At 45.9% G+C, this 68,118-nt stretch overlaps 6 protein-coding genes across 6 annotated transcripts; 2 read left to right on the plus strand and 4 right to left on the minus strand.

Moving 5' to 3' along the window:
- Positions 1 to 21,226: 21,226 nt before the first annotated feature.
- LOC112887967 (nitrate regulatory gene2 protein) lies at positions 21,227 to 28,360 on the minus strand. The gene is made up of 4 exons (XM_025954270.1): positions 27,085 to 28,360; positions 24,219 to 24,394; positions 22,618 to 22,841; positions 21,227 to 22,231 (listed from the first exon to the last, which is right to left on the minus strand). The coding sequence occupies exons 1-4, from the start codon at positions 28,223 to 28,225 to the stop codon at positions 21,439 to 21,441; spliced, it is 2,334 nt and encodes a 777-aa protein (XP_025810055.1). The 5' UTR covers positions 28,226 to 28,360; the 3' UTR covers positions 21,227 to 21,438.
- Positions 28,361 to 31,156: 2,796 nt separating this feature from the next.
- Positions 31,157 to 32,887, plus strand: LOC112885322 (putative pentatricopeptide repeat-containing protein At1g74580). The gene is made up of 2 exons (XM_025950965.1): positions 31,157 to 32,633; positions 32,883 to 32,887. Exons 1-2 carry the CDS (start codon positions 31,157 to 31,159, stop codon positions 32,885 to 32,887), a joined length of 1,482 nt encoding a protein of 493 aa, XP_025806750.1.
- Positions 32,888 to 33,203: 316 nt separating this feature from the next.
- On the minus strand, positions 33,204 to 40,132 carry LOC112886304 (CSC1-like protein At4g02900). Its single transcript, XM_025952169.1, has 12 exons — positions 39,793 to 40,132; positions 38,813 to 39,192; positions 38,460 to 38,609; positions 37,345 to 37,480; positions 37,084 to 37,185; positions 36,691 to 36,810; positions 36,490 to 36,570; positions 36,005 to 36,345; positions 34,636 to 34,881; positions 34,192 to 34,516; positions 33,776 to 34,009; positions 33,204 to 33,637 (listed from the first exon to the last, which is right to left on the minus strand). The coding sequence occupies exons 2-12, from the start codon at positions 39,124 to 39,126 to the stop codon at positions 33,383 to 33,385; spliced, it is 2,304 nt and encodes a 767-aa protein (XP_025807954.1). The 5' UTR covers positions 39,127 to 39,192; positions 39,793 to 40,132; the 3' UTR covers positions 33,204 to 33,382.
- Positions 40,133 to 41,538: 1,406 nt separating this feature from the next.
- LOC112887276 (isoamylase 2, chloroplastic) lies at positions 41,539 to 44,310 on the plus strand. The gene has a single exon (XM_025953413.1). It carries the CDS (start codon positions 41,674 to 41,676, stop codon positions 44,086 to 44,088), a length of 2,415 nt encoding a protein of 804 aa, XP_025809198.1. The 5' UTR covers positions 41,539 to 41,673; the 3' UTR covers positions 44,089 to 44,310.
- A 7,738-nt stretch (positions 44,311 to 52,048) lies between these two features.
- On the minus strand, positions 52,049 to 56,105 carry LOC112887226 (protein PALE CRESS, chloroplastic). Its single transcript, XM_025953353.1, has 7 exons — positions 55,807 to 56,105; positions 55,645 to 55,721; positions 54,605 to 54,799; positions 53,861 to 53,947; positions 53,445 to 53,495; positions 53,131 to 53,310; positions 52,049 to 52,562 (listed from the first exon to the last, which is right to left on the minus strand). The coding sequence occupies exons 1-7, from the start codon at positions 55,967 to 55,969 to the stop codon at positions 52,329 to 52,331; spliced, it is 987 nt and encodes a 328-aa protein (XP_025809138.1). The 5' UTR covers positions 55,970 to 56,105; the 3' UTR covers positions 52,049 to 52,328.
- A 557-nt stretch (positions 56,106 to 56,662) lies between these two features.
- Positions 56,663 to 61,034, minus strand: LOC112887768 (uncharacterized protein At5g19025-like). The gene is made up of 2 exons (XM_025954031.1): positions 60,167 to 61,034; positions 56,663 to 57,100 (listed from the first exon to the last, which is right to left on the minus strand). The coding sequence occupies exons 1-2, from the start codon at positions 60,895 to 60,897 to the stop codon at positions 57,061 to 57,063; spliced, it is 771 nt and encodes a 256-aa protein (XP_025809816.1). The 5' UTR covers positions 60,898 to 61,034; the 3' UTR covers positions 56,663 to 57,060.
- Between the last annotated feature and the right edge of the window lie 7,084 nt (positions 61,035 to 68,118).

Raw genomic sequence — 68,118 nt, forward strand, 5'->3', positions numbered from 1 at the left:
CTCAGAATTATCTAAATATCTCTGATATCTCATGAAATGTAAGACATCTGAGAAAATAAGACAAGTAGTCAAGCAAGGTTCTACAATATGAGAAGTACTATTCTCATAAATTGGCATATATAGAGAAAATAGTTGATAATTAGAAATTGTCCAAATGACTACAAACAAATAGATGGTAAAAGGAACTGTCGCTGTATGGCAAAATGGATGATTCACCAAAATTATTTCACTGATCTGCATCTATATGACAATGGCAAAAGGTACTGACAAAATGGAAATGTACCGTAATGTCATATATACTCTAAAGGTGCTTTAGTTGTGCAAGTACACAATATTTGCCAAGTATGCATTTTTTTGGTCAATATGCATGTGTTCAGTATCTGCAAGCTATTAAATAATGAATAAATTGATTAGAACTGGGGAAAACATAAAGTTGTACAAAGGCTATTTACACTTTCATTGCTTTCGTCATTGTGCTATATATAATTAGATTCTTGCACTCCCAAAAGGATGGTAGCTACAAATTTGTTAAAAGTGCAATGTCTGTTCGAAAAAAAAGTGCAATGTCTGTGGTAAGTTCAAAACATATAGAACAGTATTTTGGAGGGGCCAAGTGCAAGCAGCATAAGAAAACATATTTGTATAGTTTCAAAACCGTATAGAAATGGATTTTGGAGGGCCCAGGTCACCTACACAAAGTGCAGGCAGCGTACCAAAACATATGTGTATACCACCAAAGTATATTGTATATACTACATTCTTGAAGTTCTGCATTAGTGCAAGCAGCATATCAAATTTGTATACATCACTACCGGAAACGCGGTCTTTGCCGAGTGTTCGAGGTTTTGCCGAGTGCTAAATATCGGGCACTCGGCAAAGAAAAGCACACGATGAATGCATCCATTGCCGAGCGCCAGGCACTCGGCAAAGAAAAACACTCGGCAAAGAATACTTTGCCGAGTGTCGGGCACTCGGCAAAGGAGAACACTCGGCAAACGAGCGCCACGCAATTAACGGCGTCATTCTTTGCCGAGTGCCTGGTCGAAGACACTCGGCAAAGAGACGTTTTGCCGAGTGCCTGGCAAAGACACTCGGCAAAATGTACATATTTTTTTCTCTATTCTGTCCAAATTTTTTTCTATTGTCATCCTACATTCTTCTCAACAACATATGTAATTTAGTTTCATTTCTCAAAGTGTCTGCTATATTTCGTGAATTTATTTTATTTTATTGAATTTATTGAATAATTCAAATTTGAACTGCGTGGTCATTCGAATAGTGGAAAAAATGAATGAAAAATTGTTATTTGTGTTAATGAGCATGCTTTGATGCCTTATCGAAAAAAGGACTAGAAATTTTTAAACTACTATTCACGAAATATGGCGACTAAATTGTGTTCGAGTCGTATTTAAATTGTATAAAAGGCAAATTTGGTCGGAAAATTATGAAACTTTTTGAGATGTCATGTTATTATGTGAGGATATTGTGATAAAATTTTCATAAGATTTCATGAAAGTTTGCAATCTACAATGCTTAACACCTAATCGGTCTATATATAAAATCATACACCTCTTTGGAAAACTTTTAATTTGTAAGCATCGTATGTTGTAACTTTAACGAAACCTCGTCAGATTTTTATCATAGCTTCCCCATGTGATATCATTACATCTCGAGAAGTTTCATAATTTTCGGACCATATTTGCATTTTATACATTTTAAAAACAACTGAACAGTAAGTTCGTCGTCATGTTTTGTGGACAACAAATTTAAAATTTCTGGTTTTTTTCTCGATAATGTCTCAACGCATGCTTCAGTAACGTGAATATCATTTTTTGATTCATTATTTTCCATTATTCGTGTGACTTGTAGTTCAAATTTTAATAATTACAAGAAATTCAATAAAATGAAATAAATTGACGAAATATAGCAAACACTTCGATTAATGGGCACAAATTGCACATACTGTTGCATATAATATAAGTATGACAGCAAAAAAGTTTGGTGCCAAATAGGTGTAAAAAATTAAAATTATTTGCCGAGTGCCTGTTCGGGGCGCTCGGCAAAGCCGCCTCTTTGTCGAGTGCCTGTTCGGGGCGCTCGGCAAAGCCGCCACTTTGTCGAGTGCCTGTTCTGGGCGCTCGGCAAAGCCGCCTCTTTGCCGAGTGCCTCCGATCTGGGACACTCGGCAAAGAGGGAATTTATACCAGCGCGCGCACCGCGCCCCCGCCCGTTACCCACACGCGCTCTTCAATTCAGACGCGCCCGCGCCCCCGCCCCCGGCCCCGCCGCGCCGCCGCTCCCCCGGCCTGCGCCGCCGCCGTGCCCCCGGCCGGGCCCCCCGCCGCGCCCCGGCCTCCGCCGCGCCGGCCGCTGCAGGTATATACTATATACTTGTGCGTGTAACCGTCTGTGCGTGTTGCCGGGGAGACAGGTGATTTAGTAAGCAAGGGCTTCCATTAATCGATTGATGAACTGAACATACACATAATTAAGCATGCAGGAAGGGTTGATGTGTGCAAGCTGGTTAAGATGGACTATATATATAAAATTAAGGTTCTAATCCTCAGCTGGGGGTAGCCCGTGGCCTAGCTAGCTTCATTGTATGTGTAGACTCGATCATCCATCTCTGGTATATGGTGATGAACACGGTGAAATATACAGGTTGTCAATGTTAATAACTTGAGGTAACAATCCTGCATCATATCCATGCATATGCATGCAAGTGCTGATGAAGATATAGAGCTGTGAATAATAGAGATCTATATACATACTCTTTGTTTTGGGGGGTTTTGAGATTTTTCCCAGACCCTTGCATATTTGTATGGACACATGCTATATATACACACGACAAGTGTATCTTGAAAAGAATTGAGAAGGTGTTCCTTACATTCAGTTTGCTTCTTGTGCAAAGCTAATTCCATTTTCAAATAGACTACGAATCCATGTTATGAAACCAGTGTTGTTTGGTGAAATTCTGAATTTGAAATTGAGGCTTTCATTGCAGGTACTGCCCCCGGCCCGCGCCCTCGGCTGTACCCCCGCCGCACCCCGGCCGCCGCAGGTACTGCATCCGTTCATGTTCCACCAGCTGATGCACGTTTCTTCAAAAAAAATACACCATGTATCTTTAGGAGTTGTTATAGATCATTCTGCTGCGTTGATATAACATGCCATATTCCTCGCTCCCGTGCATATACGTAGGGCAATTGATATTACTCTATCTCCGATGTATATGTTAGAGGATGGAAGACCGTGCGTGGATGTACACTGGCCGCCCAAGTCAGGTTGGGATGACTAGTGAGTGGATCAGGAAGACCGATGCTTTCTTGGAAATGGCGTTTGGCGAAGCTGCTAAAGGAGCGAATATGATTCTCTGCCCATGCAGCAAGTGTGCAAACAGGAAAAGACAAAATAAGAAGAATATGGGGGAACATCTTTGCAAGAATGGATTTACGGCAGACTATACCCGGTGGATCTACCACGGTGAAGCCAATCGTATGAGAGAGGATGTGGTGAGACCACGTGTCGAGGATTATGATGCTAATGCCGGTGTAGCGGACATGTTGGATGACTATGGGGAGGCACGGTTCACCGAGGGACAAACGGAGGAGGAGCTAGAGTCGAACGCAAAGGCGTTCTACGACATGCTTGCTACGTCACATAAACCCCTTCATGGACATACGACGGTTTCTCAGCTTGATGCCATTGGACGCATAATGGCGTTAAAGTCGCAGTACAGTCTGAGTCGAGGCGCCTTTGATGCTTTATTGACAGTTTTTGGCAGCCTGCTTCCGAAGGGTCACATTCTGCCAAAGAGCATGTATGAGGCACGAAAACTGCTTCGTGCACTTAAGATGCCATATGAGCAGATACATGCTTGTAGGAATGGGTGCGTCCTATTTAGGAAAGAATACACGGAAGCAAAGTACTGTCCAAAGTGTAAATTCTCAAGGTTCATGGAGGTAGACTGTGATGGTGATGGTCCAAAGAGGCAGCTCTTAACATTCCCGTGACAGTCCTACGATACCTTCCGTTCATACTGAGGATCCAGAGGCTATACATGACTGAGGACTACGCGAAACAAATGACTTGGCACAAAAATAGCAAATGATACAATCCTGACAAGATGGTACATGCATCCGATGGTGAAGCATGGAAACACTTTGATAGCATTCATCATGAGAAAGCCAGAGATGCTCGCAATGTACGTGTTGCGCTGGCAACAGATGGGTTCAATCCTTATGGAATGTCGGCTGCCACATACACATGCTGGCCTGTATTCGTTATCCCCCTCAATCTTCCCCCGGGCGTATGCTTTCAACGGCAGAACATAATCTTGTCGTTGATTATTCCTGGACACCCGGGGAATAATATGGGTGTGTTCATGGAGCCTCTCATTGATGATTTGATCCATGCTTGGGAGGACGGGGTATGGACATACGATCGGGCTACAAAGCAAAACTTCATAATGCATGTTTGGTACCAATACTCCATGCATGACTTGCTGGCATATGGGGTATTATGCGCATGGTGTGTTCACGGGAAGTTCCCATGTCCTGTATGCAAGGAAGGTCTTAGGTTCATTTGGTTGCAGAAGGGTGGCAAGTATGTTGCTTTCGACAAACATCAGCAATTCCTCCCTCTTGACCATCCATTCAGACGAGACATCAAGAACTTTACGAAAGGTGTCGTAGTGACAAGCCTTGCACCTCCAATGAAGACTAGTGCCGCAATTCGTCAGGAAATAGATGGTCTCGTGGTCAATCCAGCAGGTGGCTTTGTGGGATATAGCGAACAACATATGTGGACTCATAAGTCAGGCTTGACTCGGCTCCCCTACTATGATGACCTGATCCTTCCACACAACATTGATGTCATGCACACCGAAAAGAATATCGCTGAGGCACTTTGGTCAACAATCATGGATATTCCCGGCAAGACAAAGGACAATGTTAAGGCTAGAGTTGATCTGGCAATATTATGTGATAGACCGAACCTAGAGATGAAGCCTCCTTGTCGCGGAAAGACATGGAGAAGGCCTAAGGCCGATTTCGTCTTGACCAAGCCCCAGAGGAGGGAAGTACTAGAGTGGATTAAGAAGTTGATGTTCCCTGATGGGCATGCAGCTAATCTGAGTAGGGGGGGTCAACTTTTCATCTATGCGAGTCTTAGGGATGAAGAGTCATGACTACCACATATGGATTGAGCGGCTTCTTCCGGCGATGGTTCGAGGCTATTTCCCTGAGCATGTCTGGCTAGTATTTGCAGAGTTGAGCTATTTCTTCCGCCAGCTTTGTGCCAAGGAGTTATCTCGGACCGTGGTTGCAGACTTAGAAAGAATGGCACCGGTGTTGCTTTGTAAGTTGGAGAAGATCCTTCCCCCCGGCTTTTTCAATCCGATGGAGCATATGATTTTGCACCTCCCGTATGAGGCACAAATGGAGGGGCCCGTGCAGGGTCGTTGGTGCTATCCAATCGAGAGATGTCTAAAGGTGCTTCGAAAGAAATGTGGAAATAAAAGCAAAATTGAGGCTTCCATTGCAGAGGCATACATTCATGAAGAGGTGTCCAACTTCACAACAACATACTATGGTAAGAACAGAACATCGTGGCTTTAGTCGTTTTGTACATTAGGATGGCTTAATTACATCTTTTAATATGTCATGCATGTACTTGTTGTCATGTAGGTGACAACCTCCCTAGCGTGCATAATCCTCCCTCTCGTTACAATGCTAGCGAAAATGAATCGAACCTCAGCCTGTTGCAAGGGCAACTCGGAAGTGCAAGTGGTTCGAGCAATAAGACATTGAGCCCTCAAGAATGGCGTCAGATCATGCTATATGTGTTGACCAACCTTGAAGAGGTGGTGCCGTACATGAAGCGATTTCTTCGTGAGTTCTGGCGTCAATCAAGGGATCCTACCGAGCAGGAATGTGACACCCTTCTTAGACAGGGCGCGGGGAATGGATCGCCCACTTTCATTGCTTGGTTCAAACAGCAGGTACCATCCAATGTAGCTCGTACTTAATTTGTCAATCGTAGTTGTTACGTGCAAATAAAATAACGATCTATCGTGCTTGAACTTGCAGGGTCATAGGATGAGTGCTGAGTTGAGACAGGTTGCAGATGGCTTTGACTATAGGGTCAGATCATATTCTGGTTATGAAGTTAATGGATATCGTTTTTGGACGAGAAGCCATGAGGCAAGTCGACCCAATCGAAAGACCACAAATTCTGGAGTTTTTACTCTCGGCCTTGATAATGTCGAGTATTATGGAAGAATTGAAGAAATATACGAACTCAGTTTTCATGGTTCCAAACCTCTCAATCCCGTCATATTCAAATGCCATTGGTTTGATCCAGAGGTAACGAGACGGACATATTCTAATCTTGGGCTAGTGGAGGTCCGACAGGATTCCATCTTACCAGGAGACGATGTCTATATTGTGGCCCAACAAGCCATACAAGTTTATTATCTCCCATATGCGTGCCAAACCAAGGAGCATCTTAAAGGTTGGTATGTTGTGCACAAGGTATCACCGCATGGCAAAGTACATGTCCCAATCGATGAGGATTACAACTTAGACCCAAACACATATGACGGAGAGTTCTTTCAAGAAGAGGGGCTAGAAGGGCAATTTGAGATAGACTTAACCGAAGTGATCGGAACGGAAGTTGAAATGGTTATTGATGAGGAGGAGGAGGAGGATGAGGTGCAAAATGCAAAATACTTACAAATGCTAGAAGCATTACATTTAGGCAATGTCAATGACGATAGTTATGCTTCGGATAATGCGGACTATGACATGGTTGATAGTGATGATGAGACGTATGATCCAGCTAATCCTGATGATGAAGATTACTTTTAATCAATGTAATACTATATTATTACATAATTATATTTTATTTATTTTGCATCTCTTTCTAAGTATGGCATGTTTATCTGTACTTATTGATTTACTCTTCTTAATTTCAGGTGATTGAACAAAGATGGTGGGCGGTGGTTACTTGAGGAACGTACGGTCCCTTTACTCTAGGGCGAGGAGTGCCCCTGCACCGTCCGATGTAGCAGAGGGGTCGTCACGGAGGGGGAGGGGGAGGAGGGGGAGGGGGAGCTCACAGGGGCCCTCGCAGGACGACACGGAGGAGGAGGCACAGTTGCCTACGCAGGATGAGGTGCAGGAGAGGGATGAGGAGGTGCAGGAGAGGGACGAGGAGTCGCAGGAGGAGGAGGAGGATTTGCAGCACACCGCCTCTGGTTCCACGTGTCAGACCCGGGGCTACCGGGCTGGGCATGTAGCGTAGTCTACGGAGGTTTAAGAGATTAAGTTCGTCTTATCTCTTATTCATTTTGTTTATCTTTTATTTATCCCGTTTAAATAGGAGATAGAGCTAACCAACGCGGAGAGGATCTATCCGAGACATGTTCTGGTTGGATCCCTCGGCAAAGGTCGGTTAGCATCTTTGTAACCCTGGCCTCTCGGATATATAAGGGAGGTCAGGAACCCCCTCGAAACAGAAGATCATTAGGTCATTCTATACAGAAGGCGATACAAGCCATACAGGACGTAGGGTGTTACGCTTCGTGCGGCCTGAACCTGTCTAAATCTTGTGTTCCTTGCACCTTCGAGTTCCTGATCTCGGCGTCCCCTCACCCAAAACTTACCACCTTAGGTATATCCCACGGTGGGCAGCCGGTTAAACACCGACAGCTGGCGCGCCAGGTAGGGGGGCGCGTCGAAGATCCACCGGCGAGCTCGATGGCTTCGTTCAGATTCGTCAGGTCGGTTCCCTCTCAGGGCACGACGTTTGTTTTTGGTTCATGGGTCTGCATCGCAGATGGTGCGGGCAGTTTCTGGCGATTCCTCGTCGACATGAAGCCAAAGACCTCCGCTACGGATTTCCGCAGCGACCTCGACAAGTTTGTCGACGACCTCGACAACTTGCCGCTCCACGCTCCCGCAGCACAGGTCAAGGTGGAGTCCGCTTCAGCCTCGATTTCTTCTGGTGTTGCGGCAACTCTCCCTGGTTTGGACTTGTTCCAACCTAGGGATTTGCTTAGCCGATCTCAGCTCGGTTTGTGCGAATCGGCCACTGGTCTTCAGGAGGCCGACGCCTTTGGGTCCCTCTCCATGTTTGAGAAGGACCTGGACTTGTTACTCCAGATCGGAAAACTTGAAGCCACCGCGTGTCGGGGGGCTTCGGGTTGTTCCGGTACCGGTGATCTGGTGGTCACCTCCTTGCCGGGGGGGGCACGTGGTGCACTGGAGGGGCGTAACGCTCCCCAAACCACTCGAGGCAGAGGGTCGACTCGTGGCTCACCTCGAGCCCTTGCCTTTTCAGGAAGGCAGGCCGTTGGCCACCGCGGCGGAGGGGACGACTGAACTAGTCGACGAAGGTTCTCATGAGCTTTCCTCCCGCCAGGTGCTGATGGCCGAAGAAGGCGAGGACGGTGGGGATTTTCTCATCGACAATTTTGAAGCGATCTCCGAGGATGAGATCACGGCCAATGTTGGTGACGAGAACGACGTCGATCGTGAAGCGCGGAGGGCCAGAAACAGGGCCCGCACAATCCGGCGGAGGAGGGCCAACGAGCGTAGGCGATCTATGCATCACGAGCTTGATCCTGAGTTCGCCGCCGTCAGCGAACGGGGGTTTCGGACTCCGGTGGCCAACATCGCTAGGGTTACGGCCATCCTCGAGCGCAGCCATGACCCGGAGGTACGTCAAGCACTCTTGTACGCGCAGAGGGCTTGGATCCAGTTGGATCAACACAACCCAGCGCCTACCATCAGGGAGGAGCGCGTGGGCGAGAGTCGAAGTCAGACCCACAGCCGAACGGCTGGCGGCCGTCCTCGACGTCAACCCAGCAACGACAACGCTTGCGGGAGCCAGACCCCTGGCGGGAGGCAGCAGCCACCGCAAGGGGGTCAGCCACGACAAGCCCATCATCGACTCCCTCCGGAGGATCTGCGCCAACACATCAATGAAGGCCGCGATGCGCGCACCGTGATTTCTTCCAGGCGCAAGACCCGTGAAGAAGTCGAGAATGAAGGTACTGACTGTAGCGATCGATTTCCTGCTTTTTCTGCTCGTTTCAGCAGCTACAAGTACCCGGAGGGCTTCAAGCCGATCGGCATCACCAAGTACGACGGCAAGCAGGCTCCCCAGCAGTGGCTTCGTTGCTACTCCACGGCCATTGACGTCGCGGGGGGCTCAAATATCACCAAAGTCGTCTACTTCCCGATGGCTTTGGACTCTGCGCCGCTCACTTGGCTGGAGAGCCTCGGCAGCAACACAATCGACTCCTGGGAACGACTTAAGAAGGTCTTCATCGATAATTTCCAGGGAGCAATTACCCGTGCAGGTACTCGACACGATCTTGCCCAGTGCAAGCAGGAACGTAACGAGCTTCTACGGTCCTACACGCGTCGCTTCTTCGACGTCCGCGCCGCCATCGCGAACATCTCGGAGGAGGACATCATCGACTGCTTTTACAATGGCATCACCGACCCGAGCATATACAGAGATTTCGGGCGGAACAGGCCAAAGACCGTTGCGGGCCTTCGTGATATGATGCACGATTGGTCCGAGCAGGAGGAGAAGATGCGGGAGCGGTTCCCGCGGCGCCATGATAGCAATCTGCGGCGCCCAAACGACAACCGCAGCGACAAAGGCCAGCGGGACTTTTCCGGGCCACCCCGGAAACGAAAGCCAGATGATGTCATCGCGGCTATCGATCGTCCTTCGCGGGGCAAGAAGTCGACGACGCAGGAGGAATTCGAGAAACTCCTGCAGAAGAAGTGCCCATGGCATCCGGGCGCCAGCCATGCCGCCATTGACTGCTACCACCTTCGGAGGACGTTCAGCAACACCGGTGGTGGAAAGAAGAATAAGAAGCCTGCTGACAAAGAACCCGAGGATGACGATCACGATGACCAGGGGCGTAATCCGAAGTTTCAGGATGCCTCGAAGGTCGTCAACGTTATCTTCGGCGATGATGAGGATTTCGGTTCCAGGAGGGACCAGAAGCTGCTTCTTCGGGAGATCTTGTCCGTCGAGCCGGCGGTACCACGGCCGCTCCATTGGTCGGAGGTCCCCATCTCGTTCTCTCGCGACGATCAGTGGACGAGCTTCTCGGAGCCCGGTAAGTTCCCATTGGTCCTGGATCCTGTGGTGGCAGAGGTCAAGCTTACCAAGGTCCTCATCGATGGCGGAAGCGGGCTCAATCTCATCTTCGTCAGTACTCTGAAGAAGATGGGCCTGGATTTCAAGGATATGCTGGTGCCCAGCAAGTCTCCCTTTTACGGGATCGTCCCAGGTAATGCGGCACATCCGCTTGGCACGGTGGTCCTCCCAGTCACCTTTGGCACGCGGGAGAACTATCGTACCGAGTTCATCAAGTTTGAGGTGGCTACTTTTGATTCCTCTTACCATGCAATATTGGGTCGTCCGGCACTAGCTAAGTTCATGGCAGTGCCGCACTATGTTTATCTGCTTCTTAAGATGCCAGGGCTCGGTGGAGTGCTCACCCTCCGTGGCGACTTGAAGAAGTCATACGACTGCAACCAGGAGGCGATCCAATATGCTTCGACTACTCGTGTGCCAGATGCTTCGGGAGAAGTACTCGCGGCCGCGCAGCAGCTTTCCCAGTCTGGGCTGGAAATTCCCTCCAAGAAGGCCAGCAAGTCGAGCATCCAGTCGACTGATGGCGTGGCCCTCAAGTCGATCCAGCTCCAGGAGGGAGATTCATCTAAGACCGCCGTCATTGGCGCGGGCTTAGGCGACAAATAGGAACTCGCGCTCGTCAGCTTTCTTCGGGCTAACCGAGACATATTCGCATGGAAACCTGCGGACATGCCAGGGGTGCCCAGGGAGTTGATCGAGCATGCTTTGAATGTAGACCCGAAGGCCATGCCCAAAAAGCAACGCCTCCGGAGGTTTGCTCACGACAAGCGTGAGGCCATTAAACGAGAGATCGCTAAACTCCTCGCGGCTGGATTCATTAAAGAAGTAATTCATCCAGAGTGGGTAGCGAATCCCGTGCTTGTAAAGAAAAAGAACAATGAATGGAGAATGTGTGTCGACTACACCGATCTCAACAAGCATTGCCCAAAAGATCATTTTGGGCTGCCGCGCATTGACCAAGTCGTCGATTCGACGGCTGGGTGTGTCCTTCTTTGTTTTCTTGATTGCTACTCAGGGTATCATCAGACTGCGCCAAAGGAGGAGAATGAGTACTAAACAACTCACCAATGCACACACCTGGAACTTTACGCGAGTACTACCATGGAGAAGTCGTATAACTCCTTGAAGGTGCTCTTGAAGGTCTTCAGGTTCTCGGCCGTTAGTAGAAGATCATCCACCAGGTCGGTGGTGATGATGTTCTGGTACCCTGGCCCGGTCCTCAGCACCTCACGGGGACTCTCCGAGGGCCCGGCGGCATCCCCGGACGGCGGCGGCTGGACACCTGCAAGCATACGAAGTAGTCACCACATTGTCCCCGGACCCTGGCATCAAGCCGCGGGCGGGTAAGCGCGTACTTGTACCACTGGTAGGAGCGGCACCAGGGGCCACGACCTGTTCCTCGCCACTGGGCCCGGCTCCCTCTTGCCAGGACCCAGGAGGCGGCAAGTTGGGGAGCCCCGCATCCGCTTCCGGGGCCACGACTTGTTCATCGCCACCGGGTCCGGCTCCTTCTTGTCGGGACTCGGGAGGCGGCAAGTCGGGGAGCCCCGCATCTGCTTTGGGGGCCACCTCTGCGGGTACAGGCCCCCCAGGCGCCGAGGGCTCGGGGGCTGCTGCAGCTGAGGCAGGCGCCGCAGCCCTGCCCGGTTCCAGCTGGAGTTGCACTGCACTTGCAGCCCTGGCGACATCGACAACATGGTTATCCACGCAGGCGCGGTCAAGCTTTTCAAGCGATTGAAGCAAAACTTACAGTGTCGACTTCTTCTTGGCAGCCTTCTTCACCCGCCAGGCCCGCCGAGGAACGCTCGTCGCTGATGGCGAGGCTTGGCCGGCCGATGGAGGGGTTTCCGCCACGGCAATTGTCACCGCCGCGACGTCGGAGGGGCCTGTCCCCACCCTTTCGGGTTCAGATCCGGGTGGTGGAGCAGGAAGACTGCAAGGGGGTGCTTTTAGTGTTCGGCATCATTAGAACTTGGTAACTGGCCAAAACAGCAACTCCGTACCTGGAGGACTCGACTTCTTCGGCCTTGCGTTTGCGCATCTGCCGCTGGCCCTTCGGCACCGGTGGCAAAGCGCCGGCCAACTCCAAGCTCTGGTCGGACGAGCTCTCCCGGCGCGCTCCCCCCTCGGTTCCTTCACTCGCCGGCGAGTCCACGCACTCGGAGGACTCGCCGCTGCCTCGAACCGTAGCAGGGCGAGTTGTCTCGGTGGCAACGGCGGCGGCCGGGCGCGGTCCTTCTCCGGCTTCTTCCCCCGCCCGCGGGCTCGCGCATTCGGCAGACTCGTTGCGGCTTTGAGCCGCAGCAAGGCGAGCCTTCTTGGCGACTGCGGCCGCCGAGGGGAGGAGGTGATACGCTCGGGGGAGGTCCGGCTGCGGCGGGTAGCTGCAGTACAACTCCGAGTGCCCCTGCAGAAAAGTTTTTCAGTACACCATCGGCGTAGTAACAGATTTCTTCAGTAAAAGAAGTCGAACACTCACCGGCGGGGGCGGATTTTGCGCGGAGAACAGAGTGGGCACGTATGGCTAGGCGCTCACGTCCAGCAGCACCCGCTGAACTCGCTGGAGCGCGACTTCGTCAGGTACCTCTTCTATGCACACACGAGAAGGGTCAGCGGGGCCGGTGTACTCGAAGCCCAGATTACAGCGCTGCTGGATGGGTTGGACGCGGCGCTTGTAAAAGGAGAACATGACGGAGGCGCCGGTCACCCCCTCCTTCTTCAGTGCATCGATGGCCTCCAGCAGCTCCTTGACTTGAATCATTTCCATGCCGGAGGGTTCAAGGTTCCACTCCCCCCTCACCACGGGCGGTTTGCTCGACTTCGTCGGCAGGGGGGAGCATGGTTCTCGATGTAAAACCAGAGGTTTTTCCACTCAGGAAGGTTGGAGGGGAATCTATATGCAAGGTATTTCTCGCCGGCCTGCTGTCGCAGTTGGATGCCGGCGCCCCCTACCACGGCGAGTTTTTTCGTGGTTGGCTGGGGTTTCACGCGGAAGAGGAAGCGGAATAGATCCCAGTGGGGTTCAATTCCGAGAAATGCTTCACAAAAGTGGATGAAAATGGAGATGTGGCAGATGGAATTCGGGTTGAGGTGATGGAGCTCAAGCCCGTAGTAGTAAAGAAGGCCGCGGAAGAAAGAACAAGTGGGGAGGGCCAATCCCCGTTCGGCAAAATGGAAGAATGTGACGATTTCGTCGACATTCTCCATGGGGAAAGGTTCACGGAAAGAGGGGCGCCAGTTAACAAGGTTTTTCTCTTGGAGCAACCCTTCGGAAACCAGTTTGTTCAGATTGTTAAGGGAGCACTTACTGTGTGACCATTCCTCGGTTGATGGTTCTGCCGCTTTCTTCTTCCCCTCGATCTCCGACTTCTTAGGCGCCATCTCCAATGCGCTACGCCACGAGATGCTCGGGGGCTGCAGGGAGAGGGGCGGGGAAGTTGGAGTAGGAGGATCTCCTTGGGCAGTGGCGGCGGCGTTCGGCTCAGATTGGGGTTTTGGTGATTTTTGGCGGAATGCGGACTGAAAGCACAATTTTCCCTCCTATGGCCGCGGGGTTAAGTAACCTGCGGGATGGGGAAAAGTTACTGTTCAGAAGACTAAGAGTCGTTTTGTGGAATATTCCGAAGGTGAGAGGTCACTTGGTGGTCTGATTAGATTGAATATTTGATTAATCATTTTTTCAGGGCCAATTAGCCCGAAAGAAGGAGGTTTTTGAATCTTTGGTCTAATTGCATCATTTGTACCATCACTTTGGTCTCCCCTTACAGTGTCATTGTTTAGCCTGTATGCCACGATTTTTTGGACCCTTATCTCCAATTTCGTGGGATTTGGATTCAAGGCTCGGGGGCTGCGGGGTACGTGGCATCGACTACTTATTTTTCAAGTTTCTTTGAAGGATAAGGAGGATTACAAATTAATGGGACCCTCAGCCTGGTTCTCCGATTCAACCTGAGGCTCGGGGGCTACTCCATATGGAGTGCGATTTTTCAATCGCACACCATAACAGAACTAAAATTCGGGGCATGAGCACCTCATAGCTTCGATGCGGCCAAGGAAGTACTCGAAGCAGGGTTTCAAGATGAAGCTTCAGAAGAAGTCGAAGACTGCTTTGAAAGTACTCGATAAGCCTGCAGTACTCAGCTACGAAGAGCTCGGGGGCTTGTCAGACCCGGGGCTACCGGGCTGGGCATGTAGCGTAGTCTACGGAGGTTTAAGAGATTAAGTTCGTCTTATCTCTTATTCATTTTGTTTATCTTTTATTTATCCCGTTTAAATAGGAGATAGAGCTAACCAACGCGGAGAGGATCTATCCGAGACATGTTCTGGTTGGATCCCTCGGCAAAGGTCGGTTAGCATCTTTGTAACCCTGGCCTCTCGGATATATAAGGGAGGTCAGGGACCCCCTCGAAACAGAAGATCATTAGGTCATTCTATACAGAAGGCGATACAAGGCATACAGGACGTAGGGTGTTACGCTCCGTGCGGCCCGAACCTGTCTAAGTCTTGTGTTCCTTGCACCTTCGAGTTCCTGATCTCGGCGTCCCCTCACCCAAAACTTACCACCTTGGGTATATCCCACGGTGGGCAGCCGGTTAAACACCGACACCACGGGCTCTGGTTTCGCAGCCTCTGGTGCGTCGAGAGTCTACTTGCGAGGTCCCTCGAGTCTCCCTCACCGACCGATACCTCGTGACAGGCGCCCGCTGATTACTCCCGATAAGAACAGGTAACTTTAAATATTTTCACCGCTTCTACATGTTATATGTTCAAATCTGGAATAGAAAGTAATGATTTTTCTTAATCACTTGTGCAGGGGTTGGAAGATTGTGCAGCCTGGAGCTTCTTTGTCCGTCGTTCGTTGATTATTACATACGTTTTGTTTGCATTATTGTAACATTGGGGTGAAAACTGTGCAGGGCCGGCTGGAAGAAGAGACGAGGAACCGACAGGAGTTGGAGCAAATGATGAGTGATGTACTTACTTACATGCAGAGTCTTAGCGCTGCAACGGGTGTACCTCCGCCAGCTTCTCTGTTCGCGCAACCTCCACCGCCTGATCCGTACTCTACTCCTATAAGTGTAGCATCTTTCCCGCTTCATTCAGAACATTGGGAGAATCTATGAATTCTAGAGTTTTCCTTGGATTTATGACCACCTGTATTGGCAGTGGCAGACCTCTTAGCTCTCCTAGTATTGTTGGAACCTGCAACTAGAGACCTTTGTTTTGGGCAATTGCCTTGTTGAATTATTGTTTCATGTTTCATTTAGAATGCTTAAGTAGCAGTGCATCAGTATCTCAGTGTATGTCATGTGAAGTATTTACTGGTACAACATCAAATGCATGGTTTTAGTTCAGAACTACTATTTGAGATACTACTCCAGTGATGTTTGTTTTATTTTATTCTCACTATGTGTGTGCCTGTAGTGTTCTCACGCATGTATGTTTCTATAAGTGTGTCCATGTATATGTGTGCTTATCTGCTGTTATTTGCATTTCAGTTTTATTAGTTAAAAGTAATCCATCTTCTTTGTCAGCTTTATTGGTTAGGTTTCTAATAGTCTGGCTATATTTATGTATGATCGTCATTTATCTTGTCTCACATGCAATCTCTTCTTCTCTGTGTAGAGACAATCGGCGGCGTCAAATAATCCGCATGCTATGCCATCTCCAAATCAGGCAACTCCAAATCAGCCATCTCGAAGTCTTCATATGTGACATTGGAGCTTGTGTGGTGAACATGTGTGGTGAACTTCAAATGAACCTTTATCGTTGTTAACACTTATATGGTGAACTTGTGTATGTGATTTTACTTGTGTGATGACGAGACTTTGTTAAATTTGGTTGTGACGATAAGACTTGCGTGAATTTGGATTTGTATGTAAAATTTCAAATAATATGCCTGTGTGAATATATAATATGCATGTGTGAATATGTGCCTGTGTAAAATGGTGGGGAAAAAACAAATTAAAATCCTTAAAAAAAACTCTTTGCCGAGTGTATAAAGAAAGCACTCGGCAAAGTGACCAGAACTTTGCCGAGTGCCACGTCACGGGCACTCGGCAAAGTGACCTGAACTTTGCCGAGTGCCACGTCAAAGGCACTCGGCAAAGAGCCCGTCTTTGCCGAGTGCCTTCCAGAGGGCGCTCGGCAAAGAGCCGTCACGGTCCCAAACGCCGTCATGGCTACTTTTCTTTGCCGAGTGCCTTCCCTGACACTCGGCAAAGCCTTTGCCGAGTGCCCGACAAAAGGCACTCGGCAAAGACGTCTTTGCCGGAATAATCGCTACCGAGTGCCCTTTGCCGGGTGTTACACTCGGCAAATCTTTTGCCGAGTGTTTTCAGGTATTTGCCGAGTGTCATAGACACTCGGCTCCTGAATCCGGTAGTGCATAGTCAATCTTTACTGCAGGATACATCACACCCCCTAACCTTGGACACTGCAGTTAGTAAAGCAGAGATAATTGAATAGATAAAATACAATAGAGGTATGTGGCGGTTAACTGAGAATTGGCATACAGTAGTACACTATCTAGAGGGAGGCCAGGTGGCCGATACATAGTGCAGTAGGGTGTGCAATTTGAAATACAAAGGAGGACCTCACCAATTGACATTTCATTTATCTGCTAATCACAACAGTCTAATGTTTTAGCATATGGGTATGCTCCAACTGATGGCAGGAAGAGGACATAAGTAAATGAGGGAAAAAACACTTGTTCAATCACATATTCGCATTACAACTATCTAGCCTATTCTCTCCTCATTTACCTATGGGCCCTGCTGTCAAAATGAATAAACAGTACAATCAAATATGATGCCGTGCATTATGATTTCATATGCATAGATAGGTAAAACATGGAGACAAAACAAGCTAGCTGCAACATAGGACATGAACAGAAGAAAAAAAAGATTGGAAAGAGATGCACACGTTGTCAATATATTGATCATCACATAAAAAACTATTGCAACCGATGCATATACTATCAGTAGACATTCTGCGAAAGCACATATAAAAATCAAATGAGGTACCGAACAATAATGACAGAAGGTGACATTACTCATGCAACTCAGATCTGGCGGCGCTGAGCCACCGGAGACAGGGAAGAAGGATGGGGGCGGGGTGAGTACGGGGAGGGAGGAGAGGATAGCGCCGGCGAGCAGAGAGTTGGCGGCGGCGGTGGCGAGGAGGAGAGGAGTGCCAGCGAGCCGAGGGTGGCGACGGTGATGGCTCTGACAGAGGAGAGAGAATGGAGGGAAGGAGAGAATGGAGGAGAGAGATGGTTCGTGGTTGTATTGAATCATGTATACATACGGTATATGTATAAGTATTCACATGTTAAAGAAACAATACTGCAAAGGCAGCTGATGTGACAGGCACCAGATGAACGGTCTGGATAGTAAACGCTCAGCGTTCCTTTGCCAAAAAACCGCGTTGAAAGAAACAAAAACTCCGGTCATGTACACAACCTCGAGCTAGTGCTAGACTGCTGGTCCTTGCCTCTGATATTGCATCAACAACATCAACCTTAGATGTGTTTATTTTCAGGGGTCTAAAGTTTAGAGAGGTCACATAAAAAAGAATCTTATTATTTAGAAGTATTAAATAAAGTCTAATTACAAAACTAATTGCAGAACCCCAGAGCTAATTCGCGAGACGAATCTAATGAGGTATATTATTCCATGATTAGCGGATGATTACTGTAGCATCACTGTGGCAAATTATGAATTAATTAGGCTCATTAAATTTGTCTCGCGAATTAGCACCCATCTGTGTAAAAAGTTTTGTAATTAGACTTTATTTAATACTTCTAAATGCGCCTCCGACAGCATCGTCGGCTTATCTGAACGCGAGAAACAATAAAATAGAAAAAGCTATCGCATGAGCTTCTCGATCTTTGCGCTTTCTCTCTTGGCTCTTCGGCAATTGTGACGCTAGCTAGCGATGAAATGCAGCGTAAGAATTTTTACGCTTTCTCTCTACCGTGGACCAGCGACGTCGTCGGCCGTTGGAAGCAGCTTTAGCATGGAGTACACTTGGAAGGTGTCCATCAAAAGCGAGCCTCTAGGTACTTGAGAGCTCTTACATCAATCCCAAATCCCAATGTAAAGTTATGGTATGATTTCCAAAAGTGCCATGTTATTTTTAGATGTTTGAATTGATGAATGAAACTAGATATCCCAACAAAAAGTTTAGTCTCACGATTTTATAGGCTACTATATTATTTAAATATTGTATCTAAATGATCCGTGAGAGTTCATGAAACATGTAAAGATGAAACGCAAAATTTCTCAACTCAACGTGTTGGAACTTCTATCTCTAGCCTCATAAATTCTATGTCAAATCACTATATGAGCTGATATGGCATATTAATTGAAATGAAACTTCCACGCCGAATAATCTTAGTACTCATTTTTTTTAACCACCTGGAGATGTAATGGCCAACGAATTCTACTCATCGTTTAGGGTGTCCTTCCTCCTCTTTGGCTCTTTGGCTCTTTACCTAGTGGAGATTAGGGTGGACGTGATATACATCACAATCAAATCTTGTTGCCGTACTCAACTTCATTTAAAAATACAAAATGATCTGCACTAACTATATCGCAAACTATTTTCCCAAAACCATATGTAATGACTAGAAACATCTTGAACATTTTTAAGTAAAAATTATTTGTGATGTATAACAAATAATTTTTCAAAACACCATATATAATATTATATTATTACTAATGTATTTTACACATGAGTTTATTTTATATAGTTGGCTTTAAAAATCATCTGGAATATGTATATACTAGATGAATTATGAGAATTGTTTGTAATATCGCGTTGGTACTAACCTTTTTAGTGGTAATAGTAGGTGAAGGTTTGCAATCTAGGTGATAAGAAATAATTTAGTCCATAGAAATAAATTGTTTAATACAACACATGTCAATTAGGCTAAGAAATAACTAAACAAGATAAACCAATTTTATCCTACAGTGTTAATGATTTGCTGGTTACCTCTAATCCATATTGAGGTAGATTCAATATTCCATCCGCCCCTCTATCACGGGACCACTTGATTTTTGAGCCAATTTTGATCGAAGTACTGCTCAACACCTTGATTCCACTGAGGTGGTTGTTCTTTCATAAGACAATGACATCTATTCACATCCTTTATATCATCTCCATATAACCTAAATCCTACATAGAAATGCCTAAGGCACCATATAAGACAACCACTATAAATGCCATGATAAGAGCATCTACAGCATATTGCCAAAAAATCCATCCAAGACGAGTTTTTCTCTCTCTCCCCCCAACAACAGTGTTTGCCTTCGTGTGATCACTGATGCAACAGACTAGAAAAACTAATCTCGAATACCTCTTCTGACAGGTGACACAATAATCTCGAATACCTCTTCTGACAGGTGACACAATAGGTCAGTGCCTAATTAAGTCTTTCTTTATCCCTTTTCCTCTCGCCCCCTCCCGACATCATTTCTTTCTCCACTCACTCTCTCCTCTCTCGAGCAATTGGGCGACATCTCACCCTCATCTTCTCTAGGTCTCCCCCTCCTCTCTGCGCTCCTATGCATCCCCATCTACCATCTACACCTCCGACGCGGTAGGATGTGGGCCTATGCAAGCAGATCCATGACTAACGCAGCGGATCTGTGGCGCGACAGCGCACCCACGCGAGCGGGGGCGACCCGGTGGAACTATACCATTGGATGAGCCGAGAGGTGCGCAGATCTGTGCACCCGGCAGTAGGGCGGAGCAGGTGGCGTGGTACAGTAGCCGAGCTCCACCTCCACCTCATCTTCACCAATCGGCGATCAAGTTCCATGGCGCGGCAGAAAAGGTGGGCACCATGGCTCAACTTCCATGGAGCGGTGGCGGTGAAGGTAGGTGAACCACCTCTTCCTCCCCTCCTCTTTCTTGTAGGCAAGATACCCGTGGATAATAGAGATATAATTGACAGTATCCTAAGCATCTCTGAGATGCCAAGTTTTTGGTATTAAGGATGGAATGTGCAATCTTCTAGAAACCCTACAAGTCCTTATAACCAAACAAAATAATGAGCCACAAGCACATGACCATCAAAGATAAAAAATTATTTTTTGGCCAATAAAAAATTGCATTGTAAACATAATTATAAGGGGGAATTCAATCCTTAGTTGCCAAAAATATGATAAGATCTCTGTTAACGACTTCTCATAGTTATCATTAGTTGCTCGTGTTCTCCCTCTGATGATGTCTTCCTGCGCAGCCTCACACCCTCATCATAGGGACCCTAGGTTTAGATGGAGGCCAGGAACAGAAGGATCGACGATGAAAGGAGTAGAGTGGAGTATCAAGGGGGCAGCGGCTTCACTAGAGCTGCTGGCTGCTGGTAAGTAAGCTGGTGGTAGGTGACATTGGCAGTTGGGCGCAAAAGATTCATGCGCCGTGGGAAAAGCCATTGGAGACTATGGAGCGGAGGCGGCAAAGGTGCCGCACAGTGGGAGGAGACAAAGATTCAATTCTGAAGAGAGCAGAGAAGACATGACTCTGTTCATTTGAAGTTGGATTCACATCCAGTGACCAGTAGCCAGAAGCCTAGAATTGGTTCGGCCGAAAATTGTCCAAATTTTAGTCGCCTCGTCAAAATGCAGCTACAAGTTGCCTCTACTCTCCTAATCTGTTGGTTGCCGATGACCATATGACAATTGTCACATGGTCATGCTTGGACGTTTCACAACATGACATCGTGGTGCAAAATGCGGTGCTTTGACGCTTCGTGCACCAACTACACTGAATCCCGGGATGAAGTACATGCAGTTAGATCAGCTTAAGGACTGACTTGTCAAAATTTGATTAAAAAAATACTTGTCAAAAGAAAGCATGTGAAGAATCCTAGCTCCTTGGGCGAAAAAAAAATGCTGCCAACATGCAGTTTTACCTCGATGCGTATTCCTACAGGTAGAAGAGACGAATGAAGAAACTGCAGACATGGACGCGGACAAAACATAAGCCATGGCCGGGCTTTCATCAGCCATCACCACAGGCAATACCTAAATTCAGGCCAGCGATCCAAGAAGCTCATGCTCAAATAGCTGAATAATTCAATAAATTAAATAAAGAAAAAAACCAGCCATCATCCCTAACTGTCCTCGTCTAAAGAGCTAGATATACCGCAAAAAGGGTGGGTAGGTGAACAACACAAGCAGTACAACATTTGGAGGGAGAGGGATATTACTAGCAATCCTAACTCCTGTACATATCCTTCAGCTAGTTGTTGCCCTGATCCTGCATCAAGGACATAAGCCTCAGCTTCGAGTACATATCAAAAGAGGCATTGGAGAAGTCAGCCAGCGCACGGAATAGCTCTGGCAGGTGCGCCTTCAGGATTGACAGGGACTTCTCCCTGACCTGCTTGGATAGCTTATTGTGGGATTCAATCTCATCGTCAAGCTTGCTCTTCAAGCTCTCCACCAAGAATTTCTTCTCTGTGACAGCATCCTTGTGCCCTGTTCCCTCACCGGTTTCTGGATCGACATCAGATGCTCGGCGCTGCGAGTGCTTGTGGTACCAGTCCTCAAAAGCCCGAGCCTTCCGCATGTATTCCCGGCGAGTCTGCTCGCAGATCTCCTTCTGCTTCAATTCCTCATCTTGAACTCCTAATATAGTCTCCAAGACTGCTCGAAAGCTGACAATGGCTGTCTTGGCAAGATCATCAGGCAGCTTGGTCAGGTGCTCATTCCAGGCCTGAAGAAAGGCTTTGATAGGAGGTTGCTGCATCCTGGGTGGTGATGCTACTTTCTCCTTCAAGCTGCTCTCTATGGGTATAAGGTTAAGCTTCAACCAGCTATAGAGAGCATTTATGTATTCCTTTTGATAACTCATGAGGTCAGTAAAATTTGTGATCCACTTATCTACAATATCACGCAGCTGACGCGTGTGGCTGTGGTGATAATCACTTGTTTCAATACTGGAATCAGAAATGTCAACTGACTTCAAATGTAGCACCGTTTTCAGCTGGTTCGCGTGATGCATGTGCATGTCCTCCCACATTTTTGCCATCCTGAAATGATAGCAGAAAATAAATATTATAAACTGATGCAGCTAAAGATCATTTCATTTAACAGAAAGTAATAAACAAACAAAGCCAGAAAGAGTATAAAATGCCGCTAATATCATAATCCCTATCCATGCATAGGAAGTCAGGTTAGGCAATAAAACTGTCGATGCTGCAGAGCAAGCCCAACAACCAGCATTGACTGGTTACTAAATCGGAAAAGGATACAGAAGAGTGCTGCATTCAGGTGTTCTATCAACAATGCACACAACCAAATCACAGAATAGGAATATTGGTGTTCTAAAAAGTAAGAATACATCTGAAAAGTTATTTGTCACAATAATCAGCAATCTCATCATGCATGATAGGAAAAAACAATGGAGATAAATTACCTGTCTGCAAGATCCAATAGTCTTGGGTAAAGTTGATTATCACGGAGATGCTGAATTTCTGACACAGTTGAATCCATTGATTGCATATCAACTATGTATCTTGTATGCAAGTGAGTTACAGCAGCTTTCGTTTTCTCCAGAACCTCAATGGCAGCATTGTGTTTCTTTTGTCTATTTAACAAAGCAACCTTCCGCTGATACTCAAGCTTCATAATCTCACCAGCCTGTACAAATGGGGGCAACTTTTAATGACAATCAAGTGGAATCCATACAGTTTCAATGCTTCAGTTGAAACAAGCATCAATGTCAAAGCTATGACTATATCAGAATTGCCTGATCCTTGTGTGATCAAGCATAAATGCTTCAGAAAACTTATGCGATTGGTACTACATTTCATTTTAGATATTAGAAAAAACGTAAAATGGCCATATTAAAGCAACTATGAACTTGATTGACCATATGTTCCATTCACATATTGAGACAAGTTATATTACTTTTGATTTCCTGCCATAAAGTGTGTTGATCATTCAGTAGGAAAAAAGTGCACTACTAATTTCTTACTCCTGTACATTTATATTTGTACTCCATAATTCAACATGAAAGAATTTCTCAATGGGTCTTCCAGAGTGCACCCAAAAGCATAGCGTACTTCAGGCACGAAATCCTAAAATCACCTTAAGCACGAGGTGTATGCACACTTGATACACAGCAGGCAGCAGCCGTAAATGTGGTCAGAGAGGTTAGACTGGCCCAAAGCAGCCCTCATCCCAGTCCAATAAAAAATTCACACCTTGGGCACTACCAGTCCAGGATTCTTCCCATCCGGTCGAAAGAAGCCACAATGACAGGGTGCTTCATCCTCATCATTCACAACCATCTTCATGAATTACCAGTCCAGGACTCAAACATAGCAGCACTGCTGCTGCTGCCTCATCCTCTACTGTCCCCCAAGGCTCCAACTCTCTCATGCACCTTCCTCCTCTGCCTGCCCTGAATGATAGGCATCTATGCCATCATCATGGCAGCAGCAAGGGGTTGAGGATTAGCACAGATCTGGCAGTCCACTCACAGGAAGTCCAATTTTAGCTATTGGAAGCTCGATCCGGTGGATTCCAGCAAGAATGTGGGGTTTCTAGAGTGGGCAATAGCTAGGGCAAGCGTTTCTGCGCCATGGCGTCTTCCAGATCTCCACGCCTTGACGATGGCACTGCGCCTGGTTACAACTTGAGGCGCTACTGCTGTGCTGCGCCCGTCTTTAAGACAGGGCACATGTCTTTTGCGCATTTAACTAGAGTAAAGCACCAAGAAGGGCAAACATTTGAAAACCACTACATACTGGCAGCAGAAAATGGAAAAAGAAAAACTGCAGGAGTACCAGACCAATTTGGATACTAATAAGTAGTAACTGTACTTTGAAGTAAATGGGAAATTTTCTGAACATCCAACTTTTCATCTCTTTCGAATAAGTAGCTAAAGCATAATCTCGACAGCTGTAGAATTTAAATTTCAATGGAATCATAATTATGAACTTCCATAGAACCAATCCAAAATGTAAAAGTTCATAGGTCAGCTATTAAAAAAAAACAAGGAATGAGATGCACCTTCACTTCATCATAGAGCTTTTTCTCCCATGCTAAGATTTTATCTACTACAGTTGCCAAGGTCTCCCATTCATCATTTTCGAAGTCATCCTTCGCATCATCACCATTTTGCATGCCTTTGAAGGATCTATTCCATGTAATTATTTTCATGACTCTTGCAGAATGATCAATATGCCCTGTAAAAATTATTGTGAACATGGTTAGAAGAGGGAATATAAGTAGGCAGCTATATTACACTTGTATTTATATATAAGTACAACTGAGGTATGGAAGAAAGTATTTTTATCATTTGAGTGACTCCTAAGTAACTTTAAAGCATACAGTGTAAATATGAATCAGCCGGCAAGTCTTTTTTATAGATAATTAGCAGTATAGGTTAAGTAATCTTATGAACTGCATCAGGATGCAAATTAATCAAAAGCTATGTCATCTTTTCTGGCAGTGGTGACATATTTTAGTACATTGGACCAACATATGAGAATACACAATAACATAAAAAAGACCTTTCTTACCTATGTAACTAGAGTCCCGTTCCTATAAAAGAATAAGCTAAACTTGTCTCTCTTTTAAATTCTGTATGATAATAGATTAATTTGTATTGTGCTAGGCGGCCAGTGGGGTGGCACGCGCCTAGTGCCTAACCAACTAGGAAAGCTAGGCAGAAATAAGTTGCCATGCAGGAAAGTGGGACCTGGTGCCTAGGCAGCTAGAGGCTAGGCAGCCAATGTTTTAAACAGTTGAAACAAAGAAAGCGCATACAGTGATCAAGATAGCATCCATCATCATGTGCCAAATACACAATTTAAGATAAAAAATTGTCACAACATTGCCTGGATTTTGTGTGCAAAGCATAGGCAGGTGACCTGATGTTAAGCCAAAATGCGACAGAAGACAAACATTGTGTCCAGCATATGACCTGACAAACGACAAAAATGGAGGTGCCTTTTGCACATGGGAACCTCAAAATGATGCGATGTCACACTGTGCAGACAAACAAGGAAACACCACGTAATTAAATGATTTAGACACGTTTTTTGAATGCCAAGAAAGATAGTTCTTAAAAGTTCCCTGCTTGTATGCTAAAAGAAATGCACAATGGTTTTCTGTCCTTTGTGGCTTTGTCACAGTTAATAGTATAAACCAAACGGGTAACACAATTACTACCTACTACTATGATTCCTGTCGACAATTCTACAAAAAATTTAAAGCACTAGCAGTTTTCATCAGCTATTAAAATTGGAGACATATTTCATTCTTATCAACACAATGCTTTCAGTCATGATTCAGTTTTTTGTTTAAGAATTTGATCTCTTCATAGAGGACATCCTTGCTTCGTTCTCTTCTTTGTTGTCAATTTTAGTAGCCCTTCACTTCACATCTAATCTGGTATTTCCATTATGTGCCCTTTGCCATATCATTAAAAAAAAAAGACAAACAAAGTCAAGATTGCAATGCTTACACACAGGACAAACTGTATTAAAAGAAAGGAGAAAGTCCAAATTACTCCCTCCAACTATGACCCAAGTCCATATAACCCCCTAAACTACAAAACCGTTTACTTTGCCCCCTGAGTTTTCAAAACCAGCTCATTTTTCACCTTTGGTCTCTATCTGAAACCGGTTTTGGCTATGTGAACATTAGATTTGCTTATTTGGTAAGCGAGATGCCCACATCATCAAACGCCATCCACATCTGCAGCCGACGTCTTCCTCTTACTGCTGCGGCTACGATCTCTCCCTCTTCCCCTCTTGCTGAAGCAGTACCTCTCCTTTCACTCCTTGCTTGTCCACCAGGCAAACCAGAAGTTGCAACTGCATCTCCACACCCTCCAACTCCAAGCGGCAAGCAAGCAACCAGAGCCACCACCGTCACTCACTCTACCTTCCAATTTCCTCTTCTGCTCCCTTCCTGCTCCAGCAGAATAGTGGCATCACAACCACGAAATCCTTCTCTGTTCCTTTCCTCCATCTCCACATCTCAAATCAGCAAGCACCAGAGCCTCCTCCGTATAGGCAAGCACCACCTGAGCTCCGCCCAGGCCCAGCCGCATCGCCAGGCACCTCCGAACGACCTTGGCCTAGAGCTGCGCAGCAAGGTGAGCAGCAGGTTGCGTTGGTGGCATGAGGACGAGGATGGCAGTAGCAAGAGGTAGACGCCCGGAGGTGGCAGCACACGTGGACAATGATTAACGATGTGGTCATCCTGGTTGTCAAAACAATCAAATCCACCATTCACGTAGCCAAAACCAGTTTTTGTGGGTACCAAAGGTGAACAATGAGCTGGTTTCAGAAACCCCGGGGGTTAGGTAAAAGGTTTTACTCTTTAGGGACTTCAGCAACAGTTGGAGGGAGTAATTTGGACTTTTTTCCTTAAAAAACTTAAACTGTAGACTGAACAGGCTATAGATCACAATGAAACCTGCATTCCAAGTCCAGCTCGCAGTTAGAATACACCATCAAATTGGTTCCTTGCACCCACATAATCATAATTGATCAAGATACACACTAACACTTGTAATGCAGAACAATAATGATGCAATAACACGCCAATGATTGTGCCAAAAACCTCTTTAACCAGTAGCTGCAAAATCCTCTTGGGCACCTGCATGTTACCGGTTGGGGAAAATGGGATAGTGGAGTGTGGGAGCTCACTTGACTTTTGTAGCAACCCCACCATCACCACCAACCTCTGAGACACTAGTTCTTGACCTCTATCTACCAAAGAATCCATCACATCACTATCGCCATCAGCAAAAAAGATCAAATTTTTATGACAAATCCACAGCAAAAAAAAACACAAAAGGCCACCACCTGGGAGCCTAAAACATCCAAAATTGCAAGTATCAGGGCACAATCAAGTCGCTGACCTCGGTTGTCGGCGAAATTGGAGTGGTAATGCATCCTATTGGCCTCCAGCACCTTGGATACCTCACCAGCGCTCTCCGACGCCTTCAAGAACCTCTCGTCGATTTCCGCGAGCACCCGGAGCAGGTCCACACGCGGCATCTCGGCGGGGACTACCTTCCCTGCCTTACCACCGCCAACCAGCGTGACCGGCGGCGCCGACTCTGTGTGCTGGTGGTGCGCCGCCTTCTTCCCCTTCCCCTTCTTCTTCTTGGACGAATTCTTCGGGGGCTTCGGTGGCAGCGACGGAGGCGGCGTGACCATCTCCGGCGTCCGCGGCTCCTCCTCGAACTCTTCCGACAGTGGCACCGCAGCCGGCGGAGGAGGGGAAGGAGGCGGGCGCGGTGGCGATGCCGGGACGTACTTCTCCTCTTCCGGCTCAGCCATAATCTCGTCGTCATCGGGCGCGATGGAGGCCATCCCCTCGTCCATGGAGAAGAAATAGTCCCAAGTGTCAACCCCGGACTTCAGCTCCGACGAGGGCGGGGGAGGAGGCTGAGGAGTCACCGGCGTCTCCGGCGGCGGCGGCGACACGGGCTGCGGCACCGGCGAGCGGTGACGCAACCGCTGCCGCCGGTTGTCGAGGTGGCCGTCGTCGTCCTCTTCCTCCTCCCTCTCCACCGCCTCCTCGTCTTCCTCCCTAATGGAGTCGGCGTGGAGCATGGCGGGATTCTTGTTGCCGGTGGAAGGCGGCAGGGGCATGCTGATGGAGCGGTGGATCTTCGCCGGCGACGGCGAGAAATCCGGCAGCGGCGGCGGGGGCGGCGGCAGCGAGTCGAGCGGCGGCGGAGGCGGCATTATCTCGTCGGCCCCCGACGCATCGGAGGGGCCCGCCGCGGCCGCGCCGATCCCGCCCTGCTTGGCGCCGGGCGCTGCCGCCGCCGCCGCCTCGGCCGCCTCCCCCGGCGGCGGCGGCGGGGGCACGCCCTCCCCGTGCGCGAACTCGGAGAGCGCGGCGCCCGTGTCCCTGAGCGAGCAGGCGTAGGCCGAGTGCGCGGCGGCGAAGGCGTTCCGCGCCGCGACGGCCGCCTTCATCAGCTGGCGCCGCTCCTTGCAGCGCGCCACCGCCTCCTCGTTCTCGATCCGCGACTGCGCGCACCCCATCTCGCGTCTCCTCTCGCCCTATCCCCCACTCAACCTCAACTCTCCTCCCCCTTCCCCCACCTCCACCTCACCGCATTGCGCCCCACAAACCCCCGAAGCCGAGCAGAGCGAAGCAAAGCGGAGCAAGGCAGGCGGAGTGGGCGAGCGGCCGCCCGGTCGGGTGGATCTAACGATAGCTGCTGCGCGGCCCTCCCTGGCCCCTGCCCTGCTGGTGCTCAGCCCGAGGCGCGGTGGCAGCGAGCGCTCGGTCGGCGTGGGCGTGGCGAGGGGCTCGGCGGGGTCCCACTCGCGCGGAATCCCGGCGCCTCCCCCCTCCCTCCCTGACAAGCGAGCCCAGACTCCCGCGGGTCCGGCGCGTCAGGGACCCCGGCGGGTCGCATCGTGCGGCGCGGGCGTGCGCGGTGGACCGCGGTCCGTGGTGGGCAGTGCACCCGCGCGTGCCGCGCCTGTGCTGTGCTGTGTTTGTCTCCGTCTGCTCTCGCGTTGGCAGCGGGGAGCGTGGCGCGGCCGGGCTCCCGCTGCCTAGCCATACGCGGTAAATACCGGGGTTTTCCAGGGGCTTTTCACGGTTTCACGCCCCGGCTCCTGGTCTTTGTAAGACTATCTCTATATCCTTGCTTGTATCCGTTATTTACATACTTTTCTATACTCCTCTATATCCAACAATATTTTCTAAATCTCGTTTTCTATACATTAAACCCTATATTAAAAATATATTTTGTTTCAAATTTTTATACGTACATATTTATCATACCTCAAATGCTATAGAGGAAACCTGTAGCGTTCTCTATTTTAGAGAACCATTTAAAGAACGCTGCAGGAGTATATAGAGAACGGAATCTTCTCGGTAGAAACGGTTTAGAGTCTCCCGTTGGAGACAGCCTGAGGGCCCGGGCCACGCCAGCAGGTGGGGCCCGCGTGTCACTGCGGCCGGGCAGGGCGAGACGTTGGGGCGGGCTCGCTTCCGTTCTGTTCTGGTGCGCGACAGCGTTCCGTCAGGTTGGCGGTCCCAGCACCTTTTCACCATCTTCCATCGCTACGCTCCGTGTGCGGCCGCCTGGCCCCACGTGACAGCCGCGGTGGGGGGCGGGTGCGTCTGGTAAACGTGTGCTTCGTTTTCGGGGCGATTAGTTGGGTGGCTGTGCGGCTTTGGAGCGGCGGCGGGCGGAGGGTCCGTCCAACAACCCCCCAACGGCTCGCCGGAGTCGATGGCGCGGCGCGACCGCAGCCGTCAGCCGGTGGGAGACGGCGGCGACCCGCGGTGCGGCGCTGGGTTGGCGACCGAACGGTCATACTCTACTCCCTTCTTTTTTAAGCGTGGTGTACTTCGATCGAGTTTAGATACTGCTTGTGTTCGGACTTCGCAGGGACAGGTTGAATTTTTAGCTCAACAGGACATTTCGCGTTGCTCGTCTTAAATATTGCTGGGTATACTTAATTCCTACTAATGTAGGGCATGGCATCTTGCATTGGTCTTTGTAAAGCGGTTTTGCTCTGTATTCTGCCATGTCGCCCACCTATTGTATTCCTCTATCTTCATCTAATTTGTCTTTAGTTTGGAGGTTGATGCATGATCACCTAGCCTCCAACTAAGGGTGTGTTCGGATCCGGGGGTCTAAAGTTTAGAGGGGTCACATCAAAGAGAATCTTATCATTTATAAGTATTAAATAAAGTCTAATTATAAAACTAATTGCAGAACCCCAGTGCTAATTCGCGAGACGAATCTAATGAGGTATATTAGTCCATGATTAGCGGATGATTACTGTAGCATCACTGTTGCAAATTACGGATTAATTAGGCTCATTAAATTTATCTCGCGAATTAGCACCCAGCTGTGTAAAAAGTTTTATAAACAGATTTTATTTAATACTTTTAAATAGCAAGATTCTCTTTGATGTGATGGGTCTAAAATCAGCTATCGGCCATTCTCTTTCATCTATCTCAACAGTAGAAGTCATCTTGGTGATTTCTCATACTACACTCTTCAAGCCCCGGGCCTGCTCTGGGTCTTCATCTTGTGATCTCTCGTTCTCTTTCAATGCTCAAACCTAGTCACGAATTGCATACATTCGATTACAAACAAATTATGACCAATTGGCAGCACATTGTGTATCATTGATGGCGCACCGCATGGATCCATGCTAGAAGCAATTATCATATAGAGACACTATCTTATCGGCCTGCAGGTTAATTCACAGAAATGTTCCAATGTGTAATCACAGAATTTAAAAATAACAAAAATACCTTAAAGGTTAAGTAGGCTCCCACAATACTACATATGGAAGTAAAGTAGACTTCTTCCTAGCTCTATAACCTTGAACACGGTTATTATACTTGGCACATTTACTTATTGATATGTTTTTTTGGTTCCTTTAATTTTAAAACATTCTTTTCAGGGTTAGCGATCGCACAACATTCTTGAAAACTAGACAAACTAAATACTAGAGTTTCAAAACAATATAGAGCAAAAGACCTACTACACGATATGTATCCAAAACATCAGGAACAATCAGCATAAAACATCTACAACATGTACAATATGGGCAAATAACTTTAGGAGCAAATACAAATATTTTTATTAGTGATGAAATATATTACCTTCTTTATTAAGAAATAGAATGTACGTGAGACGTGCTCCATGGAGTTTTAGGAAGCTTGGATGGATTTCTAGGTATGTAATTAAAAAAGGAAGAAAATGGAAATGGTGTTTTTATGCAAAATTAAATACGGAGTAGTACGTAGCAAGATCCGGAACCACATACGAAATCATCTGGGCTTGCGGCCCATTTTTCATCTCCGAACCCCCAAGGCCCCCACCGTCCACCCGCCCGTTACGTGGAACGTCGCGCCCCTCGTTCCGGGGTCCGGGCAGCAAGGCTGCAGCCGCCGCCGCTCTCAGATGTCGCCGCCGCAGTCACTCCCACTTCCTTATGCCCTCCCCCTTCCGTCCCATTGCTCGCCGCCTCTTCCACCTACGCCGTCTGTCAATCACCCCCCGAGATCACCTCCTCCTCCGCTTCGCCGCCCTCGCGAAGGAGCTCTCCGAGCAGCCCCCACCCCCGCCTCTTCCGACACGGCCGCGGTCGCCACACCCGTACGAATACAACCGCCTCATGTCCGCGCACGCCGCTTCCGGCGACCGAGACGGCCCAGGCGCAGGCGCCGAGCGCGCCCTCCACCTGCTCGACGAAATGCGGAGCCTCCTCGGGCGCCGCCCCGACACCGCTTGCTTCACCACGGCCGCCGCGGCGCTCTCGTCGTCTTCCCAACCTGGAACCGCGCTCGCCGTACTCAACGCCATGGCCGCGGACGGTGTTTCACCCGACGCTGCCGCGTGCACGGTGCTCGTCGGGGTGTATGCATGCCGTCTCCGGTGGTTCGACGCAGCCTACGAAGTCGTGCAGTGGATGGCGGCGAATGGCGTGGCCCCGGACGTGGTCACCTACTCGACGCTGATCTCTGGGCTGTCCAGTGCCGGCCGGGTGGCTGAAGCGCTGGGCGTGCTTGACTTGATGCTGGAGGAAGGTTGCCAACCCAATGCTCACACGTACACTCCCATTATGCACGCCTACTGCGTGAGTGGAATGATACATGAGGCCAAGGAGCTCTTGGAAACCATGATTGCAGCTGGATTTGCACCAAGCACAGCCACTTACAATGTCTTGGTTGAAGCTTTATGCAAGGCTGGCGCTTTCAAGGAAGTAGATGCGCTTCTTGAGGAGAGCAGAGTGAAAGGGTGGACACCGGATACAATCACATACAGTACATACATGGATGGGCTATGCAAAGCTGGCAGAGTAGATAAGAGCTTCACCTTGGTAGATAAGATGCTGTCAGAGGGGTTGCGCCCCAATGAGATTACTCTGAATATCCTCCTGGATGGGGTTTGCCGCAGGTCAACTGCTTGGGCTGCAAAGTGCCTCTTGGAGTGCAGTGCAAAAATTGGATGGCATGTCAATGTTGTCAATTATAACACTGTGATGAGGAGGCTTTGTGATGAGCGGAAATGGTTGGCTGTTATCAAGCTCTTTGGTGACATGGTTAAAAAAGGCATGGCTCCCAATAGCTGGACTTTCAGCATTCTGGTCCACAGTCTGTGTAAACTTGGGAAGCTTCGTGAAGCTCTTTGCTTGCTTGGAAGTGAGGAGTTTGTCGCTGATGTTGTGGCATACAATACTTTGATCCATCATCTCAGTTTCTTGGGGAAAACTTATGAGGCCTGCCTTGTGCTTCATGAGATGATTGATAAAGGCATTACTCCAAATGACATCACTGACAGCCTTGTGGTTGATTGTTTGTGTGGAGAGAGGAAATTCTTGGTTGCCCTTAGCTATTTAAATCAATCACTGGAAGATGGTCTCTCTAGATCTGCAGTATCGAGTATTGTGCGAGGTCTCATTGCTGGCCGTAAGCTTCATGAATTGCATACACTAATTGGATGGATTCTTGAACAAGGTTTCATAGTAGATGTATATATGTACCAGGAATTAATAATTGCTTTTTGTAAAAAAGGGTACTGTCGAGGTATTGAAATGTACAAAGTGAGTCACGCATTGGAAAGAATGCTAAGACTGAAATGACTTTTGTTAAAAAATTAACACGAAAGAAAGTCTCACTTCTGGAGCTGCTGTCCTTTAATTTGCACTCTACCTGTAGGATAGCCTTTTACAGATTTACTAGCCCTATCTCAGCTTCTATTTCTCTCTTTTGTTTCATTTCTTTTGGGGGAATAGATTTTACTTACAAAGAACAAAATTAAAATGTATCTTTGCATTTGTTTGCTAATTCAATTGGAGTTTGCACAAAACTGATGCATCCTGCTGCAGAAGGTCCTGTAAAAGGGGCTCAAATTCGAAATGTATGAATATTTCACGATTGTCATAGAGTCATTCCAGGATCAGAATTAAGCAAACTCAGGGGAAGTCTTAGATCAACTTTATGATGAGTTTCGAGTGGTTGATTTGCCGAAAAGTTCTTAATTGCTCAAACCTGCATCTTGCAACAGTTCTTACATCAATTGCCGATCATGTATTCATGTATAATACAGCCTGTTTCAATATCCTACTTCCTCCTTTTGCATTTCCGTCTTGGCCAAACATTTACATGATTACCGAACTTGGAAAAAATTTACATTTGTTCGTGAGAGAATCAAGGATTTAGGGAGGAGGTACCCGACTGAACTCCCCTTCATTAGTACCAGAACTTGAATTGAATTTGCTTCCTCCTGGTGTGGTCATGCGAGACTGCCGCTTTGTCACAACGAGGGGGTTCTTCTCTTCCTCATCGATGGTGACAAGCTCATATATGTCATTTTTCTGGAATACAGGGTGCACATAAGCACCTTTCAGGTAGTCTCTCAAATTTAAAGTCGGGTCATGTGCCTGTTCCAATGTGTCCTTTACCATGGCATCCTGCAAAACACAAAATTTAGATCACATATTATGATAAAATAGGTCCCATTTTTCTATGCTTTCTGTGCTGTTCTTGCTTTAACGTTGACTTATTACGACACTACACAGATGCATTTGTGAAAATATTTTCAGTCTTACCTGCAAGGGGAACTTCACAAATGCTGGTTCAAACCGGCCCTTGCAAACATAGTGGAACCATAGGGAGAGGACAGGAAGTGGGAGAAGAGCAATCGTGGACTTCTCTGCTTCCTGCGTGCTCAGCAATCCCAGTAGGAGGATTTGTGATACCATCAATGCCATGATTAGTCGCATGTGCACATCTGGCCAGAATTGTGCACCACTTTCATATTGCTGATTATAGACGTTAATTATCTTGTGACAAAGGAAAAGATATTAGGAACCTAAGTAAGAGAAGAATGATGACAAGACATGATATTTGAAGTACCAAATGAAATATTGGCAAGAATAGTTGCTAGCAGAAGTTATTGTTTTGGTGGCAAAGTGAAAACGGTGCAAACAAACGCACTGTGATTTAAACTAGAAGAGAGTAGTACCTGATGTCTGAAAACAAGATATGCGAGGCTGAAGAACACTATGATGAAGGGAAGAAGCATTGGTGTGACAACTGCATATACAAGCCCAAGCAGAAAGTACAACTGTAACCGTGGTTCTGAGTTGTAAAAATCCAGGCTTCCAGGATCCATGGCCTGTTCGCGGTCGTGCTCAGTTCTAACCAAGAAAGCATTCTTTATATGGAATATGACTAATGGCTTCAACCGAAGAACTTCAGCAGCTACACCAGCCCAGCCATCAACCATTATGTATGTCATGAAAAATGTTGCCTTCATGGGAATAGACTCTCCAACAACCTCTGGAATTCTTGAGTCGACAGAAATGAAAAATGACAGTATAAGATAATAGCATATGTTAGGTAAATAGCAAACAAACTCTACCAAATACCATAATGCACAAGAAGTGACTTCTAGATTCAAGCATACTTGTTAGCGGACTGATGGATGAAGTTGTCGAGCTGTTGGAATGCTGTTCCGGTTATCACACTTCCCAAGAACACATTCACGAAAAGGAATACGTAGTATTTCATTGCTGTTTTCCTGTCCAATCCAGAGAGTGATGTGTGACCTTCAATCTTGCTCATGGCCATTAGAATTGTTGGGAGAAGTATAAGGAATATTTTTAATACGATTCCTGGCAAGAAACCTTGAATAACCGGCTTAAGGGAATTTCTGCATGACATTGCACAACAGAGTTTAGATCCTAAAGAAAACAATTATCTTTCAAGCAATTTATAATCTAAAAAGGTTTGATTTTCTTTGTCCACTCCAACAAGGAAAATCTTGGTAAAACATGCAATCGGTAATGCACTTCTATAAATTGAAAATCAATGTTTTCTGCACTACATCACAATTATCGTTCATTTAGTGATGTAACATGGTAGCTCTTTATTATGAAGATGAAAAAAAAAGACCTATTGTAATCAGTTCAGTTTCACATGAATATAATGGTTTTCAACAATTCCAGAGACCCTATTTGCAACAAAATGTAGTGTAACACCCCATCCTCCAAAGCCGCACTGCCCAGCCTCCCGTAGACACATAACATCCTGCTTATACTTTCATCCTCGCTTCGTCTAAAATGGTTAATCCGGAGGTGCTATGGTTAGAGGATAAAGTCTTATAAGTTGGTTCCACTCTTGCGCAACTAGGATGATGGTATTAAACATGTGCACATAGCGCTCATAAACCACTACTGGGCCGCATCCAAATTGGGTTGGGTGTCACAGACTCACAGGTAGATTGTGATTATTCATACTGCAACATGTTCAACGAATCTTAAGTTATTATACTAGCAAAGGTTCACGTTCCCTATGAAAATAAAGTAGTAATCACCAAACAGGTTTTTGATACAATTTTCATAAAAGGACAAGCCACCCAACAACTTGAGGATGTTAGTATTTGTTAGACAAAACTAGGATACAAAAGTTAAGTCCAAGCTGCCTATGTAGAAACAAAGGCTACCGAAACAGACATTGATCAATTGATTTAGCAAGAAAAGGATGAATTATGAATTACAAGAACTCTACATAAGATCCCTAAAAAAAAGAACTCTACATAAGAGGCTCCACTAAAGGTCTTTAAAAATTATGCCTACTAATGAATTTAAAATGTTGACCGTCTTATTGTAAGATGTACACACAATTGTGTGGACACAAACTCTGATAATGAGTCACTGGCCAGTGTGAAATTTTTTCGAGTTGTAAGATGGCAGGATTTAGTGGGCACTATTTGTAAAATAACATGCCGCAATTGCTTTTTCATGAATTTTAAACTAACAAATAGTAACACTCACCTTTCTATAATAGGTTTCAAGAAAGGAAGCACCTTCTCGATATCATCTAGGTTGGCCAAAGATTGGACAATTGCAATTGGTACCATGAAGAAAAAGGTCAGAAAGAAGAAGGAAACAGCTATAATAAGCCTTCTAACTGAGAGCTCAACATAAGGGATTGCAAGATTAGCCCAGTAAACATCACGAGGTTCTGGAGCCCACTCAGTTAACCACACGGTCGGATTACTTGTTTGCTGTGTTTGAGCACAAACAGCAGCCCCCCACCGTGTTTTGAAAGACACAAATGCCGCCGGCATAATTGAATTTGGATCAGTGATCACCTTTTGTCTCTCCTCATCTTCCTGCGATGCACATGAAAACATTGTTCCGTATTATGAATGTTAACAGGTAAATTTGCGTAGAATCAAAGCAAGAAGGGTTCTTGACAGACTGACGACACTACAGAGATGATTAAAAGGTGTCTGTTCCTTGTAATGTAAGTATACCTGTTTACATAACTCCTCAATTTCCTTTTTGTAGTATTCTATAGCATCCACCTTTTGCCCCCAAAGACCCCAGAGTCCTGTCTATAAGAAATGTAATGGAGTCATACCACTTGCATTCTTTTACAAATCCATATAGACAGAATTATGGATGATAAAAGTCTTCTAGTGGATGAGGATATGTTCGCAATGGAGAAGCTGTACCTTCATGGTTGGCTTTTTTTCAGGGTTTTTAGCATGCCTGTTTTCGTAGTAGATTAACCAGTTTTGCAAGCCCTTCTTCTTCTCAACCAAGCCGGAAAGATGGTTTGCATTATATACAACCTGTTGACCAAATTTAGAAATTTACTCCATATGAGAAGGTAAAACTGAATCCAAATTTTCTTTTAATATTGTTATAGACATGTGATCCTCTTTCAAAAAGAGGAAGAGCGAAAACTCAACTCTTACTGCTTCAGAAAAGGAGTAAATAAGTGCAGTCAAAGAATAAAGAACACAATGAAATATAAAGATCTGTTTGTTTAATACCCTTAATCCCAGTCATACAGGTTATTCACCATGACACTAAGGTGGACAGAAGCTAAGAAAAATCAGAACCTGGTGACTAAGGTAATGATCACGGTGATTCACAGCAAAGAAGTGCTCAACATGCTCACTAACTGATTCATCAGGGTCTGGAGGTACATTTCGGACAAGAACCTAAACAAAAGTAGATAAACAATTAGGTAACAGGAAATTTTTTACACCTAAATAAGTATCCTGAAATAAATTATATCCTTTGAATTAGATGTGAAATCAATTAATCTCATGAAAAAACTATTAACTCATTTATTGAAATTGTCTGGAAAGAGAATTTACCGTGTATTGATCAGGTCGACGATTTTGATTAGCAAGAAAGCGCAATCTCATAGTTGTGACAACCTTATATTCGTGAAACAACACGAAGAACATCCAAAATGTAAACACATAGCACATTACTATGTGTGCCCAAAACCTATAAAAAGAATTAAATAACTCAGTAGATATATCTCTTCCCTCAAGTAGATAATTTATCACCTAATGTGAAGTAGCAGAAGATAGAAAAATACAAACTAGAGAAGATGTCAGTAAAAAAGGGCAGATGCTTGGAAAAATGTAGATACCAGAAATAATTGTGTTTCTTTCATTCACAACCTGTGCTGCCAGCGAATGGTTTTGCTTGGAAAATGATTCAGTAGGGTCTGTAAGGCATTGGATTCTCAAAACTCTCATTGCTGCAAGCTTTGAGCACTCTATTTCTAGTCATTTTTGTGGATTAGAAAAGTGATTACTTGTAACTTGTCATTGCTCAGTTGGCTTCCCAGAGATTTACTCAGAGCTAACCACAGGAGTGACCATAAGAAATTTGAAAGACCATTTCTGGTAATACTTTCGGATTTTCTATGTGCATCAAGATCTTGTGCCAGTCTAAAAAAAGAACTATTTAGAATTTGTTCAATTTACATAACTTGATCAAAGATCAGGCACACTTTCTTAGTTTGTAGGAGTTTTGGTTTAGGTATAAGTAATTGTTGCATCAATATTTCTGTGATCAATTTATGTTATGTATCAAAAGTGTGCATCCATACTGCGCTTTCACTCTCAAACAGGTCAATTAACAAGTAAAGGCCCAATACTATAAATGAGAATAACTTGGAAGTTGGAACATGTTAGCAAAACTCTAATTATGTGACAGACAATTTATAAAAAGATGTAATAAGAATACTAGCCTTCCACAGCTTCTAATCAGGTCTACGCTAATCTAAAACAATAATGACAAAATGGATAAGAGATATCTGAAATGAGAAGCTAGAACTAGCATCAATGGAATGCACTGTATTAAATATTAAGTAACACATAACTATAAAAATATGCAGGGGGCATGATTCATTCTGATGCTGCAAGATGCACTAAGCAACAATAGCTTGAGCAAGTAGAAGTAGAATTAGTTGTACCTTTTTGAACCTTTTCCAATATTCGATATCGAAAGCTTGTCAATTTGGTCATAACTTAGTCCCTTTTCATTTTCCAATGTTCCACTAGTCCAATTGACGGGAACTAGAACAGCAAATGCTAGCAGCGCAATTGGCACAAATATTTTTAAACTGCAAATAAAGTGCGTGGTACACCATCATTAGGAAACATAATGTACTTGTTCTGTAACTATATTGAATTGCCAGTGCATATGTTAAAATGAGTCAAGTGATCATGTTCTAACATCAAACTTGCAGCCCAGTTAATTATTTTTTGAATTTTGAAGACATGGAAGTAAAAGCAATGGTACTGGAAAGATGAATGTCACACTCACCCGAGAAGATAGATGCGGACATATACCGCAGAGTCAAGTCCCGCATGCTCAATGAGTTCAGGTTCTGGCATTCTCAATGCTGCGGGCATCCAGCTCAGAAACCGAATATATGTTGACATATCCGCATTGACAAACTTTGAGATAACAGTTCCCAAGTGCCTTGGGCTGCTTCTTGTCCCTTTGAGGTACCATTTTGGAAAGTACACTCGATCGTTAATAGGCTGTATCCTCAGAACTGCAAATGCTACAAGGAAACCCAATGCAGATAGTATGTTTATGCCCGCAGAAACACCAATTTCAGTGAGGGAACCCATATTGTTCTAATTGTATTCACTCCAGAACAACCATCATACAGTAGTAGCCAGGTGTTGGAGCAAAATCTGCATATAAACAATTGATTGGTCAAGAGGAGTTGTATAATTCGGTTAACAAAATAAGCATGCCCACTTGTTGGTCAACTCGTATGAAGTGAGGTCCACGAACCCAAAGTCTTTAAACTCTGAAACTTTTGGACAAATGTAATCCAATTACACATACGTATGCTCCTACATTTCACAACGAAGTGATCACAGCTGTTACTCTTTATGAAACACTTGAAACGTGTGCTACACTAGGATCTTCTTTCCTTTGTCATCCATAAAACCAAGCTAGTAGCTTTAACTTGTACAACTTTGTTTTGGGGAATCTGTGCATTATAACCAAGCAAATAACTGGGGCAACGTGCTATCATGTGATTCTGGTGGTAACAGAGAGGAACCATTTCCAACGGTGTAATTCGGCCAAAAAACAGCAATGCAAAACACAAACGGATGAGGATGAAAGACATCCCAGGAACCACTAAGTGCACACATTCACATCATGAAATGGCGAACGCTTGCCCCTAGCTCTGCTCCGAAATCGCGCGTCCAGCGGCAGAGGATCGAGACACCCACATTCCCAAATCCCAATCGACGCATGCAGGGGAAGGAAACGCGCGTTACCTGGAGGCGGCAGAACCGAGTGGCAGAACGCATCACCTCGACCCTGGGCGCGCGACCCCCAGGGCCGGGAACGGGCGCCGATCGCGCTCGCTCGCTGGCCCGCCTCGCCGCCGTGCGCTTCGATCTCCGGCTGGAAGCCGACGGGGCCGAGGCGCGGGGGCAGGGACGGGCTGCCGCGATCGGGGAAGGGAGGAGGCGACGGGTGGCCGAATCGAACGGATCGGTGGGAAAAATGCTCCTCGCGGCGCCGTTGGCGTTGCCGTTGTTTGTGTTGTTTTGGTTGTTGTCTTGTCGATGGGGAGAGGAGGGAGGCGCCGGCACGACGTCTTCTTCCTTCCTTCCTCCCGCCCGCGCCGCTGCTGGCTGGATCGCCGATGGCCCTTCGGCTCGGCTGGCTCCGCCAATTGTTTGTTGGTGCGCGGCGAGGCGGGGCGCCCGCGCAACGGAAATAACGACGTGGGGTCCACCGTCCACGGGGTGGGGGTCCCTCCCAACTGCCGGCGCCCGGGCGCTGCCAGACGTGCGCGCGCGCGCGCGCTCGAGATCTTTGCGGGTTCCAAGTGGCGCGCCGAGAAGGCTGCCGCGTGAGGCAGGAGGCATGTGTGTGGCTGGAGAGCTGGGCCGCGGAGACCGTGGCTCAGCCCGAGTGGGGGAGAGATTTTGGTGCTGGCCTGACCTCTTTTGGAGCCCAACAAGCAATTGGGCCAACAGTGCGATACCGCAGCACCTGGACAGGCTTCTTACACACCCCCGTCGGCCGTCCGATCGATCACACACTTGGTGCCACAGAGAAATTAGAGAAATTCATAAAGGACAAACCCACTAATAATGTTGTAATTAGGAGTCAAACACCTCACATTCTGGACAGGAGTAGTACTCAGAGATGTAACTTTATACAATGTTTACTTATATAGTCATACTTCCTCCATTGCCAAATACAAGGGAGGGGCTAATAACATCTAATATTTTTTTTTGAACTTGCGAAAGTACTATACAAGAGAAAAGGTACATGAACGAGTTTTTATATTCCGTAAACTAGATATTTTTGCAACAATTTATGGTCAAGCGTAAAAGAAAATCGGCCGGTTCTTGATTCCTTAAGTATCCAAGTTTGAAGTATTTATAACCAGAAATAGTACACACCGAAGGAGCTCTAATGCGATTTATCTAGGCACATTTACCGTCCTGCTAGCCTAGTGGGTGTTTTATCCACGTCAAATGAGTCATGATGGCCATGCGCTCCATGACCACTTAGCACACGCTCTCACGTTCACCGAAGCAGACACCACTCGCTGCTCGCCGCACACGTGATTACATTTTTACAGTTGGGCCCAGCTGAAGGGTGTTTCTATCCGGCTTCGTGTTTCTAGAATGTTATTGGCGTCATGGATCGGCATTCACGGCCCCGTTAGCCTGCCACACACTCAAGTCAAGTGCCATGGCTGAGCAGCTGGCGCCACCGCCCGTGACTCCGTTAGCCGTCGCGAACAGACGCGCGCACGGGAACAAAAGAGCCCGCCCACCCTTCAGGCAAAAGCAACGTCACCGGTCGGGAGAGCGGGAGGGAAGAGGACAGCGACGCGCGTCGCCACCGCCTGATGCGAGCCGTCCGCGCGCTCGCCCTGGTCCCGTGCGCCGCGCCGGCCGTTTCCAACTCTCCAACGGCCATCATCACCTCGCCCGCCCCCTCGTCTTCCTCCGCACCCGCTTTTCCAGTTCCACCACGTGTGCGCCGCGCCTCGGCTCCTCCCCCCTCCTCCACCACAGTCACTGCCCCCACGAGCCTCGTGCTGGACTCCGCTCCCTCGCACAGCACCGCACGCGATGCCCGCTGGCTGCTCGGCGCAATTCCCCACCCGCTGATCCCCGCGCGCCCAGCCCATGGCCTCCTCCCTCCCCGCGCCGCCGGCCCCGCCCCCCGCCTCTTGGCGCGGCGGCCTCCCGCCCCGCCGCCCGCCGCCGCGCTGCGGCCCACTCCTCGTCCGCGCGGCGGCGGCGCGCTCCTGGCGCTACCGGTTCCGGACCGACGACGACGGCGTGGTGGACGTCGCGGTCGCCGGGAAGGACGGCGGCGCGGGGTACGCGGTCGCTGTCGAGGTCCCGGGCCGCGGGCGGGAGGGCGGGCTGGTGCTCCGCGCCGCGGGCTCCGGCGAGGGCGTCCCGCTGGCGCCGGCGCCCGCGCCGGGAGGCGCGCTCGCGGCCGAGCTGTCCTACGACGGGGCCCGCGCACCGTTCCACGTCTCGTTCCTGCTGGCCGACGCGGCGGGGGCGGAGGTGCGGACGCACCGCGGGACGAGCTTCCGCGTGCCCGTCGGCGTCGGCCGGGGCCGCCCCGCGCCGCTCGGCCTGTCCCTGTCCGAGGACGGGGCCGCCAACTTCGCCGTGTACAGCAAGAGCGCCAAGGGCGTCGTGCTCTGCCTGTTCCACGGCCGGGGTGCCGGTGGCGACGAGCCTGCGCTGGAGGTCGAGCTCGACCCGTACGTCCACCGGACGGGCGATGTCTGGCACGTCTCGCTCGAGAGTGTGGAGGGATACGCCAGCTACGGCTTCCGCACCGGGCTGTTCGCCTTGTTCGGCATTGACCGCCCGCTGCTCGACCCGTACGCAAAGGTAATAGAGAACTTCGTCCCTGACGACACTGTTAATGTCGACGGGCTCTCCGTGCCATCCATAAGGTGCCTCGCGTCTTTGGAGAATGCACCCGGCTACAATTGGGGCAGGGACAAGCACCCATGCTTGCCGTTGGAGAAGCTGGTGGTGTACCGGGCAAATGTGGCCTTGTTCACCAAGGACAAGTCGAGCGGGTTGCCAGAAAATGTCGCCGGTACTTTCTCTGGGTTGGCTGCAAAGGTAGAACACTTCAGACATCTTGGCATCAATGCGGTTTTGCTGGAGCCAGTGTTCCCATTCCACCAGGTCAAGGGACCTTACTTTCCGTACCATTTCTTTTCACCGATGAGCTTGTATAGCAGTGAACGTTCCAGTGCCTCAGCTATTAAGTCTATGAAGGATATGATCAAGACATTGCACAGAAATGGAATAGAGGTTCTCTTGGAGGTTGTTTTCACGCATACTGCTGAAGGAGGAGCAGAGTGTCAGATGATATCGATCCGTGGCATTGATGGTTCCTCATACTACATTGCTGATGGAATTGTTGGATGCAAGGCAAGCGTATTGAATTGTAATCATCCTGTGACCCAGAAGCTGATTTTGGACAGCCTCCGCCATTGGGTGCTTGATTTCCATGTCGATGGGTTTAGCTTCATCAATGCCCCTTTCCTTGTAAGAGATCCAGGTGGTGACGGCCTGCCGCGGCCTCCCCTTCTTGAAGCCATAGCATTTGACCCTGTGCTTTCAAAGACTAAGATCATTGCAGATCCATGGTCTCCACTTGACATATCTAATGTGCAATTTCCATTCCCACATTGGAAAAGATGGGCTGAGATTAACACAAGATTCTCTATGGATGTGCGCAAGTTTCTTAAGGGAGAAGCACTTATTAGCGATCTTGCTACACGTTTGTGTGGCAGTGGGGACCTATTCTCCTCAAGAGGCCCAGCATTTTCGTTCAATTATGTATCCAGGAATTCTGGACTTACGCTTGTTGATCTGGTGAGCTTCAGCAGTGATGAGCTTGGTTCTGAGTTCAGCTGGAATTGTGGTGAAGAAGGACCATCAGAGAACAATGCAGTCCTTCAAACGAGGCTAAGGCAGATACGCAGTTTCTTGTTTATTTTATTTGTTTCCCTTGGTATTCCTGTTCTGAACATGGGAGATGAATGCGGACACTCTGCTGCTGGTTCAACATCATACAAGGATAGAGGGCCTCTGAACTGGAAAGCCATGAAAACCATGTTTGTTAAGGAAGTTACCGGGTTTATTTCATTTCTATCTGCACTAAGGAGCCGACGAGCAGACATTTTTCAGAGAAGAGAATTTCTAAAACTTGAAAATATACATTGGTATGGTAGCAACCTATCTGAGCCACGATGGGAGGATCCTACTAGCAACTTTCTTTGCATGCACATAAATCCAGAGCTGGACGAAAATGTGCCAGATTCAGTTAGAGGTGATTTGTATATCTGTTTCAATGCAAATGAGGAATCAGTGAGTGCTACTTTACCAGCTCTTGCAGAAGGATCTATGTGGCTGCGCTTGGTTGATACATCACTTGCATTTCCTGGTTTCTTTTCAAGCGAGTCTAGTCCTAAAGTACACCAAGTCCTAGGATTTTCCTCTTATCAAGTAAAAGCACATAGTTGTGTTTTGTTTGAATCGAAGAGGGTACTTTCCTAGTTTCTGATGTCAAACATGAAGCCGAGTGGCTTCAGTAATAAAGAGAAACTTTGTGGATACAACTTTGAGAGGCCCTCGGCTCCAATAAGTTGCAATTCGCAACCTTAATGTAAATGAGAATGTTTGCAATAATAAATCCCTCACTTTCTCAACTTACAGAGGCCTTGGTTTCAACCTCCTTGTATACGAGAAATTTTATGGTGAATCCATGATTTTCGCAGATGGATGGTATCTCTGGTTCCTTGCTGCCTTTTTGTTACCTGAGCCCCTGAGCTCCATAGCTTTCTTTGCTAGGTTTGTGATGATATATTCATTTAATAGAAGTATGCTAGTTAGCACTGGCAGAGGTTAGTAGCGGCCAAGGGTATTTTTCCAATCTGGTGTGAATATGTTGAAGTAACAAGAGAAGTTGCAGATTTGTACGACAAGTGAAACCGGTCCTGGAGTTTCCAGCCTCCCTGAAATCGGAGGACTGAGTAGCTTCCTGAAATAGTGAGATCTGAGTATGAATGGATGATTGCATAGAAGCTAGAAGCAATTGATTTCCCTTGATTACTCAAAGCACCATCGTCAGGGTGAATCGTAATCATATACTTGTTTGTTTGGGTGTATGTTTACGCTGCTAATAGCTGACAATTTGCGCCTGAACTCGAGTTTGGTGTTCCCAACTATACTCATTTTGAAGTTTGAATTCATCCAGATGTGAAAATGGCGGCGTCTTCCATCGGAGGTAGCATCCGGTTTCATTGTTGCAAAGGTTTGGAGAGCAAGTCTATCATCGCGAACCAGGTGAAGCTGCGAGCCAGAGCAAGCATTGTCGCGTGTTTGTGTCGGATGCGCAGAACCAAACAGCAGCAATGGCGAGCTCTTACATTCCAAAGAGTCGGGAAACATACATGGAAAAGCCCGCAAGACGATGAACAGAGCATTCATGTTCCGAGCAGCAGTGACTTGTAAAATGTACAGCGGCATCAAAGATGATTGCTACCGTGCACCATGTGCGAACTGGACGGGATGGTGGCGTGCTTGAATTATTGCACAGGCAATTTATAGCAGCAGGTGAATCCTACTCGTCTTCTAGGATAAAAGGGCAGCATGAGAGACGGCATGGGTAATTAGGTCGGCATGGGGAAACGAGGTGCAAGACAAGGATCAAGAAACTGGTGTACTAATTTTTTCTCAAAAGAAGAGAGAACTATATTGCTGTACTGTTGAATTATTGAATTGCAGTTGTTTAAAACAGCTAGATTAATTACCCAAGGTGATTAAAATGGCAGGGTGGCTTTAAAGCTGACAATGCTTTAAAGGTGATTAAAATGGTAGTAGGCATGAGAATGTTATAGTACTTGTCGACTTGGTCTTGCTAAGCACGAGAATGGTAATCCACATGCTTAGCACGAGTGTAAAACTTGGTCGCTTATTCCACTTGATGCAGGGTTCTCATCAGTATTTGTCTCTGCTTAAAGACTGTAGATTCAGTTCGGCCATTTGCAGGGTTCTATAAATAAAGGTTATAGGCAAACTAAAATCCTGATAAGAAGATCACTTTGAACATCCGTCCGCTTACATGAGTAAAAGTAGATGCATGCTAAGCTCTGCCCCAGAATGTCTTGCTGCAAGCTGTTACCTCCCAAGTCCCAACTCTAGAACCTCCTGCTAGAAGTGAAGCAGAGAGTAACCAAAATTTCCATGAGACACAAACAGACGGACACACTAAGAATGCAAGCTACATAGGCAGCTGGAACGAACTATCCTCTCCTCGGCACAAGCCTCTTTCAACAAAATAGAAGCTAAGGGCCTCCAATGACAAGGAAGTATGAGGGCCATTGCTTATCTATTTTATAAGATTATATGCATAAATAGAAGCTAAGGGACTATTTGAAGCATACAACTTTTGTATGATTTTTATAGGAAATTTTAAATTTTCATATGAGTTGGGAAAACCCTCACTTTTGATGGGGAGTTTAAAAAGAACGACTGAACAAGCACAGTAGAGCTACTAATATTTACTGACATAATTGTTACCTACAAGACTATCATTTATCATCCTCGTTCACTTAGGATTTGACGCAACTTATTAGTTATTAGGACCATCCTGCACTTGGTTTGTAATGTAGCATTTGTTAGAAACCTAAATGGTGATAGATAGATGCACCAACTATCCCACAGTTAATCATCAGAGTTCTTTGCGTGCCTACCCATTAGACCGGTTCCAATGGGGTTTCATAAGAATTTTCATATTATTTTCTATTGAGTATTGGTAGCATAACATTAGAACTGACGATGACAAGTGTGTTTTGGAGAGACTGTTCATGTCTAGAACAATAAGTGTCAAAGAGAAGAGGTACCAATAACTCAAGTATCTCTGTTTTTAAACTTATGTAAATGCGATAAAAAGAATTACATATTGCCAACAATAGATAGCTTGTGTGATGTACTTTCTTTATAATCAATAAAGAATGTCATTTTGCAATAGTGTAGATATCTTTGAAACTTTGACTACAGCTACTTTAGAGATATTAAATTGAAACTTCACAAATAAAATAGACTTGTATACTTTTGTATGGTGTAGTTCTCATAAGTCTTGTTAATATGTTATAATACAAATTAGTATTAAAAATGGATATGGGAGATCTATCCGACGTCATAATCAAAACAATCTTTTATGAACAGAAAAGCATCAAACACTCCATCCGAATGCCTTTATTGGTTCTACAGTTAGGTGATATTAGATGGTTTAATAATAAAACTCCGAGCAGTTAGCCACATGGTGGAAAACTCTTGCAGCCTTATAGAACTAGTACTCAGCACTAGAAACGGCTGCAGCCAGCTCAAGGCTGGGATAAAGAGATTTTAGAGAGCATATTTTCCGTACCCCCTGCCAAGTATGAAATAAAGCTAGTTCTACAACTTATAAACCTCGCGGACCTCGTCTACATTTTGTTCTTGGTTACATAAGCTTGGTCGATGAAAGACCGGCAGCTTAAGCGGCCTGGAACTACTATATCATACTGGTAGACTACTCAGATTTCTAATTTCTCGATTTCAGTATTTATTTTCACAATTTTCTAGTAAAATAATGCATTTCGAACAAAATGGCCTGTTCTATGTGCTGCTTAATAATTTTGCCATTGTCCAGCAGAGTCCTCGCAGAGAGTACAGAAGAGTCAACACATTGTACCATCGACATATTATTTTAGTAGTAGTAGTTTGAGATGATCGGATTAATTACCAAAGAGGATAAAAAATTACAATGTTTGTAGATTAGGAGGAATGTAGATGAAACGGAGAAATGATATCGATATAGATAAACCAAGCATCATGCTATGTTTTCTGTAGCTTATGAGAAGCCCTTCCCTTGACAATAAAGAAATGTAGTTTGAAAGAGTGCACTAAATCCAAAAGCAAACTATTAACTGAAAGGAGACAATTGATTTTTCTCTAGGCTCAACCATTTTAAATTGAACGATGTGAAACCTTTGTGCCTTGAAATATTTCTATATGACTATCTCGAATGCTTTGCTTTAGAAGAATTATGCTCCTTATTTTGGGATGCAAGTGGGTACTATCCAATGATGTTTTTATGGATTAGCTGATTAATTATGATGGCATGTCCTATAATTTATTTCTCCGTAGAAATTTCTAAGTTTTTTTTAACTTGGGGTAAAATTCATAGGAAACAATGATAATTGATAAAGATCTGGGGTAGACGTTGGCTCTACAGAGGCAATGATGATTGGACACTACCGCTCGGTGTGCCCTTGCTCAGCGCTTCTCCCAGCAGTCACCCATTCAAGCACTCAGCATTTCTTGTGCTAAGTTGAGCCATCTCATTACGGATATGTAAGGGGCGGAGTAATAACCCATTCAACAATGAAAAAAATACTAATATAAATGTTATTTTGAACAATTTAACTAACTGAATCAGAACATAGAGCGAGAAGACCCATGGAAAATATTCCCTCCAATTTAAAAATACTTTTTAACTTTGATCAGTAATGTATAAAAAGTTACAAAAGTAGATAATGTAAGATATATGTTACTAAATTCACCATGGAAAAAAATACTTCTATCACGGGACTCACCATGAAAAATATTTGCAAAGTACTTTAATTACCATTTTTTGCAATATGACATTTTCATATTAATTATTGATCAAGCTCTCACCTTGTAGGCCATGTGGATTCTAAACAACATTTATTTTGAACCGCAGGGACTAATATCTCACTCTGAACCTTCGAAAAGAAAAGGTACACTACTAAGAGCAACTCCATCCAACATCTCATCTTACCTCCTACTCTAAGTTTAGGAGAGAAACATAAAAGGCGTCTCCAAAATCCCTAATCTGCTTCCTAAGTTTGAGAGACCTCTCATCCAGCAGGCTCGACCTCCCACATCTAGGACCCCGCACTCTGGACTCTCATCTGAGGGAGTTACGAGGGGTTTGTTGGAGTTCATTGTGAAGTAGGAGAGAGAAACAAGATGAGGGAGCCTTATTTGGCAAGAATAGAAGGCTAAAAGTAAGAGGTGGGTTGGAGTTGCTGTAAGTAATTAAGGACCCATATCAATTACGAGTTCGTTGAAAACCAGAAGATGAACTGCGGTGTATCACTCAGCTGCTGAAGCACATCTTCCAAGGCTTCAAATTGATGTTCAACAAATCTCAGCCATGTAACGATTCGAGGCTGAAGCAATCCTGCTAAAATTGGCTAAGCTTAATCTTGGATGCTTGCAAGGGTTTGGCCAACCACAACCTTCTATACTGCCGTACCTTTTTCTTGGACATGCTAGAGCCAACATCTAAAATCGTGCTCAAACCAAAGAAAGGATTGGTTTGAGGGCGAATAAAGCACACTCAGCCCACATGCCACAAGCGGCAGGTGGTCTCCTGATGCCTCATATGCCTAAATATCCTACTTTGATCAATAGGCGGACAATTGCGTTTTCTTTGCTTCAATCGTCTTTCTAGCTTTCTTCTTCCCTTTTAAACCCATGATAAGATATACGGTCATTTCAAGAATTCGGTAATTTAACAATTTGCATCGGGGTCCATAGCCCATAGAGGACAAGATGTACATTAATATTAAAGCAAACATGTTGTACTTTAACTTTATTGAGTATACTGAGTATAGTATAGTATACTGAGTATAGTATAGTACTTTCAGAATAAATATTGTCAGAAATTGAGCGTATTCCTTATAGTGAAACCTGCTCATCCGTAATGCTCATCCGTAATGCTGTTAACTTTCAAGTTCATGCGGCACATTGGGCGAAAGTAGTTGGTCGTCGTGCAGCAGCAGCAGCCTGTCCGTAGTCCAAACTCTGTTTCGCAGAAGGAACCACATAAAAAACTTGCAGTTGGATGGCGCCCAAACCTTCCTCACAATCTTCAGAAACAGTGAATCCAACCCTCCATCAAATTGCATGTCATGCATGTCTAACAATTATAACCTGCGCCTCTCTAAATAGAACTCACCTCACATAAACACTATTATTATTATTATTATTATTATTATTATTATTATTATTATTATTATTATTATTATTATTATTATTATTATTATTATTATTTTGTGTCATATGGCTCTCCAACGATATATATAACCCTATCTGGAGAATACAAGATTGGCTTCAACATAGCTAAAGAATAGCTATGTATTTTACTTAGAAATGTTGATCAATAGACAAATATTCCGTCCTGCATATAAGGCTAGCTATGTACCCGGACAATATCCAAGATGTACAAAGTGAGTACCAAACAACCTAATCACACGGCACCAAACTGAAAAGTTCTGAAGTTTAGTTTTAAAATATAAATGATGACCTGCCAAGTTAACATTAGTCGTTCTCTTTATTTATTCGCTAGCGAATCTGATACATCCAGGACGCTGCTAACACCGTATTGCAGATGTATCTTATATCGAATACGGAGTGTTTTCCACTGTACCATACTGTCCACACACGTGTTTCCAAATTTTTGCAAGTGCACAACTTGACATCAGGTATATGTTCTGCGTTCATGATTATCTCTATGACATAAGGAATGCTGCAAGTTTATTGTAGTTGCCGGTTAATAATCCACATGGCCAGATTACCCCTAAAATCATGAATTCAACTGTCATGAAAAGTATTGTAATACTGGACCTATGGATTTTGCTTAGCAATATTTGCGCAAAAACAAACATGTTGTTACAAAGCCATCTGTAGCAATACGATCTAGAAGGTACGGCACTGTTTGCAAATCCAAGATTGACTAAACTTCATCCTCAAACTTTTCAGCTCATCTCAACCTTTTCTTTTTGAGAAATCATTGGGGGTCAAGGGTCCTTACCTGAATAATTTTCCATTGATACTGGGGGAGTACAAGATGGAGAGCCCCAAGCGCCACTACATGGTTGGACCAACCCTATGACTTGGTGAACCCTGCGCTCATGTCATTCAAACGTTCCAGATGTCTCCCATGTCTAAATTCTTCTGAGGAACCACCCCCTTGTACATACGTACGAGTTGCCCAAACTGAGATCCCTCTCCACCCCTCCCCACACTGCCGACTCCAGCCCATGTTGCTTGCAGCCATGACCTCTCTTGCCGCCTTTTATATTGCCCGGGCAAGTGTGGTTTTATTCAAGCGTACCACCATCACGTACGGGAAGCAGATCGTGTGAAGACCTTGTTTCTTTGATGCCTCTTTACTTTCCCAACCTCTACTGCCGTTCAGAACATGCATGCACAACTCCAGGTACTTCTACAGTTTTGTTTTTGGCAATTAATTAATATTCAGTGTTCTTGGTCTTTTTCATTTGTGCAGTCTTGAGTCTTGACACTTGGGAACTCAGAACTCACCTTCTTCCCCGCACTTTGATTCAAATCCATTTTTGGCACTTTTTTAGGGTTAATCTTACCTTCTTTACCTGTAAAGTGCTCGCACCCCTATCTATTTATCCAAAAAACTTTGACTAAAGCTGCAGCTATTGGCTTGACTTTCCTTAATCATCCGATAAAGAAATTGACAGACTACACCAGGCCACGTAGACTATTCCCTTCCACGGACATTCTTTTGTAGTCTAGAAGGAAAGTAGCAAAGCTGAACGCAAATACACATGCAAATTGCAACTACCTCATCACTATCTTGGAATCTCATAACTCACCTTCCCCGTACTTTGATTCTGTGTGTCGAACGAAGTGGAGTGGAGCTTGCTGGCTTACAGCTTCACCTGGTTGAAAGGTGGATTTGCCCCCTCGCCCCTCCTACTACTTCTGATAATGAAATTGGATGCTACCTCCGGAAGGAGACACGTTTACTTGAGTTCAAACTTCAAATGCGTGAAGCGGCAGAGATCGAACTGGGGTTGAACCATCCAGGGGCTGATTGTCTTCTATTAACACCGCAAACATAAATCGTTACATATCTCCACACAATCAAATTTACCCGGAACGGTTAATTACCTGAGAATTAAGGTACAACATGAAGGAGGTGCTCGAATTGTTGAGCATTACGGGAAGTCAATGCCTTCTAGATTCTATGCAAAGAGCATAGTCGTTCAAATGGTGCTCTTCAGCCCTCGCCATTTCAAGCAGGACGCCAGCTCAGCAGTGATTCCACTTGACGTGTACTCTGCAGCTTCTCCTGCTGCTTGAACATGTATGCAACAAATTTCGGGTCGAATCCATGGTGTACTCATGTTACTTGAAGTCATCTCTCCCGTTGCCAGTTTATGCTGTAAAGCCAAAAGGATACTGTCCTATATATGCCGGTGCAATAGTGCAGCACCATCAGCTCAACTGAGCACATGAAGTACAGCCCGTGTACGATACCTGTGCGCTTGCCAACCTACAATTCAAAATATGCACAACTCCATTGCACTCGCGGCCTTGGTGTTTCTTTCGGCATACAATGGATAAACTGGAGGCTACTTCCAACGGGAGACACTGCCATTTCGCATCCAGTTGATGTTCAGACTTCAAAACTCAAAAGTGAGCGCAGTGGAGTTGGACCATCCAGTTTCAGATTGTCTTGTATTGATAGTGCAAACATACATCATTATATATCTCTACACATACAAAGGTACACTAGTGCCGAAGCTGATGCTCCCTACCCAGGACTGAACTGTTAATGGTGTCTAACTAGCTGAAAACCAAGATTCAAGCCTGAAGGAGGTGCTCTGTCGTGTATTACGTGAAGTTAATTGTTTCTAGCTTCCCTGAAGAGGGCATAATTGCTTGATTGTGCTTCTCAGTCCTCACCATTTCAGGGAGGATGCTAGCTCCAGGAGAGATTCCACTTGCCGTATAGTCTGCAGCTTCTCCTGCTGCTTCAGCATGTTCGCAACAGATTCAGGATCATATCCGGTTTCTAGCCTATTCTTTTCTTGCTCAGCCTGAACCTCTTTAAGTAGCTCATCGACTTCCCTGACAAAGTCCACCCTCAGAAGAAGATCATCGTCCTGAGGTGGCAGCTCAATTCGCCCTTCATGCTGGCACAAATAAAAGGAAGTAATATAGAAAACAAAACATTCAGCATGTTTCTGTAGCATCTGACGACGAAGGCAACATGGAAAAGTAATTGTGAAGGAAGCAGTATATCCTGAATCAAACTATTAACTGAAATGGAGATATTGATTTTCTTTAGACTCAGCTAATTTTCTACAGTGGATGTGATAATATTTTCTATATTGGTAATCATAATTTCATGTATGCTTTGCTTCAAAATGCATTTGTGTTGCTTTTGATGTCAGTTATTTCAAAACTTCCAAAAAAAAAGACTAAGAGATGGGTGGCTTGTATTTTGCTTCCACTATATTATATATATTTTTTAACACAGATAGGACAGATGAGGTGATTCCACTATATTATATATATTTTTTAACACAGATAGGACAGATGAGGTGATGTTTCAGCACAAGTCCAAAAACGAAGGAGCAATGTCTAAGAGCAATAAAGTAGTTAGTGCCTCTTGCCTAAATTTGGTGTGCTCAAGTCTTGACACTATTCCTGAAAGTTTTGTGAAGACATGGTAAGATCATTTCTACTGAAATAACATACCTTCTCCATGTTGAAACTAGCAGGAAAGACCACAGTGAATGGATCCTCTCTTGGAAAAACTTCAAGCATGCGCTTTCTACATTTCTTTAGCCACTTATCATCATCACCTCCATCATGAAGATTAAGAAGCTCATTGAGTAATCTCATGGCAGGAGTTGCTTCACTCTTTAGAATCTCCGCCTACGTTCAGATTTCCGATTAGCCCATCACACAACAATAAGAGAATTGGAAGCAAAGATGGAATATCTGAATATTCGACTTATATGGACACAAATTCATCTAGCTATGATTGAAGGTACAGCTATGTCACTTACCTCTACCCTTCTATATAAGAGATCAAGGCTTCTGATGGCATCCCGCTCATCCTGCAGGTAGAACAGATGTCAGATACCCAAAAGGTAGAATCCGCTATTACCTTACGAGCAAAGGAACATCTTAGGTATCATTCTACTATGCAGAGAAGTTAGGAAAGCATCAAGATAAACTGGTGAGCAAATAAAAGTTGTAAGGAAATGAAGTAAATACTGTTTACAAATTAAAATATTTAGTACGATGGTAATGCTACAAGAATTTAAATGAGTGACAGAAGAAATGGGATTTTAAGAGCCCCCAACAAATTTCCTATTTAATAAAATCTTTTAAACTCCAAAATGCAAGAAATTGAACTGTAATAAGGATAAACAATCCATAAAATCTATAGCTCACGATTCAAAAGAGAAATTTTACATACATCACGCCGAGCAACATCAAGTCGATTCCAAATGACCATAAGAACAAGTTCAGTAAGGTCTCCTCTTTCAGCAGCCTTCTCAATTTCCTACATACGCATACAGTAGCAGTTCATAAAATAAATAAACTTTTCTGAAAATGATTTTTTAGAAAACAGTGTCCTAGATAGCAAACCACGAGTTTAGGGAACTCTAGTAAATTTCATTTTGGTGGTTCTTTTAATTGCTATAAGAGAATCGTGGAACAATACAACTGATGCTCACACTTTGGAGTCAACTTTTGGTAAGTCGGATGGTAAATATATTGACAAGTGAAAGTAGCACAGTTGCATGGATTATTGATTTATTGTGGATGCATTTAGGTGACAGCTACTAAAGAGAATAGATCTTATGAGGCTGGAGCACGGTGCTTGGTGCAGGAATCTGTGAGTTGCAAACTTGCAATGAGTAATCTTTAAGACTTGAGTTTGTGACAGCTTAAATGCCCTATATCAGAATAATTTTCAATTTCAAAGTGTAGTCTAGGTCACTGAAACGCCCAAGAAATCAAGAGAGCAATATTGTTTGGTCATATTTGTCTCACACTGTTCCAGTATTGTGCTATTCACTAACAGTGACTATTTCCCATAATTCACCAAAACCACAGTTAGCTGATGTACCATAAAGATAAAGGGACAGAAACACAGGATAGTAAATCAGTGGAATTATTTGCATCTTAAAGAAGGCACAATGAGGTGTTTGCTTACCTCCTCAACATCTTCACCAGCTCTTATGAAATTTGAAACTAAAATCCTAGCTTTACGAACTTCTTCCTGCGGGTAAGCTTTCAGGCGCGTGCCTATTTCTCGGTATTCACTTGTTATTCTTTCCTCCTCAGCCTCCTCTTTCTGCCGATATGCATGCCATTCCTTAGTCCTCTCCCGCTGACGGGCTTGCCACTCCTGCATGCGGAAGTATATGTGATATCTGGTTGCAGAATAATAGTTGTTTCTGAAATTAGGTAAAATCATTGATACCATCCGTCAACAAATATAAATATAAAAATGAATGAAATACAATGAGTAATGCTGTTTAATGAGAATGTATACATTGCACAGATAAGATACATAGTATCTTTGAGGAAGTAAGCAGTTTTCAGACATCACAGTACAGGTACTGCTTCCAACTATAGGTCACAGGGAATAGAGATGGATGCCACTGGTAGTTGTAAAGTTATTATGTCAACTCGACACAGACTGAGCATCTTGTGAGAAAGACCCATGCCGATGATAAATTGGTCCTACAGGCTAAAAGTTGATGGGAGCAGAATGATTCAGAAACTGTGCGTGAAGAACCATCGACGATGCACGTTTGGTATACCTACCGAAGACAAAATTGTGATTTTAGTTGTTTGCTAAAGAACAATACTGAGTACTGAGATAATAAGGCTTTTGGCCATCTTTGCCCACAGCCCACAGCAGCAGATAGTCTAACAGCAGGAAGGGCTGAATGAAGCAACAGAGAGTTTCTAGTGGTACCATGAAAATTGCAGCCCCAGTGAATTGCCAGCGTATCTAAAGACAAGAGGGAAAAAAAAACACATTTCTGTTTCTCCAGAAACGAAATGTTTCTAACACTAGCATACGGTCCATGTCACATTGTTCACAACAAGCTTGTTGATCTTACATTCCGACCACCAATTCACCGTAACGAGATGGGATTAAGCTCGCACACCACCCGCTCGATGAAATGCCTCAGCGAACTAACCATGAAATCCACCCATACACGCGCACAGATGCGCACATACCTCGTCGTAGAACTCGGGCGGCATCCCCTCCAGCTCGGCCTCCTCGGCAGCCGCAGCCTCCTTGGTCTTCTCCACAGCTGCAGCAGACGAGGCGGTAATTAGTCACCAACCAGGCAGGCCCCCGACGCGAGCCAAGTACAGAAGTGCAAGCACCAAACGAACCTGAGATGGGGAAGAGGGGCCTCGCGGGGCGGAGAGGGCTCAGGCGCAACGGAGCGGTGCGCCGCCGGCCGGGGACGCTGGGGCCTGGGGAGAGGAGGCAGGGCGACGCCTGCCCCGCCCGGAGAGAGGTGTGCAGCGGCAGCGCGGGCGCCACGGCGGCCATAGCGCGCGCGGCGGCGCGACCACCGCCGATGAGCGAGCAGAGAGGGGTTTTGGGTCCACGGAGGATTTTGCGGGCGGGCGGGCCGAGCCGGCAGCGCAGTGATGATGGAAGGCGCAAAATTACCGGCAGCTCTTATCCAACTCCCACACAGGCTCCCTGTGTAACGGCTAACGGCCGTGAGTGACTTTGGGGCAGCCTAGGTTGAAGCAAACTTGGCTCGCCCCGCCAAATCTTGACCAAGGTCAGTTGGTAACCCATAGCCCACGGGGCGTTGGATAAACAGCACTAGTAAGAAGAAAAGAAGATGAAAGGCTTCGCATCATCAAATGGCAGAGTAATCGTACAAGGCAAAAATGCTCGCTAAATCTGATCGATGCTACCATAGTTTAGAACATCAAACTTGCGTAGAACCAAGCACCAAAGGGTTCGCAAACCCAGTGTTCACCAAACACGTAGAAAGGGGTTTATTGTTTGCAAAAAAAAAAAAAAATCTGTTTAGTCACACGAACGCAAAAAAAAAACATGGTTCCATTCCTCACATCTGATGCTCTAAAATTAGCCTCAGCGGACCAACGAACTGATTTTATATTGATTCAAGGTATTGACACAAACTCAAAGGCATAACCTTGGCCACAAGTCATACTGTATACTTCTATTACTACACAGATCTGAAAGAAAATTGCATCAGAGTACTTTTGTTTCAAAACAAAAGCTGCCGCATAATTTATTTAATCACAACATGGGGCATATAATATATTGTTCATGCCTTTAGGCTTTAGAGCAATCAACAATGCCCAACCACATGTATCCCTTGCATCCTGTGCGAGAAAAAGAAAGGCAAAAGGGGCCACAACGGGAGAAGCATGACAATCACGTCGCCAATGTTTACGCTTTACTGTCCTTTTAACAGTTCTTTATTCTTGCATCGTTTGTCTTGTATCAGTATATCTGTTGGGGTTCAGCGACCACCCTGTAACAGTACAATCATGGTGCAACCACTTGTAATTGTTGTATCTTTCACCAGAAGTATTATTCAACAGCACGGCAAGTCTAAAGGAACACCATTGCCATGGGTGCTATCAGACTTCTGTTCACCTCACCCCTCGGTCATGTAACGAACCTTGCGTGCCCCTGCAAAAATTATAATCCAGAAAACGAGAAAGAAACAAGCAATTAGTACTTTGGCAAAACCAAAAAATAATGTGTATATTTGTATCATGCATGTGAAGATTAACACGGCAAGCAAAGAGTGATAAGCGATCACATCAAAGAATGAACTCTCATAACATTACTATAAATGTACAACATTATACTCAAATCAATTTCCAGGTAATTAATTAACCAATTTTGTGTAGAAATATAACATCCGCTGAACAAACTAAAACATAAAGACACAATTTCTACTGCACAGTACAAATAAAAAGAACAATACTACAGCAATCAATTTTGCAAAGAAAAGGCATTGATAAATTTTCTACTTTCCTGTATAACTTTAGCAATTAGAACTAATAATATAGTCCTACTTAGAAAAAAAATATACATACACAAACATAAAGACACAAACCGTAACATAATAAAAAGGGAAAGCATAAACAAGCAATTTCCAGAAACATAGTGGAATGGGAAAAAAATATGCATCCTTTAGCGCATGATTTCTTTCTAGAAGCTAAGATGTACACAGTAACACCCAATCGATGTGATTTATCTGGATACTGCTGTCAACACATGTTTCCGCAAGAAAAGGCATCATCAAACAAAGCAAAAGCACTAATACATTAAGTCTAATGGAAGGGGTGATTTATGTGTCAAATCCAATCAATTAAACATTCAGAAAACATGACCCCACGAGTAAGTCCATAACCTAACTAAACACGTACATAGTCAGAATTCAGAATCAATCAACATAGAAGAATGCATTCTTCTGCAGCAAGAGCTGAAACCAGGATATCAGAATAAAATTCCACTCTATTCTATTTGATTTGTTCTTTTAGGTATTAATGAAATGGTCTTATAAAATACATTTTTTTAAACATCAGTACTAGTAAGTTAGCAAAAATAGAAGATATATCATGGTAAGCAAACTTAATGAAAAATCTACTGATATCATTTCTACATGATATATCAAACACTTTCATGAATCAATAGCAGAAGTATAAAAGATACTTCCCAATGTAAAACTTTGCCAAAATGCCAACATGGAAAGAATTTTCAAAAGATCAGGAAATCCATGTCCAACAAAATAGTAAGCCTCCTTGCAGAGGAAAAAGGGTATTATGCAGACTTTAGTCAACAAGAAATGATCATAAGTAAACAGTTTATCTCTTTATCAGCCCAAACACCAAAAAACAGCTAGACATTTCAAGCCATAACCACAAATTATTAAGCATTATAGGAAAAACCTCAGAAAAAATGCAACAAGTTGTACAATCAGGCTGGTCTAATATAGGAAAATGATATACAGAATTACATCACCACCTGTTAAAAAAACAGATAATAGAAAAAGTTTGACCCATACCCTTGATTTTCCCAGCCCAATTAAAGAGAAGAAACACAACAGTTTAAATGTGAACCGAAAGAATCAAAATTTCTCTATTGGTAATTAGAAATTTTTACAATTTTATGGTTTATTCGACAACAGTAAGAAGTGCTACATACATGCAAGAGATTCGTTGAGCTCAGGTCTGGCAATGTTTCCTTTGGCTTGTAGGTAAGTGTCTGGTTCACAGGGACAGTTTACTCACTAAAACAGATTTCCCAATGAGGTACTACACAGTGCAGAGAGCTAAACAGCCATGCGACAAAGAAAGGAAGCTGTCCTATAATTGAAGGAAGTTGTCCTATAATTGAGTTCAATGAGATGACAAAGCGTTGATGTCAAATCCCCACACCCAGCATTTCAATGTTATCCATATCATACCGTAGTGTCATGTTCCGGTATTCATCTCTACAATTTCTAGCCCAGAAATAACATATTAGTGTAATCTAGAACCATTAAGCATAATTCCAAGCTGCTCTCATGGCTCGTCAATTTTCTTGTGCACAATACAAAAAATGATCGTTTCCAGGCAACTTGCAGCACCTCAAAAGGCCTACTGAAGTAACTTCTTCCTATCCGTGATCAAAATATAAAATCACCATGTTGCAAGTCCTGCAGGTTACAAGCTCCACAAATGAGCTTATATTTCTATCTTACAGGTGACGCTCAAGCCTCTCAGAGGTAAAGAACCTCCCAAAACATCTTTAGACTGTAGGTGACCCTTAACCTTATGTTTTATATCAGCTGAAAATCATCAAAGATAATCAAATTAGAGATCACCCAAGGTCATTTCTGTTAAGAATGGCAACCTCCTTCAAATTAAAGATCACCCAAGGTCGTTTCTGTTAAGAATGGCAACCTCCTTCAACAGCAAAATCAATTCATGTGGAACAAACAATAGTGCATTTCAATTGAAAGGCAACCATGAGAAAAAATACACCTATCCCATCAAGAGACGAACTAGAACATGGAGGTGGCTCAAAACATCATTGACATGCCCACCAACTTAGAAAGGTAGCTGGTTTCTATTCCATGATTCTGTCAATTAAGCTTAGTCACTTTGACAACTATGGCCTTCATTTGGCTCAGTACCTAACTTCTGGTAATAGCCCATTCACATCTGAAGACTAATTCATTTTCTAGCAACTCATGACAACGAAGATGTTAGCACGGCAAGCTATGGTACAAACAGTTGAGAGAATCACAGAAGGAATAGAAGTCAACTGAATTCAGAAAATGAAGCAGTCTAGACTAAAATTCCCACTACAATCATGAGACAAACAAACAGGGTACATCCCTGCTTCATAGATGAGTCATGCAGTCCACACAATACAGTTACCAATTTGCATACAGAGATGTACTGATAGACCATGATTCATCAAAATGGGAGCATGCTTGATTGTTTGCACATACAGAAACAGATTAACAGGGCATAATATCTCAAAACTGGAGAAATCAATCGACGAGACGGCTTCAAACTAACAAGCATAGCTGACACCACTACGATGGACCAGGGAACACCGCGGGTAACTACTGTGTCAGAGAACCGTTAAATTCCCATCATCCCATGGAAATTGCGAGGGAAGACTAAGTTTAGCCGGTGTACTTCAGTCATCTGGCAGAATTTGCAAAGAAATGAAACGTGGTCAACGAGCACTCACTTCTTGTTGCGCCTCTTGCTCTTGGGGGCGCCCCACCCCTCGAGCTTCGCAACAGGGCAGCCACACCTGTTGCGGAAGAGCAGCACGGCACGGCCGTTGGGCGGCGCCATCCGGCGGAGCTCGGCGCGGAGGCACTCATAGTCCGGGTTGTTCCCGCCCTGGCCGCCCTTCCACGGCAGCGCCTCGATCTCGCGCCACATGGCCGCGTCGGCGCCGCCGACGGTGCTCCCGGCGCCGGCGCGCACGGCCTCCTCGGTCTGCAGCTGGACGTCGAACTCGAGCGCCTTCCGGAGCCCCCGGCAGCGCGGGTTGCGGCAGCGCCGGAGCGGGAGCCGGCGGCAGGAGAGGAAGGCCGCGGCGGCGAGCACGGCGGCCGCCGCGAGGTAGGGCAGCGCGGCGGCGGCGTGGGCGAGCGCGGTGGCGACGGGGGGCGTGGCGAGCAGCGGGGAGAGCGAGCGCGCGACGTGCGCGGCCGAGGAGGCGAGCAGGAAGGACAGCGAGAAGAGCACGAGCAGCATGATGAGGAGATCGAGCGTCGCCGACGACGGCGTGTGCCGGCACGTCGCCCACGCCGACCCCGACACGGAGACGCTGTGCCCGCCGTGGTGCCCGTGGTGCCCCCCGCCTCCGCCGGCCGAGGACCGGGAGGAGGACGCGGGCCGCATCGCCGCTGCGGCGGCTGCTGCCGCGGTGGGGGCAGGGCGGTGAGGGGAGAGGAATGGCCGGAGCATGCCCGCGGCCGGCGGTGCGCGGATTTGGGGCGAATTAAATCGGGATCGGATTCGTTGCGTGCCTTGTTTATTGTGGTTTCCTGCCTTCCGGAGCGGGGGTTTTGCTGCCGCCGCTTGGACTTTCCCCTTTTTCCCCCATGCCTCCTCCCTTTTCCTTAATCACGATTAGTCCGCGGCGTTAGCGTTAGCGTTAGCGGGCACGCGGCCGGCCGCCGATCGCGTCGAGTCGAATCGGGTCGGGTCGGGTCGAGGAGGAAGTGGACGGGTGAGTCGGGGAGTGGGGGTGGGTGAGTGGAATCCGGTGGATCAGGACCCGTCACGCATCAAATCAGCGGGAGAGGATGGGGTGGTGCGGTGCACAACTTGTATTTGGAATTTTGGATGAATGGGATGCGCAGATTTGACTTTGCTAGGGTCAGTAGGGTGGGGATGCCTGCTAATGGTCTGAGACCCGAGCCAAAACCGCACCAAACCAATAATTAGTATGCTCATCGATCCAAACGCTGCCGCACCACACTAACCCGCTTGCTTCAGAAACCGAACCAAGACCAAACTGTATGCACTTACGACCCGCTTACGACCATGGTCGAGGCGGGCGCCGTCACGGGCTGCTGAGCCCAGGGCTCCGCTCGCTCACGCTCGTGAAGCGGCAAGCACCGCAGCCCCCGCAGATGAGCACCGCGAGCGATTCCTTCCATGAGGAGGACCAAGCCACGTCCTGCACCGCTTGCCTGTTGGCTGTTGCCTGCCTCCGATGAGCTCGTTTGGGAAGAAGCCTGTTTGATGCTCTTGACTGGAGGTTGAAGATGAAGGCCAACCGTAGGATCTTCATCCAATGGCTGGAAAATTCGAGTGTGCTAATTCTGTAGACAATCATTTAAAACCCCAACCTGAACTGAACCGAACCCAGTCTTTATACGAACTGTACCAGACCAAACCAGGCTGGTAGACATCTTACCCCATTTGCCACCAAACCAAATGAGACCATGTAGCAAAACCAAACCATCGAAACTGGACTCAGCCCAAACCATTAGCAGCTTGAGATGCCATTCTAAATCGAAGCAACCTAGCAATATTTTTTTTAAAAAAAAATTTGTTTGGTCATGCGGAGAGGAGCATGTGTTCAGATCATCATTTGTGTTGGGATTCGGTGTGCGTTTTGTCTAGTTTAAGGCCACGTTTGGCAAGTTCTGGGCTTCTGGCCATGGGAGCGCATTGTTTAAGGGAGATCGGGCGGAATTAGCGCGTGGTTTCTCCGTTGCAACCGTGACGATTAAGGTAAACGGTATGCGCGCGCGTTGTTTGCCCCGCCCGCCGTTGTAGTGTTGACAGCGCTGGTCAAATGAAGGTAACGCTATGTTTACTGCATTCGTTGGACGGCGGCAATCGCTATTGCTAGTGTTCCTGTTTTGGCAGCATTCGAATCGGTGCTACCCTGGCTGTGGCTGGCTGCTCGCGCTGTCGCCAGCTTCGGTAACGTTCGCTTTCATTCACTTCCCAATTGGCCAATGGTGGCAAATTTCTTTCCGAAGCTTACAGGACTCTCACACCGTCGGGCTGTTTGGATCGGGCTTCTTCGTTTTGGTGCACTGATGAAGAAAATTATGGGCCGATTGGGCTTCAGCTGGGTGCGGGCCGAAACCACGTAGCCCACGGATCCGGCAGCCCGTGAAATGTCGAGACGAGAGGGTTACGCTGCCGCTGGGGCTGGAATGCTACAACTCAAACCAGGATAGAATAGAATATTCTTCATGGCGCTCGACCCGTCGAGGTTGAGCCGCCGTGAGTTCGATCCGGTGCACCAGCAGTCCGGCACCCAATCCGCCGAGGCTCCCAGTGCCCCGCGGGCCGCGACGGCCGAAGGCAAGGGCCGCTGCACCGCCGCATCGCCGGATTGGAGGAAAAGGATGGGCGAATAGTGAGAGCTAGCATCGGATTGGAGGAAAGGGAGGAAGGAGAGAGGAGGGAGAGACCGCTTTTCTTGCTAGAGTTGGGGTTGGGTGAAGGAATGATTTTCTTATTAGATCCGAGCTACGGAGCTATTACTTCCATCCTGAAGAAAGAAATTCTATTTTTGATTATCTAACTATCGTCCGAGTTCTATTTTAATCACACAACTCTAAAATCGGGTAGTTTTGACCATCCAAGTATCAAAACCGTTTATATATAACCATCCGGCTGTTTTGAACTGTGGTTTCGCTGACGTGTACAACGTACGGCAGTGGAGGCCACATGTCTATCTCATCTGGCCGGTCAAAACCGTAGCGATCGGCCAGTTGACCGGCGTGTTCCCGCCGCCGGCGAGTCATACGACGGCGGGAAGTTGTACCTACAACATCTACGCAGCGAGGCGAGTTCAACGGTGGGTGATGTGCGTGAGAAGCAACGGCCGAGCATGGCTGGCGGCGAGGAGGAGATTCCGGCCGACGGCGAGCTCCATGGATGAGCACAGAAGCCGGCAGAACGTGGTGGAACGTGGAGGGCGTGAGCTTTAAGAGGTCGTTTACATTCGATTTGAGCCATTGGACAAGGAAAATGGGAGCTGGAGGTGGGAGTTCGCCTACGGGAGGATCTTGGGCCCACCGGCGCCAATGGCGGATGGAGAGCTTTGATTCCCGGCCAGGAATGGGTCGGAGCTCGTCGGGAGCAGGTTGGGGAGGTAGCACGAAGGGTGGAGGAGGGTCGGAAGAGGGGGATATGAGTTTGGTGGCGCGGGGTGGCGAGAAGATTCGGCATTAGCTTGGCTATGTTCGGCTCTTCTCGTGCTCGTGGCAAGAGGTAGAAGAAAGAAGGGGTGAGTGGGGAGAATGGAGTGGGATACGGAGGGCATGATTCTCGTAAGTCATGCCGCAGCCTCTTCCACGGTGAGCCTCCGCTGCATGCCTCTGCCCGTCCGTGCTGGCGCCTCCCGAGGAAGAGAGAGGAGAGAAAGAGAGAAGAAACAGAGAAAGATGAGAGAGAGAAAAGAGAAAAATGAGTGGTCATATGGGCCCCACTACCATGTGTCAACACGTCAGTAAAACCACCCTTCAAAATAGTCGAATGGTCAAATATAAACAGTTTTGATAGTTTGATGGTCAAGAATATCCGATTTCGTAGTTGGATGACCAAAATCAAATTCAAGTGATAGTTGGATGGCTAAAAATAAACTTTTTCCCGTCCTACAACATAGCAACTTTTAGATTTGGTCAAAGTTAAATATTTTCATCTTTGACCAATAATATTATAAAAATAATTACTTTTAAATAGAAAAGGTTAAATATTACGATAGTTGATTTCATTATGAATAAACTAATATCACTTTTATATTTTCAATCTTTATATTTTTTTACCATCTACAGTCAAAGTTTAAAAGATTTGACTTGAAGAAAATTTAAAAATAGCTATATTCTAGAACAGAGGTAGTAGTATTTATTTTCTGAGACTTTTTTTATATATTTCGGTCAAGGCCCATAATAAAATTGACCAATATTATATTCCATTAGTAGAAACTAAAGATATAACAGTATTGAAATATTTCTAGTTGATCTCAGTTTTTTCAGATAGGCATTCGGTCGTTGGTTGGTTATGCCCACTCCCAAGCGGCGGGAATTAGCAAAACAAAGATGTTGTCTCATGAGTCATTAGGGGCGAGCCCACTTCAATTCAAGGGTATTCAGTTGAATACCCATTATTTTAGAAAAAAACTTATACATATAGTATAACATGTGTATGTATTTAAAAAATTAAAAAAGACATATAATAATAGGCCTGTCAATCTTCTCCTCTCCTTCAGCCCAAAAACTATACTATCCCACCGAATTTTTTTTAAAAAAGGGATTAAAAAAACTAAAATTCGAAAAAGGGGTGCCAGTTGGGAAAATTTAGAGAAATGGGTGCCTCCCGCCCGCTGAACGGGCAGGACGCGTGGGGCCCGGGACATCCCGCCCACCCAGCGGGCGGGATGTCACCCGAGGGCCTCTTCGCAAATAATTTCTTCGCGAAGAGGTCCCTGGGAGGGCATCCCGCCCAACCAAGGGCGGGATGTTGTGCTGAGGGGCATCCCGCCCTTTGGTCGGGCGGGAGGTCCCCCCACCGGCTATATAAGCCCCAACCTGCCCCAAAAATGCCATTTTATCCAGCAAAAATCAGAAAAAAGAGAAAGAGAGGAGAGGAAGAGAGAAGAGGAAGCGGCGAAGCCCTGTCCACACGTCGATTTTGAGGTATATTCTCGTTCTAGCCATATAAGTACTTGAAAATAACTATAATTTAGGAAATATTTGTTAGAGTAGTTATGTTTTGAATAGTTTTAGTATTTTCATCTGTTTTTAGTATAATTTATAATCTGAATAGTTTAGAATCTATAAAATATAATCTGAGAGTCGCTGAAATTTAGGATCGTCGTTCGTTGTGTATTAATATGTAGTATAACTAGTTTATTAATGATTGACAGATATGTCTTCCGAGAAGGGTATTTTCAGTATATATTATGGAGAAGGAAATGTGATTTATGGGCCGAATGGGGTAGATTTAAGTAAATTCAACTGTGCGGTCAGTGGAATTACCAGACCGCACGAGAGGACATTTGAATCCCTATGCAACTGGTTAATGAGGGGATTAAGGATTAATCAGGAGACACACACTGTGAGTGTTCAATGCGTCATAAATCGTACCACTCATGCTTTGATCTGAGAGCTGATGCCACTTGCAAGCAACGAGGACTGATTAACTTATCTGCAAAATGCAAGTCATTGGCAATGGCCACTGGTACTTCTTGTCAGTGTGCACCAGAATCCTTTGATAAATATTGAAGCTGCTCCGGAGGATGAAAATATTGATGAAGAAGTTGAGGAAGTAAACATTGAGGCAGGTGGGACCGCAGCACCTCAATGCGTGGCTGATGAGGGGGAGAACATACCCTTCATTGTTGAACAGCTGCAAGACGAAGAACGTGAATTGGATGAAGCAATGAATGCCGATTCGTCTGATGATGACGATGATGTGCCTCAAGATTGGGTAAGCAGCGACTTCAGTCATCTTGTCGTAGATGACGGATGTAGCTGGCCTTCGGATTGCAGGGAGAATGAAATTATCCAGGGTGCAAGGTACCACTCAATTGAAGAGGTGAAGGAAGCTGTTAAGTGCTGGTCTCTCTCTCTTATGCGAGAGTTTAAGACAGTCGAGTGCAAATCTCGTAAGTACGATGTGGTATGTGTGAAGGATGGCTGTCCATGGCGGGTGCATGCCTACAAGGGTAAATGGAAAGATTATTGGGAATGCTCCATTATCACTCAGCACACTTGTCATTTGCCTGGGGTGCAGAAGAGCCATCGCAACCTCACGTCGCAATACATCGCAAATGAGATGTACGGGACGATAGTAGAGAACTTATCATATGAACCAAAGTCTATTATCAGGTACATTCAGGAAAAGTACAAGTATACCATCTCATACAGCAAGGCGTGGAGTGCAAAACAAAAGGTGTTGGAGATGAGGTTTGGTACGTTCGAGGCTGCATATGATAATGTTCCTCGAATGCTGGCCGTCCTATGTCAGAGAAATCCTGAAAGCTACTATGACCTGAAAACTCTAGACAGAGGAGAAGGTCCGCCCCACACATTGCAGCGGGTCTTTTTCAGCTTGGGTCCATGCATTAACGCATTCCATCACTGCCGGCCTATCCTGTGCATCGACGGGACCTTTCTCACAGGAAAGTATAAATTGCAAATGCTGACAGCTATTGGAGTGGATGGAAACAATCAATTGCTGCCTGTTGCTTTTGCTTTTGTTGAGAGTGAGAACGCAGACAGTTGGTACTGGTTTCTGGAACGGGTTAAGCTTGCAGTCGTTCGGGATAGGGAAAATGTCTGTCTGATTCATGATCGTCACGCCGGCATACTGAGGGCAATTCTAGATTTGCAGCAGGGGTGTGTGGAGACCGGAGAGCCGCCCAAGTGGATATTCGCAGTAGGTGGTGCATGAGGCATATCGGTGCAAACTTTTTCAGGCAATTCAAGAACAAACACCTTATGGATATGTTCAAGAGACTATGCAAGGAAACGAATCAGCAAAAATTTAACAAGCAGTGGCAGAAACTTGATGAACTGACCGGGAAGAAAAGAGCCGAGGACGCATCAAAAAAACATAACTGCACAGGATGAAGCAGAGGCTTTGTGCCCTTTGCCAACAGATACTGCACGTACTCGCAGAAGGTCTAGGTCAGCGGTGAAAAAATTTTCTGAATGGATTGAGAATGAACCTAAGGAGAAGTGGGCGTTACTTTATGATACCGATGGTGCAAGGTACGGTATAATGACCACCAACTTCGCCGAAGTTTACAATTGGGTGCTGCGAGGTGTTCGTGGGCTTCCACTGGTTGCAATTGTTGAATTCATTGTCCGCGGGTGTACCGATTACTTTCGGGAGCGGTTCACTAAAAATCAGGTATTCATGCGAGATTCAGACAGAAATTTTGGATTCAAGGTAACAGAATATATGACTAAGAAGGCAGAAAGCGCCCGATTACACCATGTACGGCAATGTGGAACACAACAGCTCAAGTTCGAGGTATCTCCTAAAGACAGGGCGCGACATGGCATGAGACGTCAAACTCCTGTAAAGGAGTGCATTCTCAAGTTTGATGGAACTTGTTGTTGCTCATGCATGAGGCCCAAGTTGCTGCACTTACCTTGTTCTTATGTAATGGCTGCTTGTGCGGATATTGGACATCCTGTCGATATATATGTTTCACATTACTTCAGAAAGGAGACAATTGCTAGCACCTGGTAGTATGAGATCTATGGGTTCCGTTTGGTTGGATCGTTTACTGAGACAGCGAATCCTGTTATATATATTCCAGACTCAAGATCATCACGGGTTAAGAGAGGGCGCCGTCAGTCGCGGCGTATTCATAATGATATGGATGAGTCAGAGCTCCGTCCGAGGATACAACGCTGCAGTGCATGTAATCAGATTGGACACACGTATAAACGTTGTCCAACCAATGATGCTGGCCCCAGTTGTGCTGAAGCTGGCCCTACAGGTGATGCTACAGATGGAAGACCTCCGGTTGCATCAAGAAGTGGGAGACGTCGCCGATCGAGTGCTAGTATGTCATCAGGCATCATTTAGTTGTAATTTTATTTAAACGTTGTTTGCTCATATGTAATATTTGCTGCGTTGAGATTCTATCATATCTGGATACGTATTTGTAATATTTGCCGCATTGACTGAAGACACAAT

Source organism: Panicum hallii, chromosome 3 (genome assembly GCF_002211085.1).
Source record: "Panicum hallii strain FIL2 chromosome 3, PHallii_v3.1, whole genome shotgun sequence".
Taxonomy (NCBI): Eukaryota; Viridiplantae; Streptophyta; class Magnoliopsida; order Poales; family Poaceae; genus Panicum; species Panicum hallii.

Excerpts from the sequence above, each read along its gene's own strand:
- LOC112887768 (XM_025954031.1), bottom strand. The coding sequence starts at position 60,897 with ATGCTCCGGCCATTCCTCTCCCCTCACCGCCCTGCCCCCACCGCGGCA. Across the intron at positions 57,101-60,166 it reads AGCAAGAGGCGCAACAAGAA|GGGCACGCAAGGTTCGTTAC; the intron begins GTGAGTGCTCGT and ends TAATTTTTGCAG.
- LOC112885322 (XM_025950965.1), top strand. The coding sequence starts at position 31,157 with ATGCCCTCCCCCTTCCGTCCCATTGCTCGCCGCCTCTTCCACCTACGC.
- LOC112886304 (XM_025952169.1), bottom strand. The coding sequence starts at position 39,126 with ATGGGTTCCCTCACTGAAATTGGTGTTTCTGCGGGCATAAACATACTA. Across the intron at positions 36,346-36,489 it reads TTGAGGAGTTATGTAAACAG|GAAGATGAGGAGAGACAAAA; the intron begins GTATACTTACAT and ends TGTGCATCGCAG. Across the intron at positions 33,638-33,775 it reads TTGTGAAGTTCCCCTTGCAG|GATGCCATGGTAAAGGACAC; the intron begins GTAAGACTGAAA and ends TGTGTTTTGCAG.
- LOC112887967 (XM_025954270.1), bottom strand. The coding sequence starts at position 28,225 with ATGGGGTGCGCGCAGTCGCGGATCGAGAACGAGGAGGCGGTGGCGCGC. Across the intron at positions 24,395-27,084 it reads CAATTTCGCCGACAACCGAG|GGCATATTGATCATTCTGCA; the intron begins GTCAGCGACTTG and ends TAATTTTTACAG. Across the intron at positions 22,232-22,617 it reads CTATTGGATCTTGCAGACAG|GATGGCAAAAATGTGGGAGG; the intron begins GTAATTTATCTC and ends CTATCATTTCAG.
- LOC112887226 (XM_025953353.1), bottom strand. The coding sequence starts at position 55,969 with ATGGCCGCCGTGGCGCCCGCGCTGCCGCTGCACACCTCTCTCCGGGCG. Across the intron at positions 53,948-54,604 it reads CTGGTGAAGATGTTGAGGAG|GAAATTGAGAAGGCTGCTGA; the intron begins GTAAGCAAACAC and ends ATGCGTATGTAG. Across the intron at positions 52,563-53,130 it reads CTAGTTTCAACATGGAGAAG|CATGAAGGGCGAATTGAGCT; the intron begins GTATGTTATTTC and ends TATTTGTGCCAG.
- LOC112887276 (XM_025953413.1), top strand. The coding sequence starts at position 41,674 with ATGGCCTCCTCCCTCCCCGCGCCGCCGGCCCCGCCCCCCGCCTCTTGG.